The sequence below is a fragment of the Parus major genome, chromosome 7, assembly GCF_001522545.3.
Source record: "Parus major isolate Abel chromosome 7, Parus_major1.1, whole genome shotgun sequence".
Lineage (NCBI taxonomy): Eukaryota > Metazoa > Chordata > Aves > Passeriformes > Paridae > Parus > Parus major.
Genome location: NC_031776.1, coordinates 19,044,570 through 19,116,658, shown reverse-complemented (window position 1 = coordinate 19,116,658; position 72,089 = coordinate 19,044,570). Strand labels below are relative to the sequence as shown.

At 36.2% G+C, this 72,089-nt stretch overlaps 1 protein-coding gene across 1 annotated transcript; it reads left to right on the top strand.

Moving 5' to 3' along the window:
* Positions 1-41,150: 41,150 nt before the first annotated feature.
* XIRP2 (xin actin binding repeat containing 2) lies at positions 41,151-66,433 on the top strand. Its single transcript, XM_033516091.1, has 7 exons — positions 41,151-41,159; positions 42,491-42,644; positions 46,497-46,633; positions 55,183-55,249; positions 55,904-56,037; positions 62,321-62,454; positions 63,379-66,433. The coding sequence occupies exons 1-7, from the start codon at positions 41,151-41,153 to the stop codon at positions 64,967-64,969; spliced, it is 2,226 nt and encodes a 741-aa protein (XP_033371982.1). The 3' UTR covers positions 64,970-66,433.
* The last annotated feature ends 5,656 nt before the right edge of the window (positions 66,434-72,089 follow it).

Here is a 72,089-nt window from a genome sequence, read left to right as displayed (position 1 = left end):
TTAAGAATCACTTTGATTCCATTTTTAGCTTTCACTGAGCTGCTACCGTCATGTGCAGATTACTCTGGTGTGAAGTCACTCACTGTGACACTTTGCTTTTAAGTTCATTGAAAACACATGTTCCTGTTAGCTGCAGACCCACACAAAAATCTTCCACAGGCCACAGAAACTTCTGCACTAAACATCAGGCATATGTGTATACATCTACCATTGATTCCCAATTTGAGAATGATGTTCCTAGTAGTGTAAGGCAGGGAAATACTGTTTCAAGTGTAATCCCATAGTATTTAGGACATCAAGATTGTATAACATGGTTCCAAGCCCACGGCTAAATGTAGTAAGGTGTGACAAATTGCTGTGGCCATAATAATAATTAAAGAGGAAGGATGCTCCAGTGAGAGTATTTTAATATCTTGAGATGGCATATAACTCCATTCTGGGAAGCAGTTACCAAAATATGACAGGGGTCAAGGAACTTAAATGCTTTTGAATACTGCACAAATCATCCCAATTGTAAGAATAATACTTGCATATGAACACATAAATATTGCCTGTATACAAAATCAATGAATAATTAAAATATGTAAAGAAAACAGCCTAAGCTGTTTGTTTTGCTATTTAAAACAGGTTTACATAGTGCAATGAAATATTTATTCACCATGTTTTCCTTTTGCTGATCTATTTTTCTGGATTGATTACCTCTGAAAGCTTTCCTGACATGAGCTCTTGTACGCTGACAAAGGCGAGGTGAAGCGGAGCATCTTGATTAGCTACAATGCAGATCAGCTTCTAGGCAAACTTACCAGAGCAAGAAGAACAGAGAGCATGCAGTCAGGGGAATGCATTGATGCTAAATTAGGTTTTAAAGAGAAGAGTAATCCACCCTCATATTTTCACAGAGAAACTAGCAGATAATACTTACAACTGAGCTTTTAAATTTTGTGTCAGTTCTTTTGAGAAATAGCAACAAAAACAATGGTTAGATTTGATTGCTATGAAAGATGGAGGTATTCTGATAATGTGCTGCCTCATACTCAACATGCTTCAAACCACACCCATACCTGGATTCATAAGACTCCCTGATCTTGTGGAGTATAACTTGCTGAAGGTTATACTTTCGTTATACTCCACTGAAACTACATCACTGTACACTATCTATACACATGTCCCAGAAAAAATATATTTTAAGAGAACTCCATAGTTTTATGACTATTTACCAAACTTAAAAGGCAAACAGATCTGTGGAACTACTTCTGCATATAATATTATAACATATAATGTTAACATCCTCCAAAGGATTATATTATCCTTTCCACACACGAGGGTCTAGCTCTACTGTTCAGTTCACCCTGCTAAAGCCTATGAAAAGCACTGCTTACACAGTGCAGGAAGATGCACAACTGTTTAGCTGCCAGTTTAAATACCATTAAGCAGTGCTTTATCTGTGCTTCAGTAGCCCCCTTTCCAGTTTCACCCACTGAAGTTTTTACTTGTGACACAGACTGTAAGTAGCTAAGTATCACATATATCACAGAATCACAGAATAGGTTCAGTTGGAAGGGACCCCCAAGTCCAATTCCCAGCCCTGCAGGACCATCCCCAAGAGTCATTTGTCTGTATATCTATTCATCATAAACAGTAATGCATTGCTTAAGATTATAAGTACTTCATGTGTTATCTGCCAGCAAATTAAATGAGGTCTCTTTATTTCCATTTAAAGTTATGCTGTGATTTGATAAACTAAACCCAAAGTACACATAGATGTTTATTCTATACACTGTCCAAATATATTCTCAATTTTTTTAAGATTTCAAAATTGGTTTATTTTTCTGCGCTTTAGCAAAATCTAGTGAAAATAATATTTTCTCTAAAATAACCCTTCCTGAAATTGCATTGTATGGGTTTATTATTTCATAATATATGAAAAATATGTAAGTATCATTAAAATTATTAATAAATCATATAAGAAGTTCCCAGTGACACAACAACCTTCAGCAAATAGCTATATTACCCAAGAATATAGAGATGAACAAAAAAAGCAAAAATGCTCAAACAAAAATGTGACAAATTTGCAGACATGTTACAGAAGTTATGTTCCATTAAGGGAAAAAAAAATTATGCTGTCTAACATGAAAAGATCACCATTATAATGGTAATCCTCAGTAACTACAGTGTCTGCTTATGTCAGTGCCAAGTATGTCTTGGGTTGCAAGTTTACAGGGGACCCAGGGATGATTTTAGGCCTGATCAGTCTACCATGATCTTGATCTTGTGTAGGCCACTGATCACGTAATTTATCTGCCTTACAATCACTCCAGTTTATGCTGTGACATGGAAGATAACACAGCCTGAACCCAAAAAGATTAAAGTGGAAGGGTAGGAGCATATGTTTTATGCACTTTGTTCCAGCACTCTTCAGCTGCAATTGGAACTGAGAGCTAGCAACCACCTGGTTCTTCCTAAATAAACTGTTGTTCTCTCAATATACTATATCCTGTGATAAACACCTTAAATAAGCCTTATTTGCTACAAAAACAGTAATCCTGTCCTATATTTAGCTCTGCTTACGGTTGCCTATGCAATAATATTAGACTTGCACTGACATATTGTAGACAATTAAGTTGGATTAGATGTCATAGGATAATTGTATAATTGACATAGTAATTTGTTCCCTTCACCAGAAGCACCCCACAAATGCCACAAAGGACTAGCACTTCTGCATCAGTTATATCAATCAGCAAGTCCTTTATATCTAGTGATGTGCATTTTATACATTAGGATTGTGGTTTTTTCCTCTGTTCTCTTTGTTTCTCTCCCTTGCTTTCTCTCTCTCTCTAATCACTAGGAAGTGAAATGCCTTCTGAGTTATACCTCCCTATACTGTGTGGGGCAGCTTAAGGACTCCAACCAGTTTGCTCAAAGTCTATTTCCAACCATTTAACTAAAAATAAGTATCATTGCTCGCTGTCTGTCTCTATGGATAATTACAAACAGTATTTGCTGTGTCCTCTGTATTGCAGCATCCATGAAGATAAGGACCCTGACAATTCAGTGCCTGACACTTACTCTCTTGCCAAATTGGAAAGATGACTTGAGCATTTTCTTGTCAGCACCAGTCATCTCAAATCTGCAGAGTCAAGAATTACATATCTTGCAAATATCTACTAGTTTGCTGTATGATAAATAATTCTTACTCAGTACATACATTTCTTTAACCAAGTAATTTATAAAATCCTTATAAAATATAGGATAATTTGCAAAAACCCAAATAATTAATTGATTTTAATAGCTTTAGTAGTAGCATTTAGAAAGGAACACTAATGTTTTTATTCAAAAATAATTAATAAAACATCAAATAAAGAACTTTCTAGCTTTTTTTTTACTTTGACTCTACATTTTTCAATATTAATTTCCAATAAAAATTTCAGCTAAATGAACGTGTACTCACTGTTTGATAACTCCACTGGACAGCTCCTATCATGCAAGATGGATCAAAGCAATTTTCTTATTAAAAAACAAAACACATGGATTTTTTTCTTTTTTCTTTCCCTATCCTCAGGATAAATACAAAATAGAAATTTTAAGAAATGCAGCACAGACTACGGATGAAGTTGAGTGTGATATCAGATCAGACGAGTTACAGCGGTGAAGGGTCACAAGAGCCACCTCAGCTCTTCTGCCAAAGTGCCTAATTCAAATTCTAGTGCTTGACTGTTTATTATTCCATTCATATTTCTATGAATATTACAGACCCTTGTACATAATAATTTGACTTCAAAGCTATCCATTAATTTGAAGGAGGAAATGCCCACCTGACCTGATGATGTTGCAGCTTGTGGCTGCAAGAAAGTACTTCAGCAAACCACTAAAGATATATGTATTTAACATTTCCTTAAGCCATTTTGCAATTAGTAATTTTTAGCAATTAATTCATAATGGGATTTTTTTTTTTTTAATTACATTCCTTTTTACTGGTAAAACAACCAAAAAATATAGGTTGGCTGCTTGTTGTCATCAATACATCAGTTCCTTTTGCATGCTTATAATTGTCACCAGAAGGAAAGACTATTTTTTAATGAAAAAAAAATTCTATCCATTTCTTCTTATCCTTGGATAGTTCTTTCTACCATTGCAGTTTACCTCCAACTGATACAGATAATTTTACTCCTTCAGATAAATTGTACCCACACACCTTTCTGACAGATTCTCTGTATAGTTATTAATAACTGATACATTAGTTCATAGGGATGGAAATAGCTAATTTCATGTCAATGTTAAGATAAACAGGACTGTTCAAAGTAATTGCACAGCTTTTTTTACTACAGTTTAGTGGTGTTCATGGAGAAAATATGCCTTGTGTTAAAGAAAACATCTCAGAAAATGACCATCATGATCTCTCCTTAAAATCTCCAATTTTTAGAACAGTTCACTGAAGATGTTCTAACTGCAGCCATCAAAACCAGCAAGAATTTCTGAAGTCACTCAGGGCTAACTGCTAACAATGTATTCTGTTTCCTCAAACATTTAAAGGCAGGGGAGGGGAGAGCTGATGTCCCAAGTACCTGATCCCATCCAAGCATAACATGTTTTAAATAGAGCTATGTGTTCCTGTGGTGTGAATGATTTTTTATGCCATCATCCAGAAGTCCTTTCTATGAATCCTCATTCAGTTGTAGCTCTAGGAGGAGACTGAGTCTGGATAGGTTTTAATTGTACATATGTAATCTTGCCCATAATAAAGAAATGGATTCCTAGTTTCAGTATTGAAAAGTTACTACTCAATGTAAACCCAAGAACACTCTAAGTATTGCAGAGCAGGTTAAGTTGCAAAGTGTGATTCTGCTTTATGACTTTCACCATCATTTTGTTTGTCATTGAACTAAGACAGTTCACAAAACCAGTACTGAGTTAGACTTAATATATATGAAAAGCAAATGAACGTTATAACTATCTACATAAATGAACCAGTCCTTGCAACCAGAAACAGATGAAGTAAAGTATTAAATAATTCATATAGTTGAACATTTTGCAAAAAGTGGTCACTATGAATTGCATATGGATATCTGGTTTTATGACAGGAAAACTGATCTTGAAACTCCAGAAAAAAACCTCATGCCATTAATTTTAAATTCAAAGCAATATTGAAAAGAATTATATGAAGATCAACAAATAACTACAATTATTGTGGAAAATTATGAATAAAACATTAAATTGCAGGCTGTAAACCCCTGGGCACTTTGTACCATTAAATGCATTTTGATTTTTATATCTCAACTCTCTCTGAAAAAAAGAAGAATATGAAAAACTTAAAAAGAAAATTATGGTTCTCTTACTTTGAGTAAGAGAACCTTGAACACTTTCTTTGTTACGACTAAAAATTAAATTGAAATGAAAGTCAACTTCTAAAATAATATTATTTAAATAGAAAAGAATGGGATTTTTTTCAACAAGAAAGAAATTGGAAGGCAGAATATTTCCAATATAGCATTTTTGGGTACAATTTTTGGGTGCATTTTTGGGTACAATGCATATATTCTGATGCACTGCTTTTTCTGAAATTGGCATTGTGTAAACAAAAATTAAGAAGATAAATGAGATTCAGCAGACACAGCAATTACAACCATTGCTTTCTCTTCTTGTCAGGATCTCATGGTCCCTTGAAAATCTAGTTTGAAGGTCTCTCTGATTTCTAGATTAATTAGACGAGAAAACTGTATGATGTTTTGATGCATTCTATTTTACATCTGCTGTGTAGACCAAATAAATAAAACGTTTTTTCCATAAGCTTATATGTTGTATACAAAATAGATTGTAACTGAATTTTGTTTATTCGGGGCATAAACCTTTTTTTGGTATCATTCTATGCCATTTCTTTATGTAACAACTATTGTTTCAATGAGTATGATGTCAGTGGAGGATTTCTGTTACAAAGGTCCCTACTGTAAAATGCATTACTCACAGAACTATTTCTGCTTCATAATGTAAACAATGTAACATTTCCTTGTAATGGTTGTGTTTAAACATTTATACTTATCTCTATCATTACAGTGCAGTGTTTCTACTTTCTGATTCTTGTTAAAGCTGATAACTTTTTTCTGTATTTTAAATCTTTGAACTCAATTGGTTTGGACTTACCAAGAGGCCGTTTGCTTCTGTTCAGTATGCCTTTTTCAAAAAATTATTTTGCAAGTATTTAGTACAAATTATTGCAAGTTTCTGTCAAGTGGCCTGGCGGCTAACATCCAAGCCAACCTTGGGCAACATTGGTCAAACACCTCTAAAACCAGCTCAGCTGCACATGCTCCAGCACAGACACGGTACTGCGCAGTGCTCTTCCTCTAAGGCAGAGAGACAAGATAAAATAATTGTGCACTTGCTTTTTAAATATAAAAGTAGTTCTATAAATTAATTAGCCACGTATTCAAAATCAAGTACAAGGGAGATAGCTCTACCACATACATACCACATTGTTAAAAGAAAAGTATTGTCTACTTTAAGAGACCATAAGACTTTAAGAACTGATCTTAAAATGCAAGAGAAAAACAGATATAATCCATGTTATGCTGAACCTGCTTCTGCATAACTGACATTAAAAATTTTCACAGTAATTTAATTTTACTCTTTTAATACTAAAAGTCATTCTATTTTTACTATTATATATTTTATTAGAATAAAATAGAACACATTTAATGAATTTAATGAATCCTTGCAGAGAAAAGTTACTGTCACTAAGACAACACCATAGTAGAAAAAAAACAGTATTTTGAATAGTTACTGGCTGAGGGTGATTGAAATTGTTTGTGTAAGGGTATCTATAATGCATTGTAGGCAAGAATATTGACACTAAAGAAATGATCACTATTTCAGAATGCAAGAAATGTCTAAAAAGCAGTACTTGGGCCTTAATAAGTAGCACCATGAAGCAGGGCATAAGGAGTGAATTCTCCATAGACTAAATCACTGCAGTGTGCTGTGTGCTTATAAAAGTGTTTGAACCAGAAAGTGTCAAAATTTCTGATGAATTAGAGATATGTGCCTCTTGTTTTTGCTTTAAAAAATGCACATTTATGTCCTCTTTTCTTTAAAATTATAATTGATTGAAGAACTACTATGTTTACTATGATTACTGTTACAGAGGAAGAAACAAAAAAAAGCAAAAAGGGAGATGGGCATGTAGGAGCTGATTCACAGACAGATCATGTTCAGTGTTTCTTGTTCACTGTAGCTCCCCTGACAGCAGAAAGACTTTGTATACCAACTTTTGATTAGCATGAGTAGAAATACAACATTAATTCCCAGAGGGCTGTTAGACATTCAAGGAGAGCAGATGACTGATCATATAAACAGCAGCAGACAATATATTAATAAATCAGTAGATCTTCCAGTATTTCCAAGAGTGCCAAGTGACACTTGGCAGGTTACATAGTATCTAACTTCACAATACACATTACTGATGTTTTTGACTTGCCAAAAGAAAGCAATAGTTCACCCAATAGTGTTTTCTGCTTTAGTAGGTTCCAAGAGTACCACTACTGTAGCTAACTCAAGTCACCTTTTATCTCAAATATGACTCAGCTGTCCAAGACCATTCCCACCTAATCTTGTAATAACACCTTTATTTTCATTATGATCCTTTTGATATTCAAGTAATACCTGCCTACAATACATCAGCAATGGATCTCAAAACATCTTTATACAGAATCCTTGGCTACGTGCACATTTTCTCAGATGACATGAAGGCAATTGGCACTGACTTTACAAAACATCATAATTGATGGAAAAGCTGTAGCTGCTCATAAAATAATGAAATATAAAGCCTTTCCCAGTCAGCTGTAGAACAGGTTCACTCAGACCATTTATATGAGGTAGCACAGGGTTCTCAATTCACGTAGAAATTATTCTCCATACAGATGGTGTCCTCCTTCTTTTGGGGTCTAATACGATATGGAAAAGTAATACAACTTGCAGTATGCCTCAACTGTTCACAAAACAGACAGGAGAGAAGAGGGAGGATAAAAGTGAAGCCACAGAGCAAGGGCAAGGTCTTCATCACTCCCATTTTCAATTATAGTCTGAGTGCCAGAAGGTGTAAGGACCCAGAAGAAAAGCTGTGGCATAGAAGTCTTTGATCCTCTTTTCCTACTAAGAATCCAAATTGGTCAGAACACTAATGCTGTTAAGTTGGAGGAACTACAGAGGTATCACACCAGACAGTCAAAATAAATCCACTATGTTTTGACACACTGCATAAATTATGTTCTCTTATGTATACCACAGAAACAGGATAAAGAAAAACAAGCTAAACCTGAAGCCAAGTCTTATTTCTCTGGAGTACAATGCAATATTATCCCACTTGCCATAGTCACTAGGGAGATGAGTGAAATCTTCACACTGACCCAGTACAGCTGTTCACTTGACACTTTTCAGGTAAATTGCTAAACTTAGGTTTTTAGATGTTTGTCACTGGCAGCCTGGAGGCTGCTCTAGAAAATAGCAGTTTCTGAGATAACTAAACTTGAAGGTCAGCTTACTGATACTGTCTTAATCAATCAAAAATTGACCCAGCAAATAAACTTGTAGATTTCTCTAAAGCCAACCATATGGTAATCCTGACAACCCTGCCTAGGAATTTGTCAGTAACTCATAAAATATTGCACAGTATTAAGCAAGCTGCTGGAGCTCTGGCAATGAAGCCATGTTGAACAGCTCCTTTCTGTACCTGCATGGATTTATTTCCAAATAAGATAACACAAAATGCATGAAATATACATAAGAGACTGAAAATCTCAGTCACTCAAGTATGTCTGAATCCCTGTGTGGCTCCAGCCACAAAGAGACCAGAAACAAATTCAATTTCCCCAGCCAAAAACTTCCCTTTGTTGGCAGAACTCGTACAGAGTCCCTCTGGCAGACTCAAAGCTGGCACTTCTACTCCAGCTTCCACCCTCAGTAGAGGAAGCACAAGGGGCACTGCTGGACTTTATGTCTTCTCTGTTGGCAGGCTGCCATTTAGAGGACACTTGGAAGACTTCAGAATATCTCCAAGACTGCCCCAAACTACAGTGAGCTGGCATAAATCTAATCTGAGAATCAAATGGGACTGCAAAGCTCAAATACCCTGGGTTTTTTCCTCAGTCTTGACCCATTAGTTACCAGGTATTCTACTTCTTGCTCACTCAATCTCTTCTCCTGTTACCGTTTCCAAGATCTTCCAAGCCCTTTGAATATGAAAATTTGACATTTGCATTAATAAAAGACGTCTTAATTACTATGAATTCTCAAGTTATCTTAATTCAAACAAAAAATATATTAATAAGGAAAAGAGATTAGGTGCCCCCCCAAATCATCACATTTGAGCTTTAATCTCAAACAAGCCAGGCAGACTTAGAGAATACTTTCTTTAGCCAGTTTCATTATCCTCTACATATTTTCTCAGTTTCTGTCTCTGCATACTGAACTGTTCCCTTTCTGCTGGAACAATGCTTGGCTCACATACTGGCAGTTGTGTATAATGATTATGGGATGCACTGCGTCCCTCAAATAGATGTTTACCTTTACTTCTAATTCCTTAGGAGTTAGACTGCTTTCTAACTTGGAATTTTTATTGTATGTGGCTAGCAATGCAATATGAGTCTTCAGCATAAATTTTCACAATTTTCCTAAAAAGCTGTTTGTAAAATGCCATGCAAATTAGAAGAGACTGAGAAATTTCTGTGGGTGGAGAACATGGCAAAATAATATATTCATCCCTAATGGCAATGTGGGAATAACAACTGTGCTTTGCCATTAGCCATGGATTGGAATCACACCTATCAGCAGTAAGATTATGCACAAATGTTTTCCCTGTGAATATCAGAGTATTGCAGAAATATTAACTGGTTAACAGAGGGGCAGCTGTTCCCCAAAGGGAGGCGAGCTGCAGCAAGCACAGCAATAAGGCTGACACCAGCCACTGCAGCAATGGGAAATAGCAGGTGCAGCAGCAGCTCCACGACAGGGCCAGAGATGATGGCAAGGTCAGGCACAGCCCAAATCACCCTGCACTTCTGTAGTGATTAGACTGATTCCAGGAAAATTGAACTGCTCTGAATCTACCCTAGATGACCCAACAGGGGGATTATCTGCCTATGAAGCAACAAGAAATGCATTTCCACTTCTGCAGACAATAAAATAGAACTTTGTTACTGTAGAGAAGAGCCTGGCCGCTTGAACACATGCTGCCAACATGCACAGAACCAAACACTGCTCAGGGCAATGCTACCATGGTAGAGAAAATGCAGTTCCTACAACAGCTGAAAATCCAAAAATGAAGTGCAGCATGATCTGCTTTACCACTATCATGTGATTCTGTCTTCCAATCTGGAGTCAGCCTTAACATCCTGTCTTTTTAATAAAAAATCCCAAATTTATAGGAGCCAGCTTTTTAAAAACCTATGTAGATTGTTATTATCCAGAAAAAAAAATAGTGGATGTGATGGCTAAAGTTTTTTAGCTTTTTATATATTTTCCACATATTTGTAGCTTTGTAGACTGTTAATACACAGTTATAACTTCTAATACTTTTCTTCTCCTCTCCCATAGTTTAACAAACCCTTAGTAATACATTCTTGAAATTCTGCGTGGTCTTGCCTTTAGTCTAGCAAAGACACTTTGTTTTGCACCACATATTGCAGAAACAATAAAGAGTAGGGCTAAAAGATTGGGGAGGGCTCCAATGGGGCAGAACCCATGGGGAAATTACCTAACCAACTGTTCTTCTAACTGGACAATCTTTGATAGGTACACTAATTAAATAACCTTATAAAATTAGAGAAATACTGAATTACATGTGCATATTGCCATATTGTGCACTTGAAAGCTTTCGATTAAAGACTTGTCTTTATATCATAATTTTAACACAGGTTGGAAAGTTCTAGTGTTTTATTCCAGGCAACAGGTGGAAAAACCGAAGTCCAAGATCCAAGATCCTGAAACCCTTACAAGAGGGTTACACTAAATAGGGCTAATATAAACAAAATCAGATTTTCAGAATACTTGTCTGCTGACATGAAAGACAATTAGAAAGGATAAAGTGTATAAAAGAGACAGTACTTGAAATACCTACCCATGCAGTATTTTTAATATATACATGATCTGATATCAAAGAATAGCAAGAAAAGAAAAAAGACCCATAAGACATTATTAATGCTATCTAATCACACTGATTCATACTAGACTGAAAAATCCATTAGAATAATATAATAATAATCCTTAATAAGGAAATATAAAATTCGTTTCTTCTATACTTAATTCCATACACATATTTAAGGCTGCCCTAAGCCTTTCATGAAACTTAATGTCATCTTCTAGGCCTTTCCTATTCCATTTATTACTTGGTGATCTTAAATGTGGAAATCTGTATTAATGATACATTAAGACTTCAGAGTTATAAATTAGAGATACTTTTTTCTCACATATGCACTCCAATGACCTTGACATGACATTACTTTTTGCTGTATGATACTACTCTACCTCTACATATGTAATAACATTAGGATCCTATGAATCATAGATTTTAAACTTTCTGGCTTTCTGAGGCACTCTGAGTCCCTACCAGTGCATTGACACAGACTTCAGACTCCATTAATTTTTATCTTCTTTAGACCAGAATGAAGGAAATGTTGTCAGCTGCATTTGCAGAGACAAAATAGACTGAGAACACTTTTCCTTTTATGTGCTTTCTGTTTTTAAAGGACGGTTAAAATACATTCAGAGCAAACTCAGGAGGGTCTTCCCTATAGAAGCAGAGGCTGGAGAAGAACTATTCAGCTTGGTATTAGCAAATGTAAAATGCAACTAGAGCTGGAGAGGAGGACTTTAAGCTGAGCATGGAGGAAGATAGGAAGATCTGAAAGGTGAAAAGACTACACAAAAACTAAATCGATTGACACACAGTATTTTCCCTAGGCAATGAGTATCACAGGTAGAAGTCTGAATTGCAAGAGGAGCAAAACCTGTCTGCAGAATGCATGACTAGTAGAATGCTGACAGGAAAATTCTGCTAGAGGCATTTCTATAATTTAATGTTTATTTTGCCTTGGGAGAAAGTGGGGAGACAAAACAACAAATGGATACTTTATCACTGTACTGAAAATGCATTACATTTCCTAAACAGGCATATACTTTAGCTCTACCATTTTTTTCTCTTTGAGAGAAATCATGGAATTTCACAGAAATGACAGCTGCTTGTCTCTTAAACCATTAATTGACTTTCTCTTCTTGGTCCCTATTCTCCATATTTAAAGTTCCTCTTGTCCTTTTCACTGTTTGTTGTTTTTTTTAACCTTTTCTTGTTTTTCCTCTCCTTGTTCAAGTGTATTTTCCGACAATACTGATATTCCATTTTGCCAGACAAGATAATTCAGCATAACTTTCTCTAGAATCATAAAGATTGGAAAAGACCCTCAAGGTCACAGAACCAAAGATTAGTCTGAGCTGGAAGGGATGCATAAGGATCATCAAGTCCAGCTCTTAGATGAATGGCCCATACGGGGACTGAACCCACAACCTAGGTGTTTTTAGTGCCAGGTTAATACTAAGATCATCAAGTCCAAATTTATAATCTCCAAGTTATTTTGCAATACTTTGCACTTGTCTCATATTTTTTACTTTGTATTATTTTGGAACAATAATTTGTTGTATTTTGTTGACAACCCCAGAGCCAATTACTCTATTGGTGAAGTAGGGAGAATTAACTCTGACCAAAGCAGAGAATGTTTTCTTCTCTCCCATCTGAAGATGCAACTGGTTCTATGTGCATAAATAGGTAATTTGCATTTCCATAGGAAATCACCAATAAAATTTCTAAATCCAATTACTTTTAAGTATTACCTACCAGCATATACAAGGTGAACCTTATCCTTTTTCTGAGTTCTTCATAAAGCAAGGACACAATCTAAAAACTTTTTTGAAAGACAAGTTTTTCTATAATGTAATACTAGATATAGTGTAGGGTTCAAGTTTATTATCCACATGAGATCCATAACCTATGAATACAGTACTTTTAAAAAATGTCATTCCCCTCATAAAGTATATACTTTCCAGCTGGGTGCAAGTTAAAATTGTTTGATATTTATGTTCTTGTGAAACTAAAGTGCAGATGGACGTAAAATTTGTCATGGAGCCCAGAAAAAAAGACATCTCCAGGGTATTTTTTTTTCTACTACAGCAGCCACATACAATTCAATATGTGCTCCAGAGCATTTAGTTCTTCTAAAAACAGTGTCAGCAAAATTTCTGGTTCTCTTTCATGAATATTTTAAAAATGTTAATCAGGCTGAAATGTGAATGTTCTTTAGCAAGAAGGCTGCACCTCATCACTGGAGGTTTAGCAACAGAACAGCACAGAGCTGCAGCTAAGTAGATTCCAGCAACATGTTTATTGTACACATAACTGGACCAATATGTTACAAAAAGAGTTAAATTTTAAGCATTCAAGAAGCCTCAAATTTTGACATTCTGGAGTCTCACACAGAATATATACATCTTGCTGACACTGCAAGCAATTTGCTCATGATACAGCTCAAAGACACTCAGAAATCTGTACTACAATATTGCTGCCTGAAGGGTGTCTCTCACTTTCAACAACTCCAGAAGCCATGTCAGAGTATTTGCCAGACTTAGAAAAAACAATTTTATAAAGTTTTACATTAAAAAGCATCCATTACAGCTCATGTGTTCAACATAAACCTGCAGCTAAGAACATCAATTATCCAGCACAATAAGCACACAAGTGGTGGGGTGTATGCACAGAGAATTCTACCTGACATGCACAGCTCTACAGACCATAGCACTGTATTTCTATCACTGCACAGCAGTTACTAATTTCAGTAACAGCAGTACTATTGAAAAATGTTGCTTTGGCACACTGAATCCTATGACACCTACTTCTTGACTAAAACCCCCACTCTTCATTGGTGTCTTTTCTCTTAAGGCATATTAAAGTCAAATTTTGAATTTATGCTATGTCTCTCTCTCCCTCTAAATTATCTAAATATAGGAGTTTAAATTGAGATTTTTTTTTTCCTCAAAAAGACTATACATATAACCAACTTTCAGGTTTTTTCTTTTACATAGGAATTTTCTAATGCAGCAAAAAGGAAGAAAAACATTACCTATCCATTGATAAAATGAAAAACAGACATCCTAGGCAGGTTTTTTTTCTGTTTGTGCATCTCTCTCATATGAAACCAACCAGAATTTTTTAGCAGTCACATGCTAATGACATGTTTACTTTATGAATACTAGGTTCAGGCTCTTTACAAACATTTGAGACACAGTGTCCAGGGCAGGGAGCTTACAAAAGAACACTCTGCTCCTAGAGGATCTGGGCACACACGCTCTGAGTGGCCCAACTGCTGTCAAGCCTTGCAAAGCGCTTATTCACATAGATATAAATGCTACTGATTGCAGTTCTACTGAACTAATTTTAAACCTCTCCAACACTCTGCATTTAAAAGCACAGAAGTTCTGGGCTGACAAGAGTCCCAGCTTCCCAACAGCTCTGCAGATGTGGCTATTTCAGGAGTCACTGGTGACAGAATGGCTTTAGCATGAGATGCTGGGACCTGTACAGATGGGAGGGGATGAGGGGCCACCTTACAACACAGGATGTGTCATTTATATCAAAGCCCTTAGCCAAATACCAAATCACTCTCCATCCCAGTCTGGCTGGATAATGTACACTAAAAACAAACAATCCCTACAGAAAAAGGTTTTTGGTTTCCAATGTGGGGAATGATGCAGTCAAAAGTGTCAGCCTCCCTGTATGCTGGGATGGGGGTTCCCCTCCTGTTGTGCTGCTGCCTTTGTGGGTGGGGGTGGCCTCATCAGCAGAACAGCTGCAGGTGTCATCTGCACAAAACAGCAGCACTGCCACACAAGGGCAGCCTCAGTGTGAGCAGGGGAAGTGCCTTCCCCACTTAATAACCTCTGGGTAAGCTGGTATGGGTTTTTTCACATAAAAAAAGCTTCACAACTTTGGTTGTCAGTAGAGACAATGCCCTTATGTTGTTTTCAGCTGGGGTAGAGTTAATTTTCTTCACAGTGGCTGGTAGGAAGCTGTATTTGGGTTTGTGCTGAACACAGGGTTGATAAGAGAGAGATGTTTTGTTATTGCTGAGAAGGGCTTACACTGAGCCAAGGCCTTCTCTGCTTTTCACATGGCCATACTAGAGAGGAGGTTGGAGGTTCATGGGAGGTTGGGAGGGGACACAGCCAGGACAGCTGCCCCCAGCTGACCACAGGGACATCCCACACCACATGCTGTCATGGTCAGCACACAAACCTGGGGGGAAGGAGAAAGGGGGGATGTTTGGAGTGACAGTACTTGTCTCCTAAGTCAACACTAAGTGTGGTGGAGCCCTGGCTGTCCTGGAGATGGCTGAACACCGGCCTGCCCTTGAGAACTGGTGGATTAATTCCTGGTTCAGCTTTTCCTTTCCACAGCAGCTTTTCTTTTACGCTTTGAACTGTCTACTCCTCAACCCCTGAGTTCTGTATCTTTTAGCTTTCAGTTCTCTCCCTGATCCTGCTGGTTGGGCAGTGAGCAAGTGGCTGTCTGTGGCTTGGCTGCTGGCTGGGGTTAAATCACAACAGCCCCTAATAGGACAAATGGTTGTCACACAAATACAGGACTAGGAATATATAATAAAAATTATCTAATTCACCTGAAAATATTACATATTAATGCTTTTGGTCTCTTTCACTTTTAAAAACTTTATTGTGTTATGCAAGCCCGACTTTTATTTTTAAATTCTTAAGATAAATCTTAAGATAAATTTAAAGATTTATCTTAAGATAAATGCATTCTCCCTGCCACAATCCTCAAGCAGCTACTTACCCCAGCCTGTGAACAACTTGAGCTGAAAGGAAAGCCATACTGACAGAATTATTACTTTTTCCTTATTTAGTATTCTCCCTATTAGTCTCCTTGTTCAAAAACTGCTCTGGACTTATTAGAGAAAACAAAGAAATCTGTAATAGGTTTGTGTGAATCCAAACGTTTTGTTTTTCCAATTAAAGAAAGAGGGAGTGCAGCAATAAATAAATAAAATAAGCACTGTGGTGGGGGCTGCCTGCCACAGCTGACAAGGAGACACACTCAAAGCACAGCTGCCTCAGAACAACATTGCTGCCAATCTGCATGGCTTGGGAAGGCAAGGAAGAGCAAGAAGGCAAGCCTTGATGCATGCTAAAAATCCCAATTCACAAATGAAGAGCCTAATTGCTTCTGTTTGATATTTTCAACAAAAAGCATTATACCTCTATATGAAAGAGTATCAAAACAAGCATTCTTATTGAATCAACTCTAGATATTAAATTTGCATTCCTAAGTTCCAAGAAGTTGCATTGTGAGCAATGTGACCACCCAACATATAAATAAACTGAAGGAACAATATGTGTCAGATAAATATAAAAGAAAGTATTTAATTGACTTTACAGCAACAACAGAATAAATTAATTATCTGAATGTGTTTATTCAGCATTGCAGTTGATTTGGCTATGGCTTTTTCTGTTCAGTTACATGATGTCATGCTCACTCTTCAGTAGAATTCCTCCAGGATAAAAACTGCTGGTATTGTTTTTATTTTCATTGATAATGGTATTTGAAGTGTCCACTTTCCCTCATTTTCTCCTTATAAAACCCCCATTCCATGTGCCTGATATTCTGACCTGTAAAACTTACCATAATCACTCCCTGAAAACTTCTTGCTAAGTTTATTTCATGAGTTTATTTAATTAATTTTCTACGGCTACTGACCATGCACATAACCCAAACCCAAACAGTATAATATGGATGCTTCTGAATGCTAATATAATAAAATAATACTGTGTTATGCTCTAGTTTAATTTTTACTTCAGGTGCTTCATAAAAGCTACCTGGAAAGATGAGTTCTAGTGGGTTTTTTTCCCCATGCTTCCCATTCAGAAATACAACTGAAAAAGTATCAAAAATGCTTGTTCTTTCTTTAGAGTTTTAGACAGTATTAACCCTATCTTCCCCAGAAGAAAACCAATTTATTTCTACTACTATTAGTAAGGAAATGTCTTTCACTGTCAGGGTGAAAAGTGTAGCACAAAGACAAGAGGATGACATAAGCAACCAGTCTTGATGCTGAGATTTATTTAAATGACATAGTAAATCCTGTCATGTCCTTCTGATAGTGCTCTTACAAATCCAATGGACACAAAGGACAAAGAGGTTCCTTGCAGAACATCCTGACAGAAGGTAAAGGCATCCTGCTATTCTGTTTCAAGTAGACCATAGAAAATATATTCATAAGACTGAAAAAAGAAGTAAAGCAGTGGACCAAAGATGTTTCAGGCTACTTTAAAACCTAAAAGCTTCCAGGCATTCTGAATACTTAAATGTTTTAAATAACACCTGTTTTACCAAGTAATTGCTTTCCAATCCTGAGGCTACAAATCTGTTTCTTGCCTCTGTGGTAAGGCCTATCTTTGTTAAGCTTATTACTTTGGAAAAGGGTTGTAGTTTTCCGACACAGCTGGCAGAAGAGCAGATGTGAGTTACCTGCATGTTCTCAGCACCTTCTCTTCCAGAATACCCTTTAGTATCACACTCTTAGAGTAAATTTTATTTAGACAATTAACTACAAAGCAACTGGAATTTCTTCGCAGTCTTAAGTTGAAAATAATGATTTCAGAAGTTAAAGAAAAAGAGAACACATAATTTAGTCTATCTAAGTTGATGTGCCCCCTACTCTGCTGTCATGAGACCCTATCTGGAGTACTACACCCAGCTCTGGTGGATCTTAGAGGTAAATAAGCAAAAACATGTCAATCAGAGACAATGTATATCTTAACATATTTCCATTTGTCTTTACCCTTAACATTTTGCAACCACTTGTTAAGAGATGTACACAGACATTTACAGCAATATCCCATTCTGTGAGATCCCTAAGTACATCTTACAGCACAGGTTCACATGTGTCTCACATTTTATTTACTTCCCTATTTTAGGGGCTTCTGCAAGGCCTTGTGCTTATGAGCTGAAATATCAACATTACAGATCTATTTGTGCCTCTTGGGCATAAAACTTCACTGAAGGTATGTCTTACTACAGCCCTTCTACTGTTCTGTAGAGGAACAAAAGCTAAAAAGCATATTCCGCTCCAACCCCCAACACCTATTACAGTCTTATTAAAAAGAAAATAAAAAATAATAATTTCCACATAGTATTCTCAGTGGGAAAATTTCTGTGTTTAGGAGAAACCAAAGGAAGACCCAAGGCACAGATATGGATACACTCAAGCCATAAAACCCTAGTGATGAGATGAAAAGATTAATCAGGTTTAAAGGAGAGAAAAAAATAATAACCTTGTATGTCATACTTTAAAAGATTCCATTCTGACATGATCCATGCCCAAGATCTTACCTTCTCATCATGTCAGTTGTTTCCCTATGTTTAACAGTAGTGATAGCAGAAGTGGACCAACTTACATAAATTTAATCAGTCAACATTAAGATATAAAAATCTCATTCCTCATACAAGCATGGTCAACAACCATTTCCTTCTCTGCATCATCAATTTTTTGTTCAACACAAGTTTTAGGTACATTCCATGTGTACTCCCTATACTGGTCAGGTTATACACACCTTTTGTCTGCCCACCAAGTATCTCAAAGTACTGCTTTAACCTTTTAGCACTCATTTTCTTTCTTGAAGTTTCTTTAAGGTCTGTCTTGATACTAATTCTTCATTCAGATCACTCTTCTATTGTACAGATGTTACCCAACTAATTTGGACTAGCCTGTCTTAGTCTTTGTACTGAGCTTTGGTGAGTTGCGTAGGTCAGCTCAGGCCTGTCCACATTGATCTCTGCTTCCCTCAAAAATGTGTGACCTTCTTAATCTCTGTTTCATATACAGTATTAAATTTGAAATCACCCAATAATTTTCAAATTGTTTAATATTGTCAAAACTGACAACCAAGGCTACAATTGTGTTGACTGATTCCAGCATACCAGACTTAACACACTGAAGCTCCCATGTGCTGAACTAGGGAAAGAATAAATGCAAAATGCATTTACTTCCAGAAGATATTCACATGCTCATCATACTAATAATTTGATGCAATAATAAATATTCATATATTCAAAAGAGTAATAACTGCTCCACTGAAACTTTTGTTTTCACTTATGATGGCGCATGGCAAACAATTCCTATTAAAAGGACAGAAATAATGTAAACAACATATATTAGTAATACTGTCTTTCATGTGGAAAACTTGACCAGAAATCACTCTCATGACAGTCTCAGAAAGATGGTTGAGATAACTACAGTATACTTGTTTCAAGATACTTCAGTATGGAACTCCCTTCTAACTAAGATGCAGAAGGTAATATGAATAAAATCAATCATGCTGAAAAGAATGTCATACATCACTTCACCATCCATTCCTGAGAGATGTTAAATGCAAAATTAAGGCATCCTAAATATTTTTCTCTATAATGGTAGGGCAAGTGATTAAGCACAGTGAGCTCTGATCTCTAGAGTTTGAGGGATGACTGTTATCAGCTGGACTTTTAATGGATGCCACTGTCTTGAAGTCACATAAGGGTTATTTTAAGTGAATTATACTAATATAATTATTATTAGCAGTCATAAAACATTCTTCCCAACAAGCTAGACAGTTGCAATTTTTCAATTTGAAAATAACTGACCAATTAAAGAGTTATCCAATTTGAGTGAATCATACCATAATCCTGGGAATTTCACCCAGATATTTAATGCATGTTGCCAAGGCTTGCTCTGATCACAAGTTCACAAAATGATACTGCTTTGCATGCTGATTCATATATTCCTGCCAAGATGAAGCCATAACAGTTACATGTGGTGGCAATTCAGGGCTCCCAGAACACTGACCACAGCAATGAGGTTATAAACTCCTTACTTCCATTTCACTAGCTCTATCTGTGCAGAAAACCAATCCCCTCCCCCGCCAAATCCTACTTTGAAATAAATAATCTAACTCAGAACTCCTTATTTAAACTCAAGTATCAGGGGTTTTGTTAAAACTCAACATCAAAGCTTTTTTTTTGGTGCACTCTCCTGCAATATATTCCCAAGGACATTTATTAACTGCCAGCCAAATACAAATGTAGAACAGATGGTACCTTAAAGTAGACAGGTAATGTGCATCTCTGGATCACCATTTATCATAACCATGAGGAACAAATTGCTGTAATTCAGGTTATGTCATTATAGATTTCTTTCCCTGGTTTTCTATAGAAGCAAAGCGGTCTATGTAGGATTTCTCTCCACTTTCACTTTTGCTAAGAACAGGTTAGCCACTTTCAGAGGACTGAAATGGACATAAAATAGCCTCACAGGGACTGTGCTTGAAGACTAATCAGGAATGACAGAATATTGATCAAGACAATTCTTATTTTAAAACATAATCCTATTTTCAAAAAATGTAAGAGATTAAATAGATTTTCTTAAGCAAAAGCCAAGGGCAATAAATTGCTTAAGTTCCTCTGTAGTTCAAGTGAGGCTGTTCAGTTACAAGAGCTTTAAAAGTATACATGAGCATTCTACCAGTTCACAAGGACAGACCTGGGAGAGTGCATAGAAATTACGTAGGTGTAGGAATGAGATGGATGATCCTCAGAACAGGGATTTCATGCTCAGCAATATTTGCCATGAGCTTTCTGAACTTTTAGTTTAAAACACACGATGAAACAAGAGGCCGAATTCCCTGCTGCCTTGTAGTCATTTAGCCATGATCAAACTTGAGAGAGAGAAAAATTCTACACAGTGATTTGGAAATTCTGTGCACTAACTACAAAGAAGTAAATATAACTGTCAAGGGCAGGATAGAGGAGATTGTGCGCACAGATTTTTACCTACCTCTCATTAAACCCTAGACTGAAGCATGAGTCACATATTATCAATAGTTAGCGCAGTAAATTTTATTCCAGTACAAGTTTTGTCACTATTCCAAAGGTATGGGGGGAAACTGAAAGAGCTTTTAAATATTTTAAATAAATTTGTTATTTTGTACGTTCAATGGTCTTCTGTTTTTAAAGTAAGATTTCTTATTTTTATGAATTACAAAAAACATGGCACAAGAGTGGAAACAAGAGGGTACCTTAGTGTATCCTTTACTTCACTGAAGAGTCCTTTAAACTTCTTTTGAAAGGAGCTTTAGCCTGAAAGTCAAAAAAGCTTCAATTATAACAAAGAAAGAAAAAAACAAGTGTGAATCAAACAAAACCAAGCATGGCATGCCAGAGCTGACTGAACACTTATTCCTGCCCAGCTGGCTATGCAAGAGAACCTGAAGTTAGCCAAGTAATTGAGTGTAACAATGAAAAGCAGGTGCTGCCTATGTGTGGGTATTTTTATTATCTACAGCATAGTCCACCCAAAATATGTCCCTAATGACACCAAGTCATTTGGAGAGAGGTTGCAGAACATGTTCTGTCCCTGCGTGTGTCCTCCTGGCTGGTATCCTTGGATAAGGAGTTCTGGAGGCTAGGTTGGCTGTGATGAATAGCACATGCCCACTCACTGGGTCAGTGGCCCAGAAAACCCAGAATTCCGTGTTTGTCCACAGTGGTGAGGTGGGTACATGTCAAAAGCAGCATCTGTTGACCACAGTCTTCACCTGTTAACATGCAACTGTGACAGATGTGGACTGGGACAGGAGAGGAGAAGAAAGACAGAATAACAGCCCTGGAACATAGCAGATGAAAACAGAGTGAAAGGGAGTGGAAGATCTTTGAAAATCCTTCTAACTTTTTTTCCTGTATTACTTATACTCTGTACTTTTGGTCCCCACTGAAACTGTTTAAAAGCAATTCTGTTTATTATTAAGAAAGCCAGCTGCACTGGAACACGGTATCTTTAGATGGTTTGAATTATACAAATTGACATAGTATTTTATTATCCATTTGACTTAAGACTTACCAATTGTATTTTTTTTTCCAAACCCTTCCTAGGTACTTAAGAACCAACCATTTTTTACTGGAAGGTGCTTTGTTTCCTGCCAAAGAGCACTGAAACAAAAGCTGTTGCCTGTAGCCTTTGCCAGTGCTAAGCAGTGTAAGGTGAGCACACAGAGCACAGCCAGAGGTACAGCAGAAAGCATACCTTACCTCCATGCCTCACTAAATAATACATTGGCAACGCAAGCATGCAAGAGATTTGGTGTCTCGTAACTACTATCAGACGTGGGTCTATCAAGCCTCGTGTTCGTTGGTCAAATGAGACCAATGAATTAGAGAATGTTTAAAATTGTCTTTCTTTAAATACTCCCAAAATGAGTGCATCAGAGTCACGGGAAAACTTGACTGAGAAGAACACAGCGGTAAGAAACAGTGCAAATATGAAATTTGTGCTTTTTTGGTTTAGTTTTTTTGTTTTGTTTTTGTAAATAGGCTGTCTAGTGGGGGGCCTGATACTGCTCATGTAATAAATGAGAATGGTGGGATAAAAGGAAAAATAATAAACATGTCTTTCCTCAATCCCACAAATATGAATTATGCGCTTTCTAGTCCTCCCCTTATTAGATGATAAAATGTGTTGATTTTTCTGGTAAGATATGAGAAATTAATGTTTCAGCATGATTTGCCTTTAAATACTGGAACCTTGTTACACTAGCTAGAACAGCATCTGTCATAATTCAAAGTTGAAATAACATTTCAAGTTTTATTATTTACCTGTGCATATTTGTATCAGGATAAAGGTTGGCATGTTAAATGATAGCCCTAAAATATTTTCTCAAAATATGACGAGGAATTTGGAAGTGCTTTACATTTTATAGTAATGAAGAACTATTTTAACTCTTCATAAACTTGTCTGAGTTGCTTTTGTTAAGAAGTGTCTGAAATGCAAATGAAGAAATGTTACAGATACTGGAGGCTCTGCTTACCTGCAGAAAAAACTGCAAGCTTTTCAAGCAAAGGTGTCAAAAACATGTGCCCAGCTATTGCGTGCACATATAAAGAGTCCCAAGCAGAAGATAGATTATTTAGTAATGTGGCCAGTGAATATTGCAGTTGGACTACAGGATTGCTGTCAATCTTCCAACTGAAATGTTCCAACTGAACAATTTTATTCTATTCTTGACTAGATTTAGTGGAGAACTTCAGTAGCTACCCCCCTTTTACCTCTCTGCATCCCTTCCCAGAATTGCCAGAAAGTAAGGGTGAGCTGCTTGTTGATCTGTAGCTTCCTCTGGATCCTGGGGGTTGTTCTTTAGTGGTTTGGGAAAAACACTGGGTTGAATGACATAGTCTTCATTTGCAATGTGCTGTCTTTTCACAATTTATCCCAAGACGTACTATGGAGTCTCATGCCAGGGATTCCTGACAGTGAAGATTAATTGGAATCAGGGTGAAACAGAAAGGAAGGTCTCAGATGCAAAAGCTGGACGAAATAACATGGCAAATCATGAAAAGGACTTCTCACATCCTGTCCTCAAAAGAATTTTGGGGTTTTTGGTGTGAGGGTCTTTTTTGTGTTGTGGTTTGTTTTGTTAGGATTTTTTGTTTGTTTCTTTTGTTGGGTTTTTTTGTTGGTTTAGTTGGGTTTTTTTAATTGAAAAGTAAATTCAGCTCAATATGCAATGAAAATGCCAGTTACTTGACAAAAGACTGTTTTCTAAAGTTAGGAGAGGACTTACCAGTACAATATGCATGATGGTATCATCCCATGGGTATACAAGCAACACTATTCACAAATAGCTCTACAAGTAAACTGATTCAGTTTCCTATTTTTATAATTTCTATTTTCTCCTTTGCTAGTGAAAAAATGAAAGAGTTTACATGTAAGATACATTTAAGATAGCAAGAATATGATGAAAATGCAGGTAGCTGTTTTGCCAAAGGAACGCAGAGCAGAACTTACATAATTTTCCTCAACAGCTTTCCTTGAATGCATATTGCACATGTGCACCTATTAATGGAATACACAGTCTGGGAACAGTAGAGGAGACATGTCTCATTGGCAGTGCAAGAAAAAAACAAACAATATCTGACTGTGAAGACAGATTTATCAACAACTTCCGATTTTAAAAATACCCTGACATTTACTGGATTCCTGAAATTCATCAGTTCACAAAATCCACAGGCATTCCCATAGCTGTTTGGTGAAGAAAAGTATAAATTTATCAGATGTATAACATGAAATTAAGAATTACTGTAGGACTGTTAATAAATTAATGGGAGAGAGATACAAAAGACCCCAGAGAAGAAACACCAAAAAAAAGAAAACCTACAATTTGACAGCAATGCCTGAATGCTGTATCATCCCTGGCCTCATAAAACAAACACATTAATGCAAAAAGTTTATAGGTAGCATTCCCAAAGACCTGCCTGTGAAGGTTATATAGCATTTCAGGTATTTTCTTCACAAAAATTCCACCATCCATTTCTGCCAAAATGACTGCTCACTAACCAATATAATTTTTCATACTGTAATCTTCATTTTTCCACTGTCTGCCACAGAAGCACATTTGAGTCTCCAAACCAAGGAAAATGAGAGGGCAGTGCTCTCTGCAAACTTTTAATCTGACTGAAACCTTTATCCTGTCACATTAATAATTTTTAAAATATGTTGCTCATTTTTATGGGCTCTTACCTGTTATGAGCAGGTGCAACAGGACTGTAGAAAAGATGACTGTAACAGACCGTAAGTTCTGCCTCTCCACCAGTTCCATTCATGGGTGGGCTCCTATTATGCACCTCCTGGGAAGAAGTCACAGACCCACAGATCCAATTTTGCCTGCATCTCAGCTAATTGGATAATGTAATAAGTCTATTGTCACTATGAGATAGCAAATCAAGATATGTTTGGGGGAGAAATAAATAGGCCAGAGGACAAATATAGACAGCTGAGTGCCAAAAATAGCTGACACAAAAGGAAAATCTCTGATATTTGATAAATGCAACAGTATCTGTTCTCCCTGTCACTTAAATAAGATATTTTTACAGAGGGACAGTAAAAGTGAAAAATTACAACCAACATAAGCAGTATGAAATTATAATAATGGCTTAGGTCAAAGTCAAAATCTGTGCTTTTCTCATTTTCTCCCTACATTTCCAGAAAGGATAAGGCACTAAAAAGCTCAAGGAAACAATTAAAATAAACTACAATCCTAGATATCAAATATTCCTCAAATATTTTTTACTTGACATAAATTACTGTTAGTATTCAACAGTGATTGAAACTACTGTTAACAAGTAGGGAAAGAAATTAGAACAGAGATGTAAGTCATAAAAATTGTGAAAACCTCAACCTCTAGAACACACCCAAACCTTGTCTGGGTGTTTTGTTTTGGTTCTCCCCTCATTCTCTGCGTTTCAGAGGTACACTTGCACTAAAATATATATTTAGAAAGTCGCTGAAAGTCAAGTTTGGGCCTATATTCAAATTTATTCCTGACACAAATGCAGATATTACAATGAAATCTCTCTTTTGAGATGGGAATCCAATTTTATGAACTACTGAATTTCCACACAATTTCCTTTCATCCAATGCATGCAAGTTAGCAAAGCAGATACTCATTTTATCCACTATCAGCCATAGGTCCCACACTAGACAAGAGTAAAAGAAGCTACCACAATTAGTTAACAGTATTTTGAGAGCTGTGAGGGATAAGCAGGTGCACTCCAGACTATTTTTGAAAGATGGCATAACATAACCTGAAAATTACTGAAACCAACAAAAGGACCCACCAGCAATGAAGCAAAATATAGGAGAATGTGGGTATTGCATAAGCACTCTCAAGCACATTAGGAAAAGCCTCCTCCATAGTCTAAAGTCAACCCTTAGATGCAGCATAAATCAGGAGTATTTCTAACCTACAGCTGTGAGTTAAGATGAATATTCTTGCAACTGGGGAATTTAACAGCTGCTTTTCATTTTGGGCCAGAAACCGGGCCCATTTAGGATCTTGGATGGAAGAAGTACATATGGTAGGGGAAGGAAGGATGTCATTTTTTTTGCTTGCAGGAAGGGCTTGAGAGACAGCTTGTATCAGTTAAGGAAAACTAGCAGGATGTTAACCATCATCACAATGTAGTTCTGCCAAAAAACTAAAGAAGAAATAAGCCTTGGGCCAACTTCTGGTTATACAAAAGGTGAAAACTGTGAGTGAAGAAACTCTTTTCCATATTCTTTAAGAAAGGTGGACCTTGAAGTCTCTTTTTAAAATTATTCTTGGAACACATCAAATACCCAGCACTCGTGTGTTTTTAACTCCTAAGTAAAATATTACAGCCACTTTAATTCTAGTTTAAAAATTAATTTAAAACCCAGAAGTCCAACTCCCAACAATGCAGATTAAATTAAACTCTATCAAACACAAGCATAATAAAGGGCAGCTACACACATTCCAGAATTCCTTTACGAAAGAAAGGGACTAATGAATTGAGATTTTAGTTACTAATTGAGCCACAGTTCTTAACATTTCCTTCTTGTTAATATTTTAAATTCATGTTCTTTTTACTTAAATCCTCCTTTAGAAAGAGATGTGAAAACTTACATTTGAGTATTTGCTACAGGGCAGAAAACATCAAAATAAATCAAACCTTAGGAGCTGATTTTAGGAAAAGGGGAGCAGAATTCATCAACTGGCACAAAATAATGGCAATTTTATTTCCCGAGCACACCATAAGAAAGACAGAAGAAGTCTTTGTCAGCACAGTCAACTGATCAGAAAGGCTGGATATCAACACTTAGCAATTTACCTGACAAGAGTTACAGTGCAATTAGGAGAACTAGCCTGGGTTGTGTTTCCAGGCTACCCAAGTAGTCTCTCAGCTAACGCAGTAGCCCTTCTGTCTCCCAGCTGCTTTAAAATGCTATGACTCAACCCACAACACAGATAGCTGTATCAGGTCTTAAAAAAATCAGCAGTCACCTGTCACAACACCTTTCATGCAGCACACACTGATTACCAGGCACTTATTCATTAACCCCACTTTGTTTGGAATTCTCACTAATTGCATGCTTGCTGCTTTTACATTCATAATAGACAGCAATTCTGCTGTCAAACTTAAGAATAAAATGTCTGAACAGCACCTTTAATTCACACTGTAATTCACATATTCCTTTTGTATGAACACACTGAACCCTTTCACTGACTCCTACTGGATCTGATCTTACTGGATCTCATATCTTCCATTGGGAAGTGGCTTCTGTCCCAGCCACCAGCCTGTGTCACAGCCTGTCCTCCAACCCAAGGGCTCCTGAGCTGCTCCATTGGTGGTCTCTGCTGGCACCACGCACTGGCCTCTGACCCCAGGTCCATGTTGCATTGGCAGGGCACGCTGGAGCTGGCAGACTTGCCCCTGCAGAAGGGCTCCGTGGAGCTCCTCAAGCAGAGATGGGAGTCTGCCAATGCCACAAGACCAGATCTGATGTTCCAGCACTTGCCACTCCCACCATCCCTGGTGCCAGATAGGATTGCCCTGGAGAAGATGCCATCAGACAGCAGGAGGGCAGATGCATTCAAGGAGGACACCCTCAGTGGATCTCAGCTGATGGAGCACGTCCCTGTCACTGTGGAGGAGCTGCGGAGCCACTTTGAGGCTCTGGGTGGTAGGAAGGTAAGTGCCTGGGCGGGGTGGAGACCTCGAGGGAAGGAATGGAGAGGGGTCCCAGCCTCACACTGCCCCTCTGCTGTGCCCTGCTGGGAATGGGAAGCACCAGCCACAGCTCCCATGGATGTCCTGGAGACTTTGCATCAGATTGTTAATAGTTGTTGTCATTATCTATTATTATCTATAGCTTTCTTTACTGCCTAATTTTATTGGTCTGTTTCATTTTAATGGTTTCTGACTGGTGTTAATTGCCAAGCTATCAGGTAAATTAGTGTGTAGGTGTATTTGGCTTGTGCTTTTTAGAAGACGAAAAAGCCAAGATATTTCACAGAATAGTCTGAATTGGAAGGGACCCACATGGATCATCAACTCTTAGGTTAATGGCCTGAGCAGGGATCAAATACACAACCTTGGCATTATTAGCATCATACTCTGAGACAAACTGAGCTGATCTCAGGGTCTCATATTATGGCTAAGAGAAGAATTCCCAAACAAAACTATTTACAAACAGTCTAAAACTTTCTGAAGCATTTGCTTCTTATTTGTAGAGCAGTATTGATTCTCATTTGATGAGAAGCTTGCTGTCATTTTACCCATTGGCTTTCATTGGCATTAACATGACAGGCCTGGTGAAATTGCAACCTTTATTTGGCATCAGATTTTTGTCTGAGTAACACCTGTGACTTCTTTGAGCTATCTGGGAAGAAGCTAGACTTTTTTGAAACTTAAAAAATGCTTCATAGAAGTAAAGGATACTGAAAAGATTAGTAATCTTAAACAGGGTGACTTCATTCATTATTGTAGCTAGAAAGTCTTTCACCAAGCTTTACCTCTTCTGCATGAGAACTGAAATGCCCCTGCAAGGTTTGGTTGCTGATGGAGTATTTTATACCTTCCATACTTTAATTACTCACTTTTTGTTCACTTGCCAGTTGAAAAACAAAAAGTAAATTAAAAATCCCCTTTGAATAACTTACACCTCACTTCCAATTAAAGACATATTAATACTTGATTTCATAATGTGTTCTGCTGCAGGATGACCCTGCCAGTCCATGCAGTCACGTCATCTACTCATTTCATTTTAATGCCCAGGATGATTTAAATATGGTTTTCTGGACTAGAAACTGCAGTTTAGAATAATGCCTGCTGACAATTATATAATTCATACACAAAATTGAGGTACTAAAAGATATTATAAAGCTTTTTTATGGGAACAGTAAAATAAAAATTCATGTGATTTGTGAAAAAATCTTTTCATTGTCTTTAAACATATAACGCACAAAGTAACAGGAACCAGTAAAATATAGGTTAAAACTTTATGGGGTTATTGAGTACTTTAAAGACCATATAAAATATCCATAGATTGCTTCTAAGTGCCATGCTCAAATGCTTTTAAAGTGGAGACCTTTTTGGTTGATCTTAGAATGTTTTTTAGATATCAAAATAAACTTTTCTTCGTATGAAGCAAATCATTGATTACTGCAAATATGATCAAGCTTGTAGGAACAACTTGGTTCTATTTTTGTCTTATTGGAACAGATTCCTTATTAAATGAGAAAGAATAATAATTTGGACTTAAACAGCATTATTCTCTTGAGAGAATTGAAGACTTTGCTTTAAACAATACTGAAGATATTTGAAGGTACCTATTAAGCACTTGATGTGTATCAAGCTAATGCTAAAGACTTTCAAGGTTAGAGTTAACGGTGGTGTTTATTAATATTAATGATTGCTAAGTATTTTAGTAGTTAAATATTATACCACGAGATAAAAAACTTACCATGAAAAACAACAGCATTTGTATTAGGATGCCTTCAGAAGGCACATCTTGACAATAATTCTATCATCAAGTAGTGACTGACACAAGGAGATACTTATATCACAAAATAATAAAAGGCCATGGAAAGGTTCAGTGAACTGATTGCTTAACATTCAGTCTCTTTCAGCCACAGCACATTTCCATGGGCAGGAGGAGGGAAGAATGAAGAATGAGGTAATGCATTTTTTTGGGATTTTTGTAGTGGTTTCACCCAGAAGCCATAAAGAAGGTTAGAACAAAATTAGCAATATGTAAGACTAAGTCAAATCCACAGAAATCATAGTGGAATCTGAAAAAATTAAACAAAATGTCTAAACAAAATGCCAGTGCACTACATCAGTTACCTTACAAACAAATAAATATCTTTACTAACTTTTTACTCAAGGAAAGACTGCCAAATGTTGGAACCCTGCTTGGACTATCTCTGGACTAACCAGGTTTTCAACACCATTTTATTATATTATTCCACAGGAAAAAAAGATTTTATTCTGAGGCAAAATACTGCTAATTAAATATTCTAAAATCTCTCATTCAGGTTGCATTTTCATTGCAGTGCTGTTATTTGTATACATACAAAATTAATAGAGAAAATCAGGTCAATTAAATCACACTAAACCATAAAGCAACTTTTAAGAATTCTATAAAGATATATATATATATATATACATATATATATATATACATATATAAAGAACACTCTGCTTAAAGAACACTCTGCTTAAAGAACACTCTGCTGCTTCAGAAGTGAAAGACATCATTATAGACAACTGCAAATGTATTTAGACTTTGCCCAATCCTATTTATTTGGATGAAATTAGTACTTCATATTGCAATAAATAACACAGAATGACTAAATAGTAAATACCAAGTTCAGTAATTTTGAAGCTAAATCACTTGGTGAACTTAAATTACTTTTAATTCACCTGAGGTTATCCTAGTAGAACTTGGATGTATTTCTTTCTTAAGAGTATTAGTAAGTTAATATCAAGTCTAGTTTTGGAGCCTTTTAATTTTGCCCTGTTGTATCAGGCCTGTCCATATCTTTTCATTATTCAGATATAAACTGTTAAATAATCCCATTCTGTTAAAATGAAAGGTGTTTTCACCTTTTTTAGAGGAAAGAAATGTTTCTTAGAAAGTAATAATATATTAAAACATCAATTTACTATACTGGTGTCCTATGAAATAACTAGTTTATTAGCACACAAAGGCATGGAAATGCTAAAGCAACAAAGGCCTGTGTTTTCTGTAAAGTGATTAGGTATGTTTTCCTTAAAATATGTGAAAAAATCCCAACTGAGAAAGTAATTTCATGCTTCTTAGATATATCTATTCAAAGAACTCATTAAAACCGTTCATTTAAATAATCTGGTATATGGTCATTAAATTGTGTCCTTTGCTGAAAACATATGAACTTCTGCCTAAAAAGTAAACAAAGCCAACAGATGTTTAATGTAAAAGGTTAGACCTTCATTAAAATTGTCTAAACAAACATCTTTTTTTCCCTTAGCACTCTTGGAAACATTTATATTAATTTAGCATAGCCACATAATGTGGAAAAGAATGAAAACCCCATGATAACTGTAGGTCAGTTTTGTGCCCTGTTAGCACTTGCATCATTTCTATTTTTGCTATGGATGAAGAAAAGGGAATGAGTACACAGGATGGCCCCAAAATTGCCCTTGTTGAAAAGCTTGCTATTAAGGGGAGTGCTGTATGGTCAGCCATACAGAATTGATGGATTAGACAAAAGCATACAGATGGATCTTGGCTTCATCTCTTCATTAACTCGTTCTTTTTGTGACACATGCATTCCCCCTTTTGTTTGCATCAGCATTTTCTAATGTGAAAAGATTCCACAAGGAAAGACCAAATTAAAGGAACCTGAATTTCAGATCATGAAGAACAGCTTTTGGTAAAAATTCAGTTCCTTTTTTGTTTATTTTCCCCTTAAGAGGAAAATTTTTTTCTGTGCTTTTAGTTTCTAAGTAAATGTATCAGCTCTTTACAGGTAACTTACAGATCATCTGAGAAACAATCCTCATCTCACTTTAGTTATTTAACTCATTTCTAAACTGGCCTGGCTTTTCACAGTTTGGAAGATGTATTAAATTTTTGCCTTTCTAGAAAGTGTACTTCTTGTCAGACTTCTCACTGGAATTTAAAATGTTTTACACCAGGGAAAGCAGCTGTTCTAATGGTAAAAATTAAGCTTCCCAAACCTTCTTTGTTCACAAACAGTTCCCCAAACTATTACACTATGTTATGCATGTGTGTATATATAAATATACAGACAAAGGTCTTCCATAATGTACTGCTGTTCCTCCCTGTTTAATCAGTGAATTGGCACATATTCACATTCCATCCCTATTTATCACCTGCAGTTCTTCAGTTCCTCTGAGCTATTTTCTCCATGTCAGTTACACCATTACACTTGTTGGTATAACTTTATGCAAAACTGGATTTGAAATGAGCACAAATGATTCACACTTGGGACACATCAACATTTCAGACCTTCTCCACCATACCTGGTAACTAGTTTCTCTATAGGTCTCTGCAACTTGACTCAGTACTTGCCTAATTATTAAGTAACTATGCTTTGGTCAAACATTTGAATGTGTTCCAAATAAAAAGTGATTATATTTTTCTTTAGCAGATCCTTAAGAACTCTTTTGTTCTCCTGCCTTCAATTTAGCTTTACCATTTTGTGCTTTATTTGGAGGTGTGGACAGCAGAGGAAACCATCTGTAATGGGATCTCACCTTACAAGGGTACAATCATCCCCTTTTCCTCACAGTGAGAGAAGTAACTGTTTGAGCTTTGGCAATGATGAAGGTTGCTACAAAAAAGAAAATAGGACAGATCAGTTGGAAAATTGAATCTTGTGTGTCACCAGTTACTTACAAAAATTCAGTATTAAACTCATCTACATATAAAACACGGATGAGCAGGTTGCATTTTTACAAGCAAGGGGATGGGATGGATTATAGTCATATGCCCTCAACCAAACTTTCCAAAGGAAGTCCTCTTTATGCTAAGATTTAATAGATACTGGTTTATTGCTTTGTAATGTTCTTGTTGTTTACTGCTTATTCACAATCCACAAAGATATATAATATATCATGTGCTGAGGATGACGGTGGCTGATTTTTAGGATCACCTGTCCTCAAAAAATCACAATAATTTCATTTTTGTCTCATTTTCATCTTATTACTATGTTTTCTGCATGACTCTTAAAAAGATTTCTTGTCTGGCTTTTTTGGCTGTTGAAATTTTAATTTAAAGAGGCATTTTTCATTTCTTATGATGAATTGAGTCTTTCATGGAGTACAGTTATATAAAAAAAAAAAAAAAGTATTTTGACAGTGCATCAAATGCCTCTTCCTGGGATGACTGAATTTCCTAGGAAGGCAGTCTAAAAATCACAGTTATTTCTGGAACAGAGAAGTATTTAAATAGGACCATTTAAAACCACAAAGCACATTTTCTCTAGGAGATTAGGTCCAAATTTTTTTGATGCTGTTAAATACCATAATTACATGGTAACAGGGTAACAGATATCCTTACAAACTTGAATGTATATATACAGCAGATTAACATAGAAGTCTAGAAAACAAAAAGACTGTATAGCACAAAAGATTTTTTTAGAAATAAAAGGCTTCTGACAGTTTTTGAGATTTCCAGGACTTCTACCTGTATTACTGCAGATATGACAGAGCTTTGCCTTTAGGTCTTTCAGTAAAGCCCATTGAAGTTAAAGAGCAGTATCATTTAAATCTATGCTAACTGAAGTTCTACAGGTGAGCCTGTAATATTTAAATAAACAGAGAAGAACCTCCTCCATTTTAGGAAAACTGAAAAAAAGAAAAGCATCAGGTTGGGTTTTTCTTTCAATATGCTAGTCCTGTAATATAAATCTATTTGTAGAATAGAAAATGTTTGTTTCTATGTGAAACATATGAAAGAACAATAAGGTGTATGGAAATAAATACAACCATGTTTCCTTTTGCTCTCTCATTTTTTAGAAGGATCTAGAGGAACATGATTTTAATTATTTTTTTTTCCTAATTTTTTGAAGTGCAGTCTAAGCTGTGGTAGTTGCAAGAAGAAACTAGATTTTGCAAATAGCTAACTTCATTTTCAGAAAGTGGTAATTTCATCCCAAACAGAGAGGAGATTTTATATTTTTCATATTTCTTTAGGGCCTGATTTAGAAATTACCTTCTGTTAAATTCAGGATTACAGCAGACTGAATATTCTTTGGCTCAAGTCTCCAGAAGGCAGACAAAAGCAAAGAAGCTCTGCCTTCATATGCAGATGCTACCTCTTATGTGACTGTGTGTTATTAAATAAGCACACCAAGAGGATGGGGAACTGAGGAATATGACACCTGGGACTTAAAAAGGGTGCATGCACACACACACAGAGTCATGAAAGCATTTTTTAAAAATATAATCATCTATAAATTATCCAAAACCTGGGTATTGTAGAAATAATCATTAATATTTTTAAATCTGCAAGGATCAGCAAAGTTAAAACCTTTCAACTTAAGAAACAAGTTACCATGTGCATTGTATTTTGTACATTTTGATCTTGAGGGTGAAGACCTGAGTTTTCTAGGTCATCAAAAAAAAATTATTTCTTCCCTTTCTGACACATAAGTCAGTAAATACCTCCCTTTAGCCAAGTCTATTTTTGTTATACAGTTTCCAACCTATTAACCAGCAGCATCAGAGCTTGATAACCTCTGTGGGAAACTGACCATAGAGCACTTGGAAAGGCACAGCTCCTTTCCACAGTGAGTGGCTAGAAAATGATGTTTGGAAAAGTATGTTTTTTTTATAACAAGTTCTTTCACTTCATCTCCACATTTAGTTTAAATTTAGTTTGCAATATTTTATAGACAATACTTCTTATCCTAAATAACTTCTTGAGTATTTTTCTGGTGTGTCAGAAAGAACAAATCTCAAAATATTTTCACTGTCATTCTGTCTGCTCTATTTGGAACATATTACCAGCCTGTGGTAGCTTAATCAATTCTTGAAGCATGAAAGTGATGTGGAAAGATGAGAAGTAAATATGTCATTACTAGCACATCTTTGGAAACAGCGCTTGTAGGAAAACATAACACTGAGTTTATTAGGAAGAAAATAAGCTTGTGACCTAAAGCCTGAGAAATCAGGTATGCAGGTGCTGGTATGCAGGAGAGAGCATACCCATAAATTAAACAAGAGTGAAAGAGACATTGCTTGCAGAGTATAACGTGTAATGTGTCAAATGAACATGATCAAGTTAATCAAATAAGAACCTGCACCAATACTCACAATTAATATTTCAACAGGCTATTATATATGTAAAATAAATTCTCCAGTGTTTCTATTGTGATATCTTTCCTCCAACCTGAACAGCATTTGTGAGAAGAAACCATTAACAATTCTGTTATTCTCTGACAGTATCTAGTACAAAGAGAAATGGACTCACCGTGTTTCTTAAGTTGTGAGGTTGAAGTGAATGGGTCCAAACAAACTGTGCTCAGGAGTTGCATGTTACTGTTGTGAATCTTCATGAAAGCAGAACGGTTTCTGTATTTTCAAAGTAGGGCACAGAAGACTTTTCATCTTGACACATCCAAGGCACACGTAGTAACAGTTCGTGGGTAGATGTCAATGTTGGCCATTATAGCGTAGAAGGTACAAATCACCTGCTAAAGACATTTCACTAAATCAGCTGTCTTAACCAAAGAGATCCTTCAGGAATCCTTTTCACTATAAAGATCTCACCTGTGTGCCTCTGTTTCTACTCCTTTAGTTCTGTGTTTTCCCTGTTGGCAGCAATTCTGCTTGGTCTGTTGTCTCTTTCAAAAACATGCTGTGAAGATGCTTCCCAGATGTTCCATGCCTAGTTTTAAAGCAACATGGCATATTATCCTAAAGCTTAGCAATTAGGAGGCACTTAGCAAATGGGAAATAAAAATTTAAAAGAAAACACCACTTCCATACTTGAACACTGTTTCTTTTTCCTCTTCTGTCATGGTGTGATGGTATGTTTGTTTCAACTGTAACACCTGATTGAGGATTTTGGAATAATAGATGTTATTCCAAATTAGGCAGTCTGTGAACTCTGTATACCCAGGGGTGTTCAAGTTATGCACTGTATTTCTTGAAAGCTGTTTATATGAAATTTTGTCACATATTAAATATCACTGCTGGACTGTAGGTATGAAAATGGTCCATAGTAATACTGTATTTGAGACCCCCTAATTATACCTATTGACTCAGAAACTCCATCATTTAGAGCTCATCTTGAATTCCCTGCAGCTACATCTTTTATATAATACCCTCTTTATATGCTCATTGCTAATCATCCATTGTTGAATATGTTTCATTTTTTCTTATTGCTCATTTTCTAACATCAGTCCAGTATCTGACCAAACAAAACACTATTTCCTAAAAAAGGGAATGCTGATAACCCATAATTTTACTAGCTTTTATAGATAGTAATATTGTGGGGAAAAAAACTAATTTAAAAACATGCAATGAAATATTAGATAAAAAAGCCTTTGCTAAAGATAGTTGCTATCTAGAGCCCATACAACTATTCTATTAAAAATAATAATTAAAATAAAGGAGTGGGGTAAAACTTAATTTAGCTCACTGAGAAAAAAATTACAAGGAATTTTAAGTTCATGACTGCTTTGACCACCAAAATTCCCAGCATGCAATTCTCTGGTGATGTACAGAGCAAAAATGTGTTGAAGGTGCCCTGCATAATTCCTAAATAAATTACAAATGCTGGGGACTGGAATATATATTACTTTCTGCAATTTTGGAAAGAACATCAGAGAATATACCACATATTTGACTTTTTTAAAATTATCATATATTTAATGGGAATAAATATATTTATGCCTTGATAATGCATCGACTCCTTGGACCTTGTACTAAGGGAAAGACTGCAGCTAGACTTAAGCCTGTGCATTTTACTTTTGGCTTCTGACTACAACAGAGGGATCTGCCTCAGTTGCTTGAACAACTAAAGGAAAACGCTTCTGTCCTATTCAAAAAGTGGTATCAGTGAAATCTGGGAACCAGCATTACAGTAAATAGTCAAATCTTAGCACCCAGGCAACATTTTGGAAGGAAACAAAGAGGAAGGGTAAGGAAAGAGTGTATGTGCACCTAAAACAGAGTGCCTGCCAAGAACTAGAAGTAGAGGTAATTTTTTAAGCCATTTGCTTCCCAACTCTGCTTTTGTTTTTGCTTCATTTTTTTAGTTTCTTTTTCACATCACAACATACATCTTATAATTTGCAGCTACTTCAAATAATTACAAAAATAATGAAATAGCAAATGACTGTGGAAAATTACAACAGAAAGAACGTAAATGTCTGCAGCAGTACTAGATCCAAAACAATTACGTTAGAAAACCCCCACTTCCACAATCATTGTTTTATTTTGCTGAAAGGCAGAGACACACACCAAGATATTTTAAGAATGTTGAGAGATCTAAAATGATAGGCCTCTCTAGCTAAGTAAATTTCAGCAAGAATGTGCAAAGAAAAGCAAATATTGTCAGTGAATTTATAAGAAACAAACAAAAAAGCTGGAACCCCCACATGCTCTCACAAAACCCCCCAAAAATAATGTTTGTTTGATACTTGCATACATTCAAACAGTAGCACAGATAAAATAAAGATTACTAAATTTCCACTGTGCAGGTGAAAACACAGAGAAAAGAAATTACATCCCTAAATATGCCCTTCAAGATAAATACAAGAAAGAAAAAAGGGATAAACTTAAATTGACACATTAATTTAGTGTACAGCAGTGTTCCTTTTACAACTGCAGTGCAAAGGAGGTAGTAAGTTTATTGTGGACACTTAAAACTTTATTGCATTAAAAAATAGCAGAATTTTATAAGAAAGTGTTGGTGTGCATTGTATTTAATATTGTGGTAGAATTTTTTCCAATTACTTTGGAATGATAGAAACAGAATGCACCAGTTAACATATTTGATTCAAATGTTTGGTACATATCTGTACTTTTAAAAAGGCAGGAGAAGATAGAAGAGGAAAGCTTGTACATTTAATTTTCACTGCATTTCAAACCTCAGTTTGTGCCTCCGATGTGAGAAGCCTGTTATGCTGCACCAGGTCACGATTCTGGAAAAAAACCTCTGATATTATTCTTGGTTACTAACTATACTGGTTTAGAAAACAGTTTCCATGACTTGAACCAAGCCTGGTAATTGTAACCTGTTTATATTGGTCAGAAAGCCAAGCTCTGTATTCTCTATCATCTTTTGTTCCTGTTCCTTCTAAAATATTTCATTTTAAACACAGCTGTCTCAGATCCAGACTTCTTATTCTGCATCTTTTTCTGGTAATGTACTGCTAGTTAGTATTATAGACTTCTGGTACACACTTAGTATAAATTCTCTTTGATTTTTATGTGATTTAATTTAAATTTGCTTTCAAACGCCGCAGTAAGTTTTACTTCTACCAAGTTGGGTTTTTATTTCATTTTTTAGTCTTCATAAATTTTCATCTTCATCAATTTTATCTTGATTTAGTTTTTTAAAGGGTACCTGCCCTACTTTAAAAATGTTACTCAATCACTATAGTATAATACTTTAAAAAAGGCTCATTCAAACTAGTTTGACTGCTGTCAAATTACTTGACTGTAGCCTCAGTTTCTTTATGTGCTTATAAAACACACAAGTATTTTGACTGCAAAAAATACCAGTAGATAGGGACCACTGCACAGGATTGGCTGAGGCATGGAAATTTCTGTACCTATTGCATGTCCTCCAGTTAACCTCTATTTAATCCATTGTCCAGCTACTGATTTAGCAGCAATCTTTGTTATCATGCTGTGAAGAGTGCTATAACATTTCAAATCAATATAATACAATTGGCTGCATATGAATGTGTGTGGCCTCAGCAAAAACTGAAATATGGCAATACTCAACACTGTTTACAGTACATACTCAGAACATACCAGCTACTGTGAAAAAAAACCACAATTATATCCTAGCCTACAGCAGCATAGATGGCAATTCTGCAAATAGATCTCCTGTTTCCTCAGGTTGACACAAGCTCTTTTATGTACACGGCACAGCTATTTTATACCCTTCCTCCAAATGAAAATAGTCTTATTTTAAAACTGTCTCCAGCTGAATAGGATACGCATCTCTGGATCTAGTCTGGAGGTAAAATGAATGAGCAGGTTCCAGGCAGCTACAGGGATTCTTTTTAAAGCCTCCAGAGAAATTCTGTCTTAGTGAAATGGAGCATTGCAGAGCATCAGCTGAGAACCATGGCTTTGTCTCAACAGTTTCTTTACTGGCTTCAGAGAGTTTATGTAGCAGGTGTTATTAGCACTCCTCTCTAAAAGTCACTTGAGGGGCTCTGTCATCGATCTTAATAATGCCATCAGCATTCTAGCAGATGGTAGACATGATTCTATGCACTCCCATTGCACCAGAATGGGTTCTCACCATAATTTTATTTACAGATGAGAAACGTATCAGAAAGAGGCTTGCCTCATGCTTGTATTTCCAAAGATTTTTTCCAGACAGGACAAGATTGTACTGTTTTATCTTCTTATTCTGTTTTCTCTATTTCACTGTGATTGAGAGATTTACAGATATTATCAACTTGCTCAGCACAAGAATTAGCCTCAAATAATTTCTGTGTACTCTCCAGCAAAGCAGTCTCTTGTTTTGAATTAGAATTTAAGATGCCAATTTTTTGTAGCCAATGTAAACGTTAGTAAAGGTTAGAAGTCAGTTCTGCAAAGTGCAACCTGAATTGCCATTGAAACAATTATTTGAATAGCAATCCTACCTTAAAATTAAAACCCAAGTAAAATGTATTAATAGATCAAGATTTTATGTAACTTTAAAGCCACAGATTTGATTTGTAAACACTCTTCCTACTGCTCCACTCATTTCCTACATCCTCAAACAATTATGGATTTATTATTTTCCTTTCAATTTACACTTTTATCTTTTCTCTTTGGGCCTATTTCTTCTACCCCTCTTCGTCCTTTCTTAAACATTCATCCTTTTAGTAGACATCACATACAAAATGCAAGTTAGGTGGTAGACAGCTTTCCTTTAGGTAGCACATGTAATGAATGTAGTTAACACACACAGGTGAGGATGTGCATCTTTTGAATACATTTAAAGATGTCCTCTAAAAAATATTGAACACATTGAACATTAACAGTAGGTCTGACAATCTACTTTATGTGCTGAATGCAAATTCTTCTTGCAATTCACAGCAGTTCTACATATACAGAAAAGGTAGTAGTAATTTGGTAAATAGTTTTCCTCTATTTAAAACTTCATGTGTTCTGGCTTACTGACTTTTAGATTAGTGCAGAACTGGATAGCAAGTGGAAAATTCACTATCTAAATGAAGCATAGCCACTCAGCAGTCCAGTGAAATTGGAATCTTTACTGTTGGCATTTCTAACTGTAATGATTGCCTATTCCTTGAAATTTGGCACTCCAGTGCTTTATTCTTTTCATCATGTCTAGAGTATGAGATCAGAGCATAAAAATAGCTTCTTGTGTCACCGTTTTCTGAGAAGTACATGCAAAAATAGAATATAATATCAAGAGGCAGTACAAAAACTTAAGTAATTACGTGACAGGAAGATACCTGAGTATGGACAGACTTCAACAATTTATATCCAACAAAAATGAAATAGCATAAATGCTTTTAACAGAGTGCTCAACAGAACAGTTTATGTCCCAGTTAAATACTTGATCCCACCAAGAATACATGTATAGTTACAAAAGCTTGATATGAACTGAATGCTGCATTAATCAGAAAGAAAAAAAAATCTTTTACTTTCCATTTGGCAAGTTTTGCAAGAGTTGCATGTATTAGCCTCTAATTAAGCACCTCTTGGCACTACCTCAGTGCCTTTTTAAATGTTAATTCTATCCTTATTACGAAGATGTCTTTGACATTCACTGTCATTAGGTTATCTGCGTAGATACCCCAGTAGAAAAGAATGCAAATTAAATTTATCCTGATTAAATTGAGTTTATGGTAATCATAACACTCTTCAATAACTTTTTCACAGTAGGAAATACCATTTCCTGAGCATAATCTGAGCTCTAGCACTGCAGCTGGAGCCATCATGCAAGAAAATCATCACCCCACTAAGCCCCCACTAAGACAGGGATGCTCTTTGCAAAATGGGACTAGAACAGCTTGAGACTGAAAGTATCTTCTGCTATAGTAGCCCACATCTTAGAAGTCACTCCATAAGAGAATTTACATGAACACCTCTTCAGTAGGGCCGATATTCCTATAATTCATATCAAACATGGTCCAAAATGATGCATTAATTTTTTTCTAAATTCTTATTAACATTCATGTGTAAAATACTAAGTTATTTAAATTTTATAGGTAATGGAATTTCTACCACAGAGATGTAAATTTGAAAAAACATCATGGAAACATGCTACAAGTTAACAAAATTTGTAACAGTCAAGAAAAATATAAATCAAATTTATATTGGTCCCTGGTTTGCAAGAATAAGTGTAAGAAACAGTAAATTCTAAACTTTTTAACTATTACTGGTATCTACAGGAAAAAAAGTAATAGAAATTACAAAAAAAATCCAAAAAACCACAACAACAAAAGCCCACACCAAAAAACCACCAAAAAAAACAACGTAGACTAGTTTGTTCTCAACTATGCCAATGGTAATTGATAACACAGTATATTTTGAGTTCTCCATTTTGTTCCTAATACTGTAGAAATTAGAACATAATTAAAATGATTCTCTGGTGTTCACTTGGGAAAGCACACACAATGCTGGGGCAAGATGATCCTGAGGCTGTTCTCATGTATGCCAGGTACTGGCTGCCTGCAGTACCTGGAGGAGACAAATATGATCTAACAACATGCACAGCTGCATTTTCTTTTAATTTCTTCTCTCCCTCCCCATCCCTCCTTTCTCCTCTGCAGAGCCATTTCTGCATCATGGATTGTCCATAAGACAATAATGGTCAGCTCTTGAGTGGTTTTAAACCAAAATACCATAATTAAGACTAGGCTGTAACTGTAACTTATAACCAACTCTGAAAAACAGCACAAAATTAAGAGCATTTTTAAGCCATAGCTCTTGCCACACAAAATACCCTATTCCTTTCAGCCACCTGCTACCCCTGGCACACATCATTCCTCTCAGCACACCCACATTCTGGCCAAGCTCTCTCTCCTACCTGTGCTGCAACTGCCCACCATTACTGCTGTGTACTGCAACCCAGCCTGGTCACAGAGCTTGTCTCACTGGCACTGAGCCACTGGGGCACTTCTGACCGCCTGAGAGTACTGACAGACTAATGAGGCAAGAGCGTGGAAGTGTCGTGGAGCTTCTTACACAAACAATGTGTAATATCTAAGTCTAAAAGCAGTTAGATACGAGTCACTTCCTTGCAAAAAAAACCCAAAAAAACAAACAACTATTTTTGCTACTGCAGCAGTTTCAGTTATTAACATAAAAGCTGTAGATGAGATTTTACAGCCATTGTGTCCAACTTCATACTGAGTAGCACATTGCATGGAAGGAAGGAGAAGCACCCCAGAACACAAACTGCAACACATTAAAGCCTTGGTTAGCAATAATTTACCCATTTTGACTTGAAGGGCTGAGGCCACAGAATGATTATGAGATGCTAATGATATTATGTAAATTATCTGTATGGAATACTAACCTGCTACTGTGGTAACATAAATTCAGTTGATAAGTCACAGCAGAATTGAAAATCAAATTTCTGAAGTGCAAATGCCCATGTACATCTGATTTCCAAGACATCATTTGCTGTTTTTACATATTCTTATGTAGTGATAAATTAAGTTAAAGAAATTCCCTCTCTCAACTTCTCTGTGCACAGAAAGTGTTTAAAAGAGCTGAGTGGATTGAGTGGTGCTCAATCCACTGGCTCTCTGTACACTCCCTGTGCTACAAAACCCACATCTCTTTCTTATTAATAACTTGTTACGCTATCTTGCTCTTGATGTCTTCTAACAGGAAACAGAAAGTGAGAGGAATTCACTTTCATCACCATTGAAGAGTCAGCCTGGGAACCATTCTGCCATCTCTCAGGAGGAGTCTAGCGTGAAAAGAGGGAGAGCAATCTTTGAAAAGATGTCATCAGAAAATGGCCATAGCAACAGCTCTGAAGGTTAGCATTGCCACATTGACCTGATACCTTGCTTTAAGGCAGTGGTCTCCAAATCTTTTTGATGGTTACCTCTACCATTAAAATATTTATGAGTATGCCCTCCCAAGGTTTGTATATTTATTTACAAATCATGTTTCTGCACTATTCTACTAGTACAACCTTAGACAACATACACCAAAAAAAAAGTTAAAGTAGGATGGATGAAAAAAAATAGATGGAAAGTGTTGATTCACAAAAAAAACCTAGATTCCTGCACCCCAAAGGACTGTCTTGCACAGCCCCTGGGGTGCACATACTCCACTTTGGAGATCAATGCTTGACCATATCAAAAAGTGCCTATATCTGTGCTTTGGTTTGTTTTAACATAGAAAGAATATGCATGATCAAATTTTCTGATTGAAAACCACTTATTGACTTGTGAGTGTCTAGAACTTGACATTATATAAAATAAACAGATTACCCAGATAAATAGCATTAAAAGGCTTGTCCAGTCTTCCAATAAAATTAATAAGCCTTCTACATCATATGAAACAATTACTGATTCCACTCTTTTTTTAATCAGAAAATGTTTAGACTGCATATTTATCTATTTCAGATTCTAGAAATTTAAATGGGAATTTGAATGCATGAGACCTTTTCTAGCTAATGCTGCTAAGTCTATTAAGCTCATTGTTCAAACTACAGACCTGCTTTTTAAAAAGTTTAACTTTCAGCCATTGGCTATCTTTTCCTTTTTTCCCCTACCAAATTAAAGAGACCTTTAATACCTGCTCATTTCTTCTTTGAAGGATAATTATCTATTATGACCATATCACTCCACGACTATCTAGCACTAACTAGACAGAGCTACAGTTCTCTCTGTGGCAGTATTTTTTGTGCTTCTTCTCTGCATCTTCTTAAGTTTTTCAGATATCTTTGGATTTAAAGATTATTTTGGGGTGTTTTCCCCTTCTCCTTTTAGAGATTTCTAGTACAAAACCTTTTTTTTTCCTCTCTGACTACAAAACAGAATCCTCCATTCCATATCCACTCTACCTCTGAGTCTAAATACGGCATTTCATGGTTCAGAAGCATTTTTTGATCCACCAGGAATAACAAATAATATGATTTATGCAAAAATGCACAGTCAACAATTTATACCTCTTATACATGAAGCTTTTTTCAAAAATGTGACACTTCCATAGGGGATAATGTTTTTCTATGTTCCTGTGAGAGCCATAATATCCCATTTTGCATGCAGACAGTCTTAGGAAAAGTAAATTCCCTAAAGACTCATTTTAGTTTGAAACCACTGGTGAAAAACCTTAAACTTCTAATAGCTGAAGTCAGGCATTGAAATCTGCAACTCTGCACTTGAATAAACAGTCAGGTCCTGAAAAAAAATAAGATAATGCTGATCCATAGATTATTTCTCCCATCACCATGAGATCTCAGTTTTTTATAACCAATATGAATATATGCCAACTTGCTTCAATTTTTCAGCAAGAACAACACCCTCAAAGTACTAAAGTGCTATGGAAGCTTTTCCAAAATGTTCCAGTTAGGCCAAAATCTTATTTTCCTAGAAAAAGTATTGAGCAAAATTTACTGCAAACTCTATGACTTGAGTATCAGCAACCAACAACTTCTGTTGTCTCCACTGAAAAACAAAGAAGTATTGCTGTTCAACCTACCATGAAAACCTGGAGAAGACATACTGGGTTGCTATGCAGGCATATTGTTGGGGAAAAAAACGGCAAAAAGACAGATTTCTCAAATTCTATTATGCACAAATGATTTTTCAAGCTTAGTTTACTTTATAGAATTAATGTAACTCACGACTAATAAAAAATTAAATTTTCTGAAAGAGATACTATCGTACAAGTCCCATATGACAAAGGGAAGCAGATTTTGTTGGCATAGCTCAGCTTGATAAGGCTCTTATTAGTTCATTTTAAAAAATACATTTATACCTGAAAGAATCAGAATGTATTACACCTTCAAGTTCTCTTGAATGAGAAAAGCTTACAGCAAAATGAATGAGCAGAAGTTTAGATCATATAATCTCTTATACCTTTACAAAGAATTTTACATTGTGTTATAAACCAACTAGCTTCTTAAGACAAAAAAATTCTGTTTAAAGGTTTTAAAGCTAACAAGAGAATAGTTTCTATTACTTTCACTCCCCAGGTGGTTAATAATATGTATCTATTAAAATGTTTTTTAAAACAGTCCATTAAATTCATTGGCCCCATATCAGCAAGGAATTAAACCACATCTAACTTCACGCACATGAGTATTCCCATTGCACTTAATGAAAGCATTCTTATGACTATGTACAATCCAAAAAATCCCTTGTTGAACCAAAATACCAAGGAAGATTTTTTAGCTCCTAAATATTCTTAAGAATTAAAGCAATGGCTTAAAAATTTCATTCTGGTGTGTTACATAATTCAATCTGCCTTTAAAAATGAACTGACACTTTTTGGCTTTGGTGGAATATTCCTCTGTGTTTCCAAAGTGTACTTTAAAATTCTCCATGGTTTTGGTTAGCTTTGGTTTAATGCACAGACTTCTTATTTGAAAAACAGCAGTTTTCTCTCTCTTCTGATTTCTACTTTCCCTGAAAATCTTTCTTTTACTTTCAGCTGACTTTCATTGACTCTTTCACTGCTGCTATTATTATTTCTTGAACTGTACAATTATTTTTTCTACCATGATAACATGAAATATGCAAAATTACTGCATGGGATAAGCATAATAGGAAAGAAAATTATCCTTATGTAAGTCATGAGTAGGGTCATGTAAAAATACTAAAAAGCCTGAGTATATTTACACTGAGATCACTCTTCTATGCATGCCTGCATCTGATTTTTACTGAAGAATTACTTCTTCTATTTTCTTGCTATATCTGAACCTTGAACACTTATGCCAGTTTAATAGTTTTAGAGGGAATAGGTAGAAAGGCCAGGTGTGCCTTCGATGTCTTCCCTGTTTGGTGGGATATCCTTTCCCTGGCAATATGTTCTTTGCCGGATGAACAGACAGCTGTTCAAAACTCACTTTTTTTTTTGTTGCATTTCTCTTATCACAGACAAGAGAGATGACCACAGTATACTTTTCCCCTTTGTCTAAAAGAAGGAAGAATACCTTTACACTAAATTTAAGGCACTTTTCGGAGTATAAGGAATTCTTTTGACACAGTCAAATGAGTGCAGAAAGCAGCAGCAGAACCTCCTAGTGCTAGTAACTCAGAGCTGCTTTTTCAGGAGTCCTCCGAGCTGTTGTCTCCACATGCACTGTACCTGAATTGCAAATACTTCAGGATAAATCTATAACCTCTTCACACCTTGAATCAAGGTTAAAATATAGTGAGCAACGGAGATAATTTGCTACAAGTTTTTAGTAACACTAAACCAACTAATACATACCACCCTAATGTAAGACCAGTAAATAACTGAAATCTACAATAGACTCAGAAGAGACTGTGGTCAAATTAATACTATGAAGTCTAAGGCTAATTAGAACATAAGATATCTAATTAGAACAGATTATTTGTAGTACTTAAAATTACTTTTTACAGTATAAATAATGGAACTATAACACCATCAGAAAAATACTATGCTTATTGTTTAAATTTTATAATTTTTTTAATTAAAAAGCTTATTGTTTTTAGCCAAGAAATTTCCCCCACTCTGAAAAGTTTCATTGACTTAAATTTTTTGCTACTCTCTAAGCTCTAAATTGAAAATAAGATAAACTTGTGAAAAAATTGATGTTACTTCTTCTTTCTACTACTGCTTTTATTTCAAGATTTAGAAAAGATGTAGCTATTTTCCTCTTAGAAAATATAATTTCTGTTTGTACTTACAGTGGAGTCTCGCAAACTTGTAAGAGGACTATCTAAGGAGAGCACTCCCAGGGCTGATAACACACCGCTGGATTTCCAGGAGACTGTCTCCTTTAAAGAAAGAATGGCTATGTACAAGGCTGCTGTGTCCTTTGCCCATGTAAGATATCAATGATTTCTTACCTTCTTACCTCTCCATTTGCTTTGCACAGTGACATATCCTGCATTCTTTATTTATCCAAGCTGACTGATGGACCATTATGAGGATCAAAATTTGACATTAAATTAACAACCCTACTTAGCAAACTTATTGATGCATCAGTCAATCTCTGCTGAGAGAGATTTCTCATGCTATAAAGCTTTGGTCATCTGGACAATTCCCTTTAACTCATTAAAGGGACTGGGCTTTTCTTTCACTGTTGCATCAGCTGCATTTATTAGGGCCACAGGCTTATGATATATTAAGACAGCAGCTTCTGCATTACTAAAATTATTACTAAAGAATAAAATCATATTCAAAAGCACATTAAGTTTAGACCTATTGCTGTTCAAACTGAAGACTTTGAAATCGCTGCATTTTAAAATAGTAGCTCTATGAGACAAGGTGTATGAAAAAGTATTGTTTTGTAATAAAATTATTTAAAATTGGTGTTATATAAAATAGTAGTTAGGAAAAAAAAACCTTCTTCATTTTGTTTTACGTCTCCCTCTACATGTCTATCAATAGGATTAAGTATTTTACTGAAAATTTTAAAATATTGATACCAAGTAGCATATAATGTATTTGGTTAACAGAATTTATAAACTAGTAAAATAGACCTCCTTACCACAAACTGAATTATCAGTCGGGAATATCTGAAAACTGTGTCTTCAGATCTCAGCCAGGAAAACCTTCCTCAGTTCTGCAGAAACACTAAGGGTTAAAAAATGTGGTTTTACCATACCTTAAAATCCCAGCTAGAAGTTGCAGCTTAGATCCCCTGTATAAGGAAAGGAAGGCATTATGGGGACTTGCTCTAATGTGAGAATGGCAATGGTCTTAGTTTACACTAAACTTTCAGCACATGGAAAGAACACCTTTTACTCACTGCAAACTAGGCCAGAGTAATTTCTGTAAATCAGAGACCACATCTGGCAAAAGAAGAACTACAATTCAGCTATCACCAGACATCATCCATATGCAAGTACAACTGTAGGATTCCCAGTCTCACCTGCACTTTAGTCTTGGGAAAAGGGTTTGCATTGCCTGAAGGGACCTTCTGGGTGCATGGATAATCCAGAAACCACAAAGTGAAAACAGCCACCAGAACCCAGGTGTTTTCCAGCCCTCGAATTCCTGCCTGCTGACTTCCATATTTCCCAACTGCTTGGCATGTATTTGGGGCAGAGTCCTGCATTTCATCTGTCTGAGAAGGTCCCAATTCCCTAGACCAGCAACTGGAAACTTTGCTGAAGTTAGTACTTTCTCTCACAATGAAAAGAACTGCATGAAGCCTGACCCAATCTAGCTGTGTTGAGCGCACGGGAACTATTTAATTTATACTCAGAAAAGTCTTGCAATTTCTTGTTGAAGTGGATGGTTGCCTGAAAGAAGGAACTTTAAATTTGGACCCATTAAAGGGAATTACTACATTTCATTAGGGGACCCATAACTGCATTTATCTGCTCAAAATATCTCCAAATGGCTGTTAAGGTGTGCCTGAAATGTTCATTCATTATTATGTAATAAAAAGTAACAATTACTTTCCGCACTCATATATCCATGCACATATATAATCATGTAGCCTTCATCACAAGGAAGAAAAAAACAACCTGGTTTTTTTATGATCTGCTTACTTACTCAAATAAAAGTAGAAAATATAACTTTACTTAGTAGCTTCATGACAAATGTATTCCTAATTTTTGGGTGGGGTTTTTTGTGCATAGTGATTAATAAATTAAAATGCTGAAAGTTTCATCCAATACCATCTAAAAATTAACACATAAAGGACAGAACTAGAACAGGAAGTCTGAGGATAAGTGCCCTCTTGTGACCTTCACTGCTGTTGTTGGGGAAGGCAGATCATCTCACAAAGGCCTGCTTGAAGCTCTCTGCATGTTTTTCAACAATACCCACTGGAAACACAGAGAGGACCAGGTGGCAACTCTGAATGCCACAGAATTCAGAGGAGACAAGTAGAAGAGGGAACAGCAGAAGTATTGTTCTGGAAAGTGGTTGTTTCTGCCAATTCAGCAGATGGGACTTACTTCTTTTGGTGCTCAAGATTCAGGCCAAGCAAAACTTTATCTAAATCATCAAGTATGGCTACTGTGCAGCAGTCTGTGAACTTGCCAAAAAGAGTATTCACAATTGTCTGAGTCATTCCTGCATACTGCTGTTAACTAGTTTAAAAAAAAAAAAAAAGTCACAAAAATATGTTTTTAGCACAAATAGAAAACAACTGGTCCTATTTTTTCACTCCAGAGTTCACAGAAGAGCAAGTTCTGTACTGTGCCTGGTGGCCTGGCAGCAGTGAGGAAACAATTCGAGAAAGTACAAAGGATGTCTCCAAAAAAGACCTTTGTTCAGTACCAGCACCAGCATAGATCTCTACAGGTAACAACAGCATTTTAATACTAACAAATTATGTATGCCCTGCTAGATAACTGAGGAGAAAATATGATTGCTTGCTTCACTGACGAGTTTTCATTATGGCTAAAACAACATTTCTCTAATGTTCATACTCATAGAATTTTATATTTGAGATGTATCACGGGATTAATATATTTTTTATGCTGATGAACACTCACTATAGACTAGACTCAACTAGACTTAGATTGAGTAATGCATATTATTACTACAGCAGTATTTTACACTGAAACCTGTCTATAAGACTGTGATTTATACATTATCGTGTGTCATGGTGATATTTTGCATTTACTGCATTTGATATTAAGTCATTCTCTTTCAAGAGGAGTTTCCTGCTTCCACTGAATTAAATCTAATAAATTTCCCTAAACAGATCAAAAATTGCACAGAAGAACCCAGACAATACATGAAAGTAGAACAAAAAGCAGCTAAGTGTGACTTCAGATAAAAGACCTTCACATTTCATTGCTTCATTAGTCTATACCATGAAAAATAGTTGTAGGAGATAATGATTTTGGACTATGTGAAATTCCCTGCAATAAAACACTGTACAGTCTGTCCTGTGCACTCTGAAAAACAGTAAATTTGCTTACCATCCTGCACTTCCTGGAGAGATTTTTAAGGAATATTGTTCTCCCAGCTTTGTAGAAAAAGACACATTAACATTTTGCCATAGGCTTATTCTAATGTTAAATAAATATCATCATATCTACCACTCATCTCTCATTTCTTATACATTAATACCTATATCAACAACTTGCACAGACAACAAGCAAAACTTCAGTTTGTAAGGAAGAAGACAGTTTGCTGCAGGGGTATTAATATATCTTTAAGTAAGCAGAAAAATGCCATAGTGGGACATACTAACACTGGTGCATAATCTGTGGTAATAGGAAGTGTTATGTACCTACTTTTCTGATTATATGACCCTCTTTACCTGCCAGTTTTCTGGGTGAAGAAATAAAGAATCCTGTACAGAAATTACGTGAGTTTTCTCTTGCGTGGAACCCAATAACTTCATGTCTGTGATGTGTAGATGCATTTTCCCAGGACATCCATCTTTCCACAAAGCCACTATAATAGTTCCATTTCTTCAGTCAAGATGTGACCTAAAAACATATTTGTCCATATATTTTTCCTCTATGGCTAGTTGAGGAGGTTCTGTCAAATCATCAGCAAAAATAGCCACATACACTGAAAAATGAAATCACTCAGACCATATGGAACCATCTTTAAATTTAGGTTAAATAACTTGCTGAAAGACCATAAAATCCCATTTCTATGTAACATAACTGCACTTTCATGGAAAATGGGATTATACACATAAGTAGTTGAAAGATTATTCAAGGTCACTGAATCCATCCTGGGGCAAAACAGAGAAAACACATAGTTTGAAGACAGATGTCTAGATCTGGATAAATTCAAACTATTAATCTAAGATAAAATAAGGATGCAATTAAATTTTTAAATAATAATATAAATAGCTGAACACTCTACTACATATTCCATTATTGTATAAGGAGTTCATGACTTTTATTCAAAATATTGTCATCAAATATGCAAATAATAACTACTCATCTTCCCATTTTTCTCAGGCAGCAGCCATCATTCTTAGCTCTCTAGATTGTACTGGCAATTGGTTCCTTGTAATACGTGACATTATACCAGTAGAGTTCAATAATTTCATGCCCAAAAGGGTGAGCAGCAATGAAAACTGATCACAGACTTACCCTGTGCTCAAAAACTCAACCAGAGTCTGATTAGAGACCTGGTCTGGGTTCTGACCACTGGCACCATGAGCATTTTCTAGCATCAGCCATCAGGATGAGAAGAGGCCACGAGCTTTGGTGTTACACCTGTGCAGGTGCCAGCCTGGAGTGCTTTGGTACCCAACTCAGCTACCTGACTGCTCAGGCACAGCCTCAGTGCCCAGTGTCAGAAAGGAGCCATGGCCAGCAAGTGAGCTGAACCTCCAGCACAGCAAAGGAGTGACATACAGAGAAAACATCTGATGTTCACTCAACCTTATAGTAAAGAATGTCAGAACTGACACGGGCATAGCTACACCTCCTTCACTGAGGGTCATTCCAGAGGAATTTCCTAAGATGGCTACTGCAGCAATTGCCAATTTTCTAGCAATTGCAGAGAATAAGACTGAATAATGGGACAATGTCAGTGAATGGGGAAAACCTTATATTTTTATTAAAAACTTTCATATAGTGCCCAAGACACCCCAAATATATACATAAAAATAAGCAAGGCTGACAAATCATAGGGAAGAAGTGTAGATAAGTGAAGTTCTTATGAGAAATTTCTGCCAGACTCCCACAGTGCAGTGAGACTCTGCTAAGAACATAAATAGGTAAAAAAAAAGCATTGCTTTGAGGATGAAATTAAGATCCATGGCAAATAGTCATTCCATCGTCACTAACTTTGAAACTGAAGATTCAGGCTCAGAAATCAGTGGATTTACTTCCACTGCTGCTTACAAGTTTGTACATACTGTTCATTTAGAACAGAAAGTTCTCTATTTGCCAATACATAAACAATATTACATTATCCAGCTTCTGAGAGATTGTATGTTGATCATAATGTACAGTTCAACTAAACACATTATGCATCAATTATGAGATAGCAGAAGTCTTTCTTGTGCTTGGATGAACTTCTGAGCCATCTGATCCCCTTGAAACACATACTTCTATAGACAGATAACTGTATACACATTTTATGCATGTATACATATAAAGTAGTGTACAATTCTGAGCTGAAAAACAATTCTATTTTTGAAAGAGAAAGTATGTTTTGTTTGTTATTAGAACAGAAGGAAACTAAAAATGTCAACACAAAAAAGCAAACTTTGGTTTAAATTACACAGAATAATTACTGATAATTCAAATCTTGGCACATTTTCAATAAGAATTCTATCTAAATTATTGCAGTACAGAAGCACTAAAGTTTTTGTATGGGCCACAAACATAAAATGTGTGTAGCAATTACAGTTCTCTTCAGTAAAATAATCTGAATGCTTACATAAAAAGAACACTTCTCTAACAAAACTTATACAGACTTACTCTTGGACTTACATGTTTATTTTTAAATAGCATTGTTTTGGGTTAGAATGACTTTTTAGAATTACCCAGAGACACAACAGTACACTCTAGTCCTCTGTGTTAAACACCATACAGATATGCACGGGAAGGCCAGCAGCCCACACAAAGGGTGACGGGAAACAAATGTGAGAGACAGGATAAAGGAGGATAAAGAAGTCTGAAAGAAAACGTAAAAATTTTGCGAAACCATTCACAAGAGAGCAGCATGCCAACAATCACCCAGCTGACAGTGTTTTCTGAACCCTTCTCGTGATTTGCCATAAACAAAATGTAATTGACCAATTTTATAGAATATACTACAAAGTCTATGGGATCTACAAAACATGTCACAAACCATAATGGGGTAGACTAAATTAATTGTACGTACAGTAATCCTGTATACAACAGCTGGCAGTTATAGAGGAGGGATGAAACCAAAGGTCCTCTAACTATCCACTTGTTTGGAGTAATAAACAAGCAGCATTTAACAACCTGTTACAGGAATTTCAATTAGCCATTTTGACTGACACACAAAATAAGAGATCCTCCATGTACCTCTTCCTCCCAGCATTCCCACAGCAAGGCTGTGTAATTATGTCGTCAAAATCTGGCTCATAATGTTTGGGCTGCATTTTAGATGGCCTATAGCTATAGCATTAAATTATTATGGTCTTTTGCAATATGGCAACTACTTCATAAGCAGTACCAAAGTTACAGCATAAAGCACTAGTGACATTCAGATTAGATTTGCTTCCTGACTACATTAAGTCTAATTATATTTCTTTTTAATACCCCACACCATTCAAAGGACACATGATGAGTATTCTGAATATATTTCATGTCTCATGAATGAGCTTTTCCAGTAATGAGAGCTTGAATTACATATCTAAAACATGCACATTAGAACAGAAAAGCATATCTTAAATGAAAAAAAGCATATATATGCATAAATATATTAAAAAGCACACCCATATAGAAGGAAAAGGCATATTAGACGCACACCTACACAGTCATTAAACAGAAAAGAGATGGAAAAATTTGCACTTCATTCTTTTTGAACTGCCTCTTTTCAACCTGGTATGTGGTTAGCTCTACATCTCCTCAAATGTTGTGCAGCTTTCTCACAACTGTAATGTACACAGAACCTGCAAGTACAAAACAGGACATTCTGTAAAAGCAGGAAAAAAATGCTGTGAACTGCTCAAGCCTCAATGCACTCTGACAATTCAGATAGGATTGATTTTGATACTGGTAATGCACTAAATCGTTTACTGGGCCAGGAATAAGAAAATTTATTCCACCTTTTGTTCATACAGTTTTAATTCATCTTATAGCTGAAACAGGACTTGGCAGCACAGAGGTGGAAAAGAATTCCTAAAGCCCATGGAGGGAATGCTCAGTGTTTCTCTGTCATAGATCTAAGAACCCTTGCTCCCTACTGCATGGTCAGGCAGTAGATGACCCCTATACTGATTCAGCAGAAATATTAGTGGAGATGCAAGCAGTGTAAGCATTCCTTAGTTTGAAGGTGGAATAAATCCCATAAATACATGCTTTCTCATGGCATGACTAACAGAAAGAACAAATTTCTTGCCCCACAATTAACTGAATTTCAAGTAGCAGTCAGGACTTGAGATGCAGGAAGCTTACAGCTCTATGTTGCACTAGATGTACAGCAGCAATCTCAGAAAGACAGTAGTGTCTCCATTCATATTCAGGTTTCACTGAACACTCAGGAAGCTCTTGCTGGAGGGACCAGAAGCTCCTTCCATTTGAAAACTTATTATCAGTAGAAACTAATAGACAAGCTTCCTTCTAACAAAGGATGAAGAAAATAAAATTTGACATGAGTGAAATTATTTCTTAGATGGCTCTGTGTGCATGGGAGAGGAAGCACAGGAGTGCTGCCTTAATAATTTCAATCTTTCAGATTTATATCCTCTAATCACTAAGTCTCAAAGTGGTGTCTCTCATGGACACTGGTAGTTATGTAATACAGGTTTGATGGCAGGTTTCAAATAAGAAAACAAATCACTGTCAGAATCCGAAGCCAAGCCAAACACAGATAGACTGAGAAATCAGTTTACACAGACATCTTGGACAGTGCTTTAAACTCCTGAAGATACACTCTGATTATTACACTGCAGTTTTCTGGCCTGTAGTTACAGTACTACCCTGCATATTTTATGGGATCTTATTTATGGCTGTTCTGTGGGTCATATTTTTCACAATTGCAATTCAGCATGATTTTTGCATTGGAAGAACTTTATAAAGTATATGTAGAGAGTCATCACCTCATACAGACATATTACACTTCCTTTCAAAAAAATGCATTATGCAGCGTTATGCCCACTGCCACGCAACAAGTTGGAGGCACAGCACATAAAGCCAGAACAAGTCCTCCTTGTCACATCTGCCCCCTTCCAGTCCAGTCATGCATTGTATCTACTCATGCAGCTGGCCATATCTGCTGGCAAGCATCTTGCTGCAGTAACAAAGATTTGACATCTTCTGTGTTGTAAAAAAGCCGGTTCCAATGTTGATAGCAATAAATATCAAAGATAATAACAATGGCACCCTCCTGTGAAATGGCTGCTCTAGTTATACCACTTACATTAGAATTAATTTCTGACAGCCCTTCAGGCAAAAAAAAAAAAAAATCTCATTTACTAATAGCTGTTAACGTGAATTTTTTTGTTTTGTCTTGAGGAAACATCAAGTATCAGGCACCACACAGTATCAAGTAGCACCAGGGAAGCTGAATGCAATGAAATGACCTCCAAAGAAAGCCAAACAGAAACCTCTCAAACAAAGGAGGTAACTATATAATTTAATAATAATCTCATTGAACACTTATTGCTTTATCATGATAATTTTTAGATTTACATTCATATTTTTCATCTATGTAATACTTTAAATATGGTTTCAGAAGTATTTAAAATTCTTATGCATTGCACTAAATCATGACTAAAGTGAAGGTTTTGTGCACAGGGTTCTCCTCATGAGCAAGTTACCCATGAAAAGAAAATGGCATCTACATTCACTCAGCATGACACAGGTAAGAAGTGGCATGAGAATAATCACAAATGAGCAGTGGGAAATGTCTTTACACCCACAAACGTACTGTTCTTAGCATACAAACATGAAAACACACACTGTTCCAAATTCTCAGCAATGCACATTCCTTAACTAAAACGGGACTTAAGTTTAGAATTCGGTATGAAGAGATTATGTTTGCATAAGGATGTGTTTTTAAATATGGTCTGAGTTGCTTGAAAGAATGGGGAACTCGACAACTTGTCTGAAAATACAGGCAAACACTAGTCCATCTACGTACAAAGCAGTGCATGGTTAAGGTTCAGCTTGTAGCTGAACTGAATAACCCTGCAGAATATGATCACAGTGTTAAGACACTGCTGCTTCTGCAATTCAGCCCTTGAATGAGAATTCATGCATTACATTCTCCCACAGACCTCAGTCACCCTTTGGCCCTGCCACACCACTCAGGTATGGCAAAACAGTAGTCCTTAAAAAATTATTCTGTCATTTTCTCTACAGATTTCTGTACTGATCAAGTTACTCTCCTGACTTCTACAAGGCTAAATACAATTTTCGCAAGATAATAATGTTTTATAATTCAGTGATAAAGTCAATTTCATAAAATGCAGGTTGGAGGAAAAACCAATCTGTTTTATTCTTCTTCCCATTGCAGTAATCAATTCAGCTCAGAATGAAGAGCTCCCAAAGACTGTAACACAGATTTTAAAAGAACAGATTGAGAAGGCAGCTCAGGAAAAGGCTGCTCACTCCGACAGAGAGATCACAACATCTGCTAAAGAAGTAAAGGTCAGTATTTTTGATGAAGGATCTTTCCTTATGCAAATTAGAAGTTAAGCCATTGGTTTACCATGCTGACTGATTTTCTATATTGCATAATTATGATTGAAAATGTAACATATGGAAGTGGTGGGAATATATGGACTTCAGGAATTAAGTGCACATAATGTAATACGATATTCATTAGAAGGCTCTCTAAGTACTTACAGTATGTGACAAAAACAATTCAAGGTAACAACCTCTGCATTTTCTCCTCCTCTGCTGAATAGTCTCCTCTTGTTTTTATCTATAAGTATGTATAATTTGTCACCAAAGACTCTCAGAAGCCTGGAAAATACTACTTTCAAAAGAAATGAAAATGAGCATAAGCTACAGCTAAAGTTTGTTATGCATACAGTGCAAAGTCTGCATTTGTTGCAGCAAAATCTCAAAGACTGCTCATTCTTTTTGCATGAATTTCACATTTCTTTTCACATATATTCTATGGTGCAAATATCACAGCTCTTAGCTCGAAAGATTGGTTTTATGCATTCTGAGCAATAGCTGATAGATTGTGTCTTTCCAGATCTTATTAGAATCCTATTGCTTGGATGCTTGCAGAACTAGCTTTTGTGCAGAATAGAAAAATTGTTTTATATATAACTATGCTTAAGAAAAGAAGAGGGAAAAAAAGAAGAAAAAACAACCATAAACTACAGACAACCCAACACTTTCGTCTCCTAAAGATGGAAAATACATACCAGGAAATCACATTGACTTAAACAGTTCATCTGCTACCACCACAACTTCAGTAAGCTGACTACAGGAAATTTCTACACCAAGGAAAAAACAGGATGAAACTTCTACCTCTGCAATTATTTGCTCCTGACACACGGAAGCACAGGAGAACTTCACAATACTTATGCAAAAGCTCCAAAGGAAATGTCAGTATAATCTAAGTTCACTAGACCAAACAGCTATCCAACAGAGTCCACTGTGTCCACTGATCTGTACCCAAAGCAATTTATTTTGAACTAAGACATTTATATAATTGTTGACACCCAATATTAAGAAAACACTTAGAAAAACATTTTCTAATATTTTATGTCATGGATCTAAAACATATTATTTTAGATGTGCAGCAGGCTAGAAATGGCTTTGCCTTCATCATTCAGATGTTCACAAGGCCAGAAAAATAATGCTTTAGTGGCATGAAATCCAGAGAGGAGAGGTCCTCTCTCTGACAGGTCTGTGAGAACCAGCCTTTTGTTCCATTTAAAGATGATCCTCCAGACCCAGATAAAGCTAGAAGTACTACAGAGAAGGAACCATTGCAGGGAGAAATGTTAAAATAGACAGCGTGAATGTTTCAGATGCAGTCTCCAGGCATGCTGCATGCACATGCTCCAGGCTCTGCAGGAACTATGGACAATGTCCTTACATGAGGTAGTGGAGGTGTTGGTGCAGGTAGGTGCATGTCTGAAATGCAGCCAGCAAACTATATGAATAAAAATCACCCCAGTGAGGAACAAGCATCAGCTGAAACACACACCTAAGAAGTCTCTAATGGTGCTGTAAAGACTCTGAGGTACATGGTGGAAATACAGAACCTGGATAAACTTGAGCAACTCAACCCAGTTATTGCCCTTAACTTGTTGCAGACAAGGCCTGAGCCGAAAGAGAAGCTGAGCTCTACACAGAAGAGTGAAGTATAATGCATTTTGAACCTCAGCCATTGTGTGTTACCAGAGAGAGCTTCAAAGACGGGAGAATGAAGCTGTCTGTGGATACAACGCTGAAAAGAGATATTACACAATAACACACCAGATGAATGCAGCTTTTACCTGTGAAAATAAAACTCCTATGTATAATCTCAGTGGAGGAAAACATAAGTGGTGCTACACTCATGGTAAAAAAGCTGAAATACAGCCTTGGCCCATGCAGGATCCAAAGGAATCAAGTCCAGCTGAAACATCCATTATAAAAATCAGACAAGCAAGATCAAGGTCCAACAAGAGATACAGCAGCTCCTGTAACACTAAAGCAAAGCACAGTTTCTGATTCTGAATTGGATGGCAATAATACCCAAGTAATACAAAAATAAGATGTAGGAATTCAAAAAGATAGATTTCCCTGAAGTCCAGAAGACTGAGAAGCTGAAGATGGATGAATTTAGGACTAGCACTAAGAGGTCTATCCTGAAGAATTACATGTAGCAAAACAAAAATTATACTAAAAATAGATATTACAATTAAAATTGCATTACTTTTGTATTTGAAATACATTAACATGCTAGAAAATGTGCACAAAATGCACCTGGCTTTTAATGTTTAAAATTAATGCAACATCCTCTAAACTGAGGTAAAATGTTGTATAAAATGTCAGTAGAGACAAAATAATGCTCATGTTTTGCGCACATCCATTTTTAGTTTAGTAAAATACAAGATGTGACTTTAGACAAAGTGAACTATGTTTCAGTGGGTTTTCTATTTGAGTAAAATTACTGAAATGGTTTACAAATTACTATGCAATTTTTTTTTCAAAAAAACCTGCTGTTTCCTGCTGGGTGATTTAACCTGTTCATAAAGCTTCAGTCTGGTTTAGGCAATGAAACAAGATGTCAGGGTCCTGGCTTCACATCACTAAGGAGTGAACTGCTCACTGTGTCCTTCAAAGAGCTGAAGCCCATTCTTTGTTTCATATTGAACAAAACTTTTAACTATATGATGTGAAAATATATATATATATATATATATTTATAATTGAATATGAAGTAAACATGGAAAATTAAGCATGACTTCTTCCTCATGGTGCATGTTTTACTTAAAAAATATATTAAAATAGCATTTAGATTGCAAAGTTATGCATTTGAAATGTAGAAAATATTACATATGCTACTGAAAGATGAACATCAGTGTCCTCTTTTTTGCATCTATTTTGGACACTGAATATGGATGGGATCCTGCAGGAAGACCAGATGTTGCCATAGCTTTAGCCATTTGATACATGAACCGAATGCTTACACTTGAACAGCAGAGGAAATGGCAGAACAAAGCTAAACGCTCCTGTTCCAGCATAACTCCTGAGCAGAAAGCTTTGCTTTGGGACTCCCAGCACAGTGCACCAAGAGAGGGGTGCTACCCCTCCTAATCACACTAGGAGCAGAATTAAACATGAGTAGATTGTGAGCCTGTAAAATGAGGCATAGCCTAGTGGTGATCCAACAAAATACTTTATGTGGTGGTTTGGCTCTCCCTGACAGCTAAGTCCACACCCACTCACTCCACAGTGGGCTGGGAGAAACAATCAGGAGAGCAAGAGCAAGAGACCCTGTTGGCAGAGGAAGAGACAGGTTAATAGAGAAAGAAAAGCTGGGGCATGAGCAAAGCAAAAGAAATTGATGTCTAGTCACTTCCTGGAAAGCAAGGCCTCAACATGCTCAACTGTGACTTGGAAAGACAAACACGCTGAATGTCCCTCTTCCTCCTCCTTTCCCTCCCTCAGTTTCTATTGCTAAGCATGATGCCATATGCTATGGAATATCCCTCTGGTCAGCTGGGGTCAGCTCTCTTGGTTATGTGCTCTCTCAAGTTCTTGCATATCCCCAGTCTACCTGCTTGGACTGGGCAGGAGGGCAGAGTGGGAGGAAGAAGAGATTTTCACACTGGGAAAGTACTGTTCAGCAATAGCTAAAACATTGCGTGTTATCAGCACCTGAGCCCAAATTCAAAACAGCATCGCATGGGCTGCTATGAAGAAAATAACTGCATCCCAAACAGTCTCAGCAAAAACAAGCATGTTAAAAGTGAGTAGAAATATCCAGTTACAGTAGAATAGGGAGTTCTCTAAAAGTCAAACCTCTGGATTTTGTTTTTAATCTCTATCTGGTAAATATTGATGACCTCAAATAGCAGACCAGTCTTTTCCTCACTGATTTTGTATTTACACTGATTTTGTATTTACATGTGGTGGGTGAATACAAAACTGTATTCACCCACTGTCCCATTCCCCCTCCTCAACAAGGTATGGAGAAAAAATAGGATGAAGAAGCTCATGGGATAATATAAAGACAGGGAACAATATAAGAACACCTATTAATTACTTTAACAATTTAAAATAATTACTTATTTTTTATGGGAAAAAATAATTTCTAAGTAAGATAGGTTTAGATTCTGAGAAATAAACACTACAACATCTCCCCTCCTTCCCTCCTTTTCATAGTCTCAGCTTTACTCCTGCCTCTTCCTCATCCCTCTCCCACCCCCAGTAGCACGGAGTGGGTGGGGGGAATGGGTGCTGAGGTTAGTCCATACCAGTTCCTTGTTGCTGCTCCTTCCTTCTCACACTTGTCTCCCGTGGTCCACCATGAGCTCTCCATATGCCATAGCTCCTTCTGGGAATACCCACCTGCTCCACCGTGCTGTTCCCCAGGGGATGCAGTGTGCATGGCTGCTCCTGCGTGGTCCTCTCCCCAGGCCGCAGGGAAATACCTGCTGCCCTGCTCTCCTCCACAGGCTGCAGGGGAATCTCTGTTGCAGCATCTCCTCCCCTAGTTCTCTGACCTTGTTATTCGCAGGGCTGTTTCTCACACTTTTTTCCCTCAGTCCTGGCAGCTTTTTGCCCTCTTTGAACACGTTTTCCAGAGACATGAGGAGCGTGGTTCAGCAGCCCCGCCGTGCACTTCATCCAGAGCTGGTCGTGCCCAGCACGGGCCAGGCCCTGCCGCTCCTCACAGAGGCTGCCCCCAGCCACCAAAACTGTGCCACTGACACACAACACACGATTCCATTTCAAGGAGATGAATATTGCCTCATTCAGTCCTGGAAGTTGTTATGGGATAAATTTCCCTTAAATTCCCTCTTAGCCTTCCTCTTCTCTTGACTTGCCTTCTGAGGCACAACACTTACTATCAATTGTTCAGCTAAGCAATGTAACCATTCAATGAGACAGTTTTCCAGGATATATCACCACTTTTCCTCCTCCTAATTACCTTATCTCCTTCCTCTCCTCCCTCTCTACATTCAGAATACTTGTAAACCTAAGAATATTCAGCTGAGTCCTGGTGCTTGGCTCACAAGCAGTCCATGCATTGGGAGTGGGAGGCATGTCTGGAGAACTGAATCTATGCTGCCAGGTCTCTCTCTTAGCCTCCTTGGTGTCTAAGCAGAGTCTGCATTTTAGACCTTACAATTCATGACCAACAATTCTATTAGAGTTGATTTTTTTTTATTGGTGGTTTAGTCTATTTGCAAGTTCTACTTTATATTAAAGACATTTAACTTTCAGTATTTTTCACAGCCTTCATTATGGAGAGTAGAGACACATGGCAACTAAAGCTGTAGCTATAAAATCTACATCACTTTTTGTCTTGATTTGGGAACTGTTATAAAATCAACACAAGCAGGCAAACCAACAGACAGAATGCTGAAAGGGCCCAAATTTTCTGTTGATGTCAAGAGGCATTACTATCATCAGTGAAAATATATTCATACTGCAATTATTTGGTCCATCCTTTTTGTATTTGTCTGCTAATACAATTTTCATAGCAATTCAGAGATCAAGACAGAAGAGCAGCTGGCATTTTTCCAAGCCCAACACCATTCTTCTGCCCCTTACTGGTATGAATCTTCCTATTCATGCTTTTAACTTTATAGAGAAATAGTTTTCTTTATAATTAAATATGCTTCACAGAAGAAAAGAATTTTATAAAGTTGTTAATGTGAATGTATCTACCTTAGTATTAAAATTCAACCAAAGAAAGTATGAGGTCTGACAACTTAAATTATAAAAGTGACAAATAATTATGTCCATAGCATATTTGGTCCATATGAATGCACAGACAGGAGGTTACCACAAAAGGGGTAACCCCTACTGTGCATTTGGCATGGCTGAGCAAGAATTCCTCATCAGAATTTCAAACATCCATCCCTACTTATTGATATTTAAATTACATTGTACATTCAAAGATTATACATACATTATACTCAATTCCACTTGTACTAGAAAAACTTTTATTATCCTACCACATTTCACAAAATAATTGGTTATTGCAAATAAATGGAAGATATTGTACCTGGTGAAGTGAATAGTCCTTTCAAATGCATGGATTCCTGCAAAGGGAAAGGTAAGTAGTTTTTAACTTTTGAAGTATTACTGTTAGCTGGACAAAAAGGCAGCTCTACAATAAACAGCTGAGATACCAGTTAACAGAAAATGGAAAATGTTCTAACAAAATATATGGACTGATACTGTTCAAATCAAATCATAACATGTCACTTAAACTAATTTGTAACCTTTTAATATGTGGTTTTAGAAACTGCAGATTCAGGAAAATGAAACATGCAAACTCTGTCAACAGAGAGTTTACCCCATGGAATGTCTAGTTGCCGATAAGCAAAATTTTCATAAATCATGTTTCCGATGTCACCACTGCAGCAGTCAATTAAGGTAAGAAATAACTGCACGTGCACTCACACAACCCTGCTTTGGAATATAAATAAGAAAAGATGGTGAAATTATTTTCAGCTGTAGGATTGTTCAGCCTGTAGAATGCTGGGTTGACAGGGTGGTATTCTGAGTTCTCCTTTTCTTCTCTGCTCCAAACATCAGCACTGTGACATGGAACGAGACCCTTAAATTCCTTATAAAACTGCTCCATTGCAGTACCTTCCAAATTCCTCCCCATATTACTTCCTACTGACCATTGCAGACCTTCAGGACAGCATGAAACAGACACAGTAGACACAGGAATTTGGGTGGAATTTAAGACATCTGAAGATCACCAAATTTTCTCTCAATTTTTCTCATTCATAAAATGAGGAAACTATCATTAACTATGATAGTTCTCTGCATTAGCAAATCATTTTGTAACCTTTACATAAAATGTATAATTTATTGTACTGACTGCAAAGACCAGGAATTTTGATTTTAACACACTCTGGGGTTAGTTATACATTGAATGAATGAAAATTTCCTTCACTTCATCTGGGAGGAGAATCCAAATATAATCAAACATAAATTTCTATCATTTGCACAAAGACTAAATTCTGCTGCTACTTCGTAGAAAAACTGAAGATTTGAATTTTCATAAGATGAAGAAAAATGGTCCAAAAAGCCCAGAAGTGCTGTGGAACATTTCTATTTGACGCTTATTCTGTGCAACAACTGAATGAGTTCATGTTCTTTCATGAATCACTAAGCATGACTATTCGCCTTCATTTTGACTTTGAAATTGTATGGGAATATCCAAGTAAAGATTTTAGATATTTATTTTTTATGGGAGGGGGTTGGGGAGAAAGGGGGAGAAAAGGGAAGGTGTATGGTAATCTATCATATGTAAAAGTATAAACCTTTTTTTTTTCCATTTGGCAGCTTGGGAAATTATGCATCTCTCCATGGAAAAATATATTGTAAACCCCATTTTAAGCAACTTTTCAAATCAAAAGGAAATTATGATGAAGGTTTTGGACACAAGCAGCATAAGGAATTATGGAATTCTAAAGATCAACTTAGTTCAATTAAAAATAATCAGGCTGAAGAAACAAATCCAATTAATAGTGCACCTGTTGATCCTAAACCAATTACAGAAGTAGATAAAGACTTGTACTCAGGTACTGAAGGTGCACGTCCTGATACTTTGGATAATAATTTGAAAAAATCCACAGAAAGAGGTAAATTAAAAATGATATGGCCCCCTTCAACAGATGATGCAGCACATAAGAAAACATTTTCTATTGAAGAATCAGCTAAAGTAAATAAGTCAAAGTGGCCCCCAGAAGATTTTGCTCAAGAAGATTCTAGTTTACATAGAAATAAACCTCTGGGCAACAAAAAGGAATCTCAGAAAAATCCCAATGTGATGGAGCAAAATAAAAACAACAACACAAATTCACAACAAAATCAACACTCATCCTTTTGCTCTCTGTCTGAGAAAGAAGGTAAAAATACCTGTAAACCAAAGAAAAATGAAGCAGGCAATAAGGGGAAGGATGGGGAAGCAGGGAATGTGCAAGATAAGGTGATTAAACTAGAAGCATCAGAGAGTAGGGAGCAAAGTGGAAAGGATATTAATGAGGGTGATAATGTAATTGTGGATAGTCCTGGGAAGAAGCAAGAAAAACAAATAAATGAAACTGATAATTCAGAAGTTGTACAAGTCACTAACATTGATGATGTAACAGTACAAAAGAATTACAAAGAATGCAGCTTGAATAGCAATAACAATAATAATTATGCCACTTTTTCTCATCAAAACATTTCTACACAAAAAACAACTCTCTCAGCTATGTCTACCCCAAAGCCAGCATTAAACTATGCTATTTGCACTGAATCACAGCATGCCTTTGCAAAACTGGACAGTCAGTCTGGAAATGAAGACATATACGCGATGTATGAACCTCATGAGAGCTGTTCTAGTAATACTGTACTTGCACAGGATGAACCGCACTCAAAAGATGAAGATGCTGTTACTTCTAAGAGTCTTGCTCAATTTAATAATGATGCCACTTGTCAGAAGTCTCATACTAGCAGCATGTTAGTTTTGAAGACGGCAACTAACACATTCTCTGTTGATACTGAGTTGTTATGCACTGGAGAAGAATCAGAATATGACAAAAATGATAAAAAGCTAAATACTATTTTATCTGACACTCTGAAGAAATCTTTTCTTAAAAAAAACAACCTGGTTTTAAACTGTGGTCTAATAGACTCTACAGATGTAAGTAAAAAATCCTGCAGTCCATATTTGAAAGAACATGGAAATTATGGTAGAGAACTGAATTATATTAACGCTTGTCAAGAAAGTGAAATAATCCAATTGGCAAAGACTGACATAAATACAAGCTTAGATTTACTGAGCTCAAGACATACTGCTGTTTCATCATTCCAAGGCAAGAAAGTCACGTTCAAATGGCTCACTGCAGATGAACAAATTAAAAAAAGTAGATTTTATGATGAAAATTAATAAAACATCCAAGTTGTCGGCTATGTCTGTCACTCATTACAAAGTATTTCTTCAGTCTACTTATTTTAGTCTCTCATGGAGAATTTAATATCCAGAGATGACATAAAAAAATACAATTATACTGTCAATTACCCAGACTTTATCCAGTTAGTTTAAGGCATTTAAGGCAATGAAGATGTAGATTTTTTTCCATCTGTAATTATAAAACACACTTTGTTTTTCTATATTTCTGAACATTGCAAGGAATATTTTACTACGCTATCCTGGAGAAACATAATCCATTTCAATATTTATTATTTGTAACAACTTCAGATGTGAAGCGCCTGGTGTGCACAATGGAAGAAAAAATACTTCCATTGTTTTTTCTAATGTATTATTACTGTAACTGAGCTGTTGCTCCATGACATATTATGTACATTGGTTGTGTTAGCTCATGCTAGAAAATCTGGGGTTTGGTTGAGATTTGGGGGGGGTTAATCTTTTTCTTTTCTGTTTTTGCAATATCATGTAATACTTAGTTTGAAATGGATCATTACTGAATAGTAACCACAGCTGGTTGGTGAATAGCACTGTTTTGCTATATTCTGAGAGCTGCTACTAAGTTATGTTGAGTAACAGGGGAGAAAAAAAGTGTGTAAACTTTAACATTGGATAAAAAAAAACCAGCCTAAATAGAAATGAAAGAGTGTTTGGGGACACTGGGCAATGAAGACTAGTGGTTGTTTCAGTAACTAATTCAAAGTCATTTGAGCTGAAGCAGCTCTCCAGTGTCATATTTAAACCTGTACAAACTTATGCAAACTCTAGCACTTTTTTCCTTAAGACCTATGCTTATGGATTAATGTTTGCTCACCTAACACTATTCTATCTTGTATGATACAGCAACATATCATTTAACTGTTGACAATGCATAATAAAAAAGCACTTTACAAAAAAAATATTTTGTGATTTTTTTAATATGAATTTATAAGTACTATTTTCATTAAATAGTTTGTGAAGTTCTTCATGCAATGACTAGTTTAAACCAAAGTGTCAGAGAGAAAGGGGATCATAATAAAAATGCATTTTTCAGAATAGTTCCTGAAGGGAAAAATTGCACTGATGAGTAGTAGTAAAATGAAATTTTTCTACATCATTATTTAGTACAGGAGCCTGTCAGTCTGAGAAATATATTTTCACTGGCTACTATTGGCTAGTGAAGATGTTCTACTGCTTTTAGAACACAGCAGGGCTCATGTATTCTTCTATACTGAAAAGCACCAATTACAGAGATTAAAGAGCCTGATTTAATGGCTGGGCCAGAGCAGCATTTTAGAGGACTTCTAAATTTGCAGTCCATTTGAAACTTCATTAATTGCAATTCATTAATTGGCACAAAAGCTTACTTAGAGTTACTTAAATTGTTTTTATAGGTGCGGCATATCCACTAATCCCTTTAGAGCCTTTCTAGAGTTAGGGGCAATCTCAAAACTCTCTAAAGAGACCTAAATAACACCTTGACTATAGAGCGGAAGTGCACTCCTCCTAAGTGAAGGACTTGCTGAATACAAATGCTGGATTACTTTGAAAAGTTTAAATACCTTGTCTGTCTTCTGTGAAGCATTTACCTCCTTCATACATATCAGCAGGCAGACCTACACTAGTTGTTTTAAATGACACAGCGCTCAGGGTGGACAATAAAACCATGCTAAGGATCTGCTTTGTTCTAATGCAACATGTCTTGAAATATCCCTCCCATAAATAATTATAGTTCAGACCTTATTTTCAAAGTGCGGGATAATTATCAGAATTACTTATAAAAGATTTGGGTTGCTTCAGTCAAGTATACCTCCAACTGGTAGGTATAATTGCAAAAACATTAACTACCCTGGGTACACTCACAAAAACAGGAAAACATGAAGACAAAAACACAGATTAAAGCTTTTGTCTCTTTTCATGCTTTCATCCATTAAGAGGAACCTAAGTTAAATCCTTTGGGTAAATTTTATTGCCTTTCATGAACAGCATTTTACCTTGTATGTGGGTTACATTTGATGATTTTGACATGCAAAGCATTTTTAAATGTTTTAAAGAGAAGATCTGTATTAAATTTGGCTTAGAAATATAAACAAACTGACCTTACTCTTGGGCTTTCTAAAGTAGTAAATTACAATTCAGCCATGAAAGATTTGAATTTTTCAGTACAGTGTTTAAAGAAAAAAATAAGGCAGCTCTGTACTGTACTACTTTGGGAAAAGAGGATAAAAATTCCTGTTTCACACTGCTACCTCACCTCCCCTCTCTTAGGGTAGGGTATGAGGGAGGAAAAAAAAAGACTAAGGTCTTCTTAAATTCTTAAAAAGAAAGAATAAGGTCTATTAAAAATAAAATTTATTTTAAATCTGACTTTCATTAACTAAGTACATTGTCATTTTAAAAAGAGACATGAAAGATCTACTACACATTTCAGCAGGTGATTTTCAAAATCACATAATCTGTTCAAATAATAAAAAAGAAAACCTAGGAAAATCTCATAGTGTTTCAACTCATTTTACCTGTAGGCTCTTGACACTGTAGCCATCACTATCAGTATCCATATAAAATTATTCTTAGACTGATGAAATGATACCTGTAACAGATGCTGATAAGGAATGCTGATAAGGAATAATGTCCTATCACAACAAATACCTACGAAGGAGCCATTCCTACCCCACAGAAACTGTATATTCCAAGTCAAAAAACAGGCTGTTTCTCCAGTCAAACTCACTAGAGAAAAAAGTTGACCAAACACAAAATTTCATGATCAAGAAGTCATCTCTCAACAAAAAGAGAGATGAATTTTCAGTAAACAAGATGAAATAGTTAAAAACTTTAAGGGGGAATGAAGGTATAGCTGTAACAAGAGGGGATGGAACACTAAACAATGTACTTCAATATAGTGCTTGATAAATTAGATTGTCAACCTAATTGCAATAGTGGTGCACATATCATAATAAAAATAAAAACCAATCTATATGAAATATCCTCTTACCACTTAAAATATGCTTCCAGTTTCTCTCTGTAATCACAAATAAGACCTCTACAGGACATTAGATAAAAAGGAAGAAATTGATAGCTATAAAGTCAGCTTATGCAGATGGACACAGAAAAAAGATTCTGCAGTTCCAATCTTAAGAGCTTTTGTACAGCTTTTCATAAAGCAACATTAGAGTGGAAATAGCACATAAACAGTGTCATACACTGTTCTAAACAGTGTTTGGAATATCTTTATTATCTCCAATAAACTGGTTTTCTGCCTTGGTAGGAGACTACTGCTATACTGAAGGTTACAGATTGGGTCTGGGTGGCTTTGACTAAGAAAACCATTTTGCCAGCAGTGGTTCTTATGTGCCCAGAGAGAAGGTAATGAAAAGCTGCATTACCAGGCACTGGCAGCAATCCATGCCGACAGCATGCCATAAACCAGCAACAGCATGGACTCAGCTTCTTGGGCCAGAATAGGAAGCCTAAACCATTAAGCCTGAGGTAGTATTTTTAATAATTCAATAAATCAAAATATTAAATAATTGTGCAAGTAGCAGGATTCATCCCTTCTGTGTTCTTAACAAGAACAAGAGTCGCAAGAAAAACACTGTGTGATCACAAAATTAAAACTATACCAGATAGCTTTTGAGTTCAGGCATTTGCATTTTCAAATCTAATAATCTTTTAATGTAATACATGAGTGTCATGTCTGTAAGCATATAAATATATAGATACTCATGTGTACATAAGTAGAATCACAAGCAATCAGCAAATTACTGTAACACTGGCTGTGTATATATAGAACTAGGAAGCTCAGTGCCACTGAACTGCTTCATAATGTGGTGGCTTCACTGCTTTCCCCCTCTTTCTCTATCATATATTCTGTGCTTCCTTTGATTGCCCTTCTACTACCATTACAAGCTCCTTGGGACTAAGACTTTAGACAACTTTTTTCTTCCAGATGATAAGAAAAAGCACACGGCCAAATATTCCTGATGCAGTTCTTTTATCTATGAATAAATTTTAGTACCAATATCCTCAGTCCCTTAGTGGGCAGACATCCTTATCTATGAGGATGCCACTCCAGCAACAGAAACGTGTGAGTAATTTTTCTTAAAATGCTCTTCAGTGAAAATAAGGGTAACACAAACTATCCTGTGTGTCAATCATAAAATAGTCCCAGTGATGACAATTCCAAGCTTTGCAGTGTTAGTATGAGGGAACATGACTCCTGTATTCTGCCAGCTGTGTAATTCAAGAAAATGGAAATTAAGGGCCAGTCACATTCCACTACTGGTCACATCCTCTTGCTGATAAGCAATCAGATGACACAGAACCAAGCTCTCTGGTTTATGAGCAGCAATTGCCAAATCATCCTCCAAGAGGATGAAAAATTGAAAAAAAATTAAATTGAATGCAATATTATAAAATAAGTGAAAACATTAATCATAATTAAACAGAACCACATTGATTTTTGCCAGCTGGATTCAGCCACAGACTGTGATGGGAAGGTTCTTCTCTCTTGGTTAACTCTGCTGAGAGCCAGATTAATTCTTTATAATTAACTTCTTAGGTAATAGTGCAAATATTTGTCAAAATAGTTGATTCACCACAAAATTAACTATGGGGTGGGGAACAGTGAAAATTCTAATATATTTAAAACAAAGATAAAAATACCCAAACTGACTGGATCAATGTGGGGGAGGTAGGGGAAGGAAAAAAATGTTCTTTATATGAACAGGTCACTCATGCAAAGCAGAATTACTTGGATGTGAAAAATTGTCCTCCGCCCATCCATTCCTTTGCACAAAAGGCCTATCTTACATCACTGTTCAAGGCAGTTGCAATTAAATATATATTTATAGAATCTTTAAATACTTCCAAGTATATTCATTATGTTCGCAGTGACATTGCTCTGAAGGACACTACGATATAAATGGAAGCTCTGCTTACAAGTGATCACTGCAGATATACAAATATCTTGAAGGACTCACTCTGCACACAAAGGAAGTCGCCTTGCTTTGTTTATGGGGAAATTAGCTCCCTCCAGCTGACATAGTACATAGGAGATAAAATTACAAAAGGAAACAGTTTCTCATGCAGTGTGAAATCAGATCCCAATGCACTTCCAGGAGAGTATATGAGGGGGCAAGTTTGTGGGGGCAAGAATCCTTTGTCTCCTTACTTGTCTATATAGAACCTAGCACATAACTGTGATTTGCATCTCACAGCATATATCTACATGATATTAACAAAAGGGATACCAAATTAGGCTGAATAATGCTAGCAAATTGTAATACAGTTAAAAATAAATAATCAAATATTCCTCCCCCAGATCTACAAAAGCAGTGCTGCATCCATGCATCAGTTAAGTATTCAAACCTTATCAGAAGGGAGAAGTGAAATAATGTTTATCTCTAAGAGGTTATTTTACAGTTTAATGTAAAAGATCTGCCAATTATAGTACACTTCAGTAGTACCATACTGTTCTCCTAAAACCTGAGGTTAAAGCTAAAAGACATACAGCAACTCTATTTCCTTTCTTCACAAAGGAATTTCAAGATAGTTCCTGCCATCTGCCAGAATCCCCAATACCAGCACAATATCCCACAGTTCAAATATTGTTGGCTGTCTTAACAGCTAAAAAATTATTTCAGTAGGTGTAACTTCTAACTTCTGTCACTCCTGATCCAGGAGTTGATCCAGGACAGAAAGGACTGCTGCTGACAGAGCTGAATGGAAATTACATTTCTTATACTGTTTCTGCTACAAATAAGAGCAGCTCAGCTCACGTATGTCCTTTAGCACTTTCCAGGAATATGATGTTGTTTTTCAGAAAGAACTGTTGAACTCTTCTGTCTTATGGGACTGAAGGCTAAATTACAGTTTTGTGGGATGAGATAAAAAAAATTTAAAAAACCAAAAATCTCCCAAGTTTATCAGGGGGACTGGTAAACTTTAGAATTTATTATGCATACCATAAAGCACTTAAAGGAACAGACCCATATTTTTGCTTTTTTCCCCTCATCTCTCCTCTCCTTTTAATTAGTTGGTGCATCTATGCCTATAGCTACATCTTCCTGAGTTGTTTTGTCTCATAAACAGGATATTTAGCCAAAGTGTGGCGTTTTGTCTTTCTTTTTAAGGATTTAACTAACTTACACACCCAGCTGTACATATGACTACAAAAAGCTGCTGTAGAGAACCTTAAAGTCTACTCTTTAACATGAACATAAAATTCAGACATTATTATCTGAATTTCTGTTTACATTTTTGGATAAGTTTAAAGTATTAAAAGTAATCACATATATGTTCTGCTTACTACAAAGTGATTCCTTTATAAGGATTATTTTTAATATTTCCTTCTTCTTTGCAGGAGTTATAAAGTTATAAATGTGCAATGCTCTAGTCAGTTCTGTAATATTTGTAAAAATGTCAAACGTAAATAAAGTGTGTTGGGCTTTGGGTTTCTTTCAAGATAATGATATAATTGATACCAAAAGTTTAAAATAACCCTGTTTTAACAAAGAGTAAAAAACCTGATACCTTAAATATATAATGCTACTATTAAAAAATGTACTTTCTCAAGGCTTGAAGCAGTTCCTGAAGTAATAAAACCCACTTGCTAGAAGAAAACATCTCTGACCTGTTGCAGTGTCTAAGCATATGAGCATTTAAAACAACAGCAAACTCAATTGCCAACAAAAAAAAAACCAAAAAAAGGTAAACTGTTGAAGAGTGTGAGATAAAAGGCACAACTTTCATGTTTAACAGTACTAGCAGTTCTGAACTCGGCACAGATGAGGGTACCTGCATCTGGTACAACAAGCAATTCTGTCTATAAATTATATTTAATATTGTGGTGTTAACAATATTTCATTAAGGAATTAACAAACATTTGGTTATGACCAGATTAACTTGACAGATTATTTGATTTTAGAAACCGTTCTTAATAGGCATGAAATACAATGGCAAGCCACTAGGAATTAATATGTCTCCACACCCTTTTGAATCAGCAAATAAAGCACAAAACTAGTCAAGGAGTTCTACTTGACAAGCAAATTCCAAAAGAGTGGGTAAAGACCATTAACACTGAAAAGAACCCAGCAGTAAAATA

Coding starts and splice junctions, on each gene's coding strand:
- XIRP2 (XM_033516091.1), top strand. Junction 42,645..46,496: donor CCATAGCAACAGCTCTGAAG/GTTAGCATTGCC, acceptor TTGTACTTACAG/TGGAGTCTCGCAAACTTGTA. Junction 56,038..62,320: donor CATCTGCTAAAGAAGTAAAG/GTCAGTATTTTT, acceptor ATGTGGTTTTAG/AAACTGCAGATTCAGGAAAA.